This window comes from Littorina saxatilis, unplaced genomic scaffold (assembly GCF_037325665.1).
Source record: "Littorina saxatilis isolate snail1 unplaced genomic scaffold, US_GU_Lsax_2.0 scaffold_899, whole genome shotgun sequence".
Lineage (NCBI taxonomy): Eukaryota > Metazoa > Mollusca > Gastropoda > Littorinimorpha > Littorinidae > Littorina > Littorina saxatilis.
In genome coordinates, this window is record NW_027127667.1 from 1 (window position 1) to 55845 (window position 55845).

At 40.7% G+C, this 55845-nt stretch overlaps 1 protein-coding gene and 1 long non-coding RNA gene across 3 annotated transcripts; one reads left to right on the forward strand and one right to left on the reverse strand.

Moving 5' to 3' along the window:
* The first annotated feature begins 6032 nt into the window (after window positions 1–6032).
* Window positions 6033–13620, forward strand: LOC138956061 (uncharacterized). Of its 2 annotated transcripts, none has more exons than XR_011452480.1 (5): window positions 6033–6791; window positions 7408–7614; window positions 8917–9025; window positions 9962–10073; window positions 12316–13620. It is a non-coding gene; the product is annotated as an uncharacterized lncRNA (long non-coding RNA). The 2 variants fall into 2 exon arrangements; XR_011452479.1 differs by having other exon boundaries at window positions 6044–6791; window positions 7500–7614.
* A 4425-nt stretch (window positions 13621–18045) lies between these two features.
* LOC138956060 (uncharacterized) lies at window positions 18046–52886 on the reverse strand (the record flags this gene model as incomplete). Its single annotated transcript, XM_070327524.1, has 7 exons — window positions 18046–18237; window positions 20609–20613; window positions 23104–23310; window positions 24008–25885; window positions 44908–45082; window positions 51471–51603; window positions 52763–52886. Coding segments are annotated over 7 exons (2714 nt in total), but the record flags the coding sequence as incomplete, so codon positions are not given.
* Between the last annotated feature and the right edge of the window lie 2959 nt (window positions 52887–55845).

Below are 55845 nucleotides of genomic sequence, written 5' to 3' on the forward strand. Positions count from 1 at the left end.
AAAAAACGTTCGGGGATTTCATACCCAGGAACTCTCATGTCAAATTTCATAAAGATCGGTCCAGTAGTTTAGTCTGAATCGCTCTACACACACACACACACACGCACACACGCACATACACCACGACCCTCGTTTCGATTCCCCCTCGATGTTAAAATATTTAGTCAAAACTTGACTAAATATAAAAAGATAAAACAATAATAAAGTTTTTTTATGTATTGCAAATCCTGACATGGTTCTGGGCGTTTCACAAAATTAATGTGTTAACAAAATTACAAAGCAATGTACATAATGAACATTTTAAAACAAAACCATTTTCTCCCTATAAAAATCAACTAGTACTGTGGCATCAGCATTAACAGGGAAAACAAATCTGAAAATTATTAAAAGCACAATCACCTACAAGATGCACATTATAATACATTATTTATCCAGAATCTATCATAATATTGATTGTTTGTTATTATGTGTTTGCGGCTGCCAGTTTCGGTCAAACTAACGTTCACAACCTGTCTTTCACAACCTTTAAACTCATGTTTGTTTTGAATTTTTTTTTAATGACATTGTACTATCTCTACATCACCAATAAATAAAATTCATACACTACCATCTCGTTATACCGACTGCTAAACGTACCAGGCGGGCGGGACGGCTCTGAGTTAGCCGAATGCAATCACGTTGTCTTCTGCGCTTGAGCGCACCCCATACACACCTCTTGACATACTCTTGAAAGCGATAAGACACCACCCGAGTAGCCAACGGCGGCTTTCTTTAATTGCGATAACAACTCGTTTCAAACTGTCGTTAAAGACAGGTCCAACTACACTTACTTGTAAGATGTTACATTATGGAGGTCAAAATGGCCAATTTTCTGTAGTTTTCGGGGGAGAAATCTATCCTGTTACTGTATTAAAAAAGAAGCTTAATTTGTCAGCACATTATTTTATTTTAGTACCAGTTCAGTGCCTCATATGGCTTTTTGACCAATCAGGACGGATTCTAGGTGACCCTCTAAATGTTATAACGTTCAAGCAGGGACCCTTTTTGTTTATCAAGCAAAACATTGACAAGACAAAGTACAAATTTAAATCAACAATACCAACGTGATTTATTCTAAAGAATGACACTTCAAATGCTGCGAGATAATACTCTCTTTATCTAAAAAAAAAGTACAGAAAAGCTAGTTTTGTCGGTGGGTGCTTCACGGAATAGCAAAGCACCGCCCATCCTCTGAGTGTGCAATGCCGACCCGCTCACTTGGAATCTAAATGATCAAAGTTCGAAAAAATCTAGTGAAATTGCGTCACTCGCTTTACGTCAAATGTATCTTTACAGCATTTCCCATCGTCTGGAATCGGTTCTAAATATCTCTCTCTCTCTCTCTCTCTCTCTCTCTCTCTCTCTCTCTCTCTCTCTCTCCTCTCTCTCTCTCTCTCCCCCTCTCTCTCTCTCCCTCTCTCCCTCTCTCTCCCCCTCTCTCTTTTTCTCTCTTTCCCCTCTCTCTCACTATTCTCTTTCTTTTTCTCTTTCTATCATCATCATCATCATCATCATCATCATCATCATCATCATCATCATCATCATCATTTTTCTTTTCTTTTCTTGCTCCTCTTACAGTATCACGGTAAATGTTCCCAAATAGATCCTAGTTACCTCAGAGGACGTTAATCCCCAAAGTCAGCCAGTCAGTCAGTCATTAAAGGCAAAAGCGAGGTAACGCACAACTGGGTCCGACCAGTAAAGCCGTCGCTGCCTGTGTGACAACCACCATAAAAATCTACCACAGCGGGAAACTTTCAAGTTAAGTATTTTCAACCATCATGTGCCCGCATTCAACTTTACAATCAAAGGATGTCTGTTGAGATAATCGAATGGATCAAAACTTTGAAACCTGCGCGCATATTCTAAGCCGACTAACACATAATTGTTAAGGACATCATAAAATGGTTCTCGGTGAAAACTTGACCGAGGGCCATTTTACGACGTCCTTGACTCGAGTGTGTGACGTATACTCTTATGCTCTGCTTCTTGGGCAAGGTAAAGAACACCGAAAATATTTCAATGCCGTTCTCGAGCTACGCTGACTTTTACAAAGGGTACAGCTGACACGGCTTACGTAATCTGGTTTCCTGGTCATTTGTGTGAAAAATCTGTCCGACAAAGAAGAAGAAGAAGAAGTGCGCGCAGAGAGAGAGAGAGAGAGAGAGAGAGAGAGAGAGAGAGAGAGAGAGAGAGAGAGAGAGAGAGAGACAGACAGACAGACAGCGAGACAGACAGACAGACAGACAGACAGACAGACAGACAGACAGACAGACAGACAGACAGACAGACAGACTTTCCGCACTCGTTAAAATGTCAGTCGATACTGGAATGAATGTTGAAACATTGTAAACCTAAAAAATAAAAAAATAATATTAAAATTAAACATTCATACGAGTTACTATCTGTGACAAGAACGCATAAGAAGTATAGCAACTAAATATTAATCCGCTTACCCATTGCTCCTCTTCGCACCTCGGCCTGTGAGTCGTCCTTTTCCTGAGTACTTGCACACAAGTTTTGCGTATGCATACTTCAGTTCGTCTGGAAAGGGCTGTTTTGAATTCTTGTTCGCAAGTTGAACAGCACGACTGTATTTGACCACGTACACCAAATCGTTCTTTCTGGAAAAGTCTGCCAGCCGTTCAGTAAGATCATTCCAACTTCTGAATGTTTTCCCCAACTGTCATTTGTGCCATTTCTCAGCGATTGATCAACGGTGTGGTTATTATGGATGTAGTAAGTGTCGAATTGTGAGAATGCACAGTTCTGTCCGCCAAGTGGTTTTAAACACTGCGCGTATTTGCACCAAGTAATAACGTGTCAGATAGTTTAGCGCCAAAAACATGAACCAATGATAGCCCATGGATTAGTAAGTCATATGATGTTGGGGCGGGGCCAATGAACTAATGTCAACACAGTAAGTATCAACCAATGTTTGGCTCCGCCCCCACATCACGTGGACTGGGTGGCCGAGTGGTAACGCACTTGCGCTCGGAAGCGAGAGGTTGCGAGTTCGACCCTGGGTCAGGGCGTTAGCAATTTTCTCCCCCCTTTCCTAACCTAGGTGGTGGGTTCAAGTGCTAGTCTTTCGGATGAGACGAAAAACCGAGGTCCCTTCGTGTACACTACATTGGGGTGTGCACGTTAAAGATCCCACGATTGACAAAAGGGTCTTTCCTGGCAAAATTGTATAGGCATAGATAAAACAATGTCCACCAAAATACCCGTGTGACTTGGAATAATAGGCCGTGAAAAGTAGGATATGCGCCGAAATGGCTGCGATCTGCTGGTCGATGTGAATGCATGATGTATTGGGTAAAAAATTCCATCTCACACGGCATAAATAGATTCCTGCGCCTTGAGTCAGAGTCTGGAGATACGCGCGCGATAGAAGACTTCATATATATAATCACGTGACCCATAAACCCATCGCCTGTAATTAGATCATACTATTACCGCTTCAGTTCTGAGACATCCTGCTTGCTGGCGCGCGCGCAGAGAAAAAAATGCCCTCTTTATCTTCGCTTCTGATGCTCATCCTATTGTTGTTGGCACTCGGGTTTGTTTGTTTGTTTGCTTAACGCCCAGCCGACCACGAAGGGCCATATCAGGGCGGTGCTGCTTTTGACATATAACGTGCGCCACACACAAGACAGAAGTCGCAGCACAGGCTTCATGTCTCACCCAGTCACATTATTCTGACACCTGACCAACCAGTCCTAGCACTAACCCCATAATGCCAGACGCCAGGCGGAGCAGCCACTAGATTGCCAATTTTAAAGTCTTAGGTATGACCCGGCCGGGGTTCGAACCCACGACCTCCCGATCACGGGGCAGACGCCTTACCACGAGGATTGGAACTCGGGTAACAGGGAGCGAAGGGCAGTGCCCCACCTAGGGATCGAGTGCCACAACCCAGACTTTTCCCTTAATATATACATAGGTTTTAAACTCCTGCTTCCGGATTATACAAAACACATTAAAACATGTATTAAACAATGGCGACTGGACGTGAGAGGGAACAATAAAGAGACCAAAAAGCAATGTACTCACGTTAAAATGACGAACACGGAACGAATAACAGCGACGTTTCGACCTAAGGGTCTTCTTCAGGCACAAAAACACAAAAATACACACACAAAAAAGAAGAAGAAAGACGATAGAACAAATGAAGAGAAGAATAACTGACAAAACAACTGCACTGCACAAACCAACAAATGACAAAGATACAACACTTCGAATTAACCTAAAATAAATCTCATAACAAAATAATTGTAATCATTTTTTTTTTACAGGAATGTATATGTTTCTGTGTTTGTTTTTGTTTTAATACAAAAAAAACCCGTGATCAAATAATCAGAACTCTTTCAAAATATTCTGAATAAAATATATTAAATGCAATAACTTTTGGTTTCTTTTTAATTCAAATAAATGTTTTAGTTTGACTGCATTTGAATAGAAACTGAATTCTGATGAAAGCAGTTACTGTAAAGTCATTTGAAGTCACATGATAAAAATCACATGGTTTAGTTGAGCAGACCACAAAGTGCAGAGCTAAAATATGTGTATGAATCTGTGTGAAAATCCAGTCCGTTTGTCCACAGGGATGCTAGGAAGCAGTCAAATGGGGTCGCTCAATCTGCTCAAATCCAGTCAAATGGGGTCGCACGGGCCGACAAATGGGGACGTCCCCGTTTGTCGGAAGCGTCCCCATTTGACTGCTCTCCAGTGACAATCGTCCCCATTTGTCGGTAAAACCACCTACACACACACACACACACACACACACTCACACACACACACATATATATACCCCCACATCCCCCCACACACACATCCCCCATACACACACATACTGCGTAAACTCACACACCGTCACACACACACACACACACACACACACACACACTTGTGTGCGTTGCTTATCCATGCACATGCTAAAATGAACAGAGCAGTACCTAAAAGGAACTGTAACTCATACAATTGAATAGCTAGTAAAAACATTTAAGTTTTGGTTGAGTATATATATACATAAAATATTGGACTAGCAAAGTCATCAAACACAAGACCAAACAAAAACAAAAACAAACTGAGCCGGCTACTTTCGATACGAAGAAAGGGTTAGCATGCGAGAGTTATGTCCCTTTAAAATCGAAGAGGAGACCACTCCGAAGTAAATCAAGGGACAGCACTAGTAACTGATTTTCAACGAACGAACTTCAACTCACAAGAAAGAGTTTGCACCAGGGAGATTGGAAAAAAGCGGGCTACAACATCACGAAAGGAACCCACCAAGAGAGTGTAACCATAATTCAGAGAGCAGAAGATGGATCTGGACTGAGAAGTAAGCCTTCAAGAGTTTTCCACGTAATCGTATCCAGATTCGCTCAGGAGTTATCGAGTGATTTGCAACTGTAACTGCCAAGTCATCGACTATCGAGTGAGGAGTACGTATAATTATTCTTTACAGCTCCCACAACTCTTTTTCACTATCACTGTCACTACCCGTATCCGACTATTTTTGAGATTTGCAAAGTTTATACCATTGTGAGAATCTGAATCTGATACAATTACAGTGACCATTGGGCCGTCTGGTTGGTTTTTTTCTCTTTGAGTTTGAGTTTGATGTTTTTACTTTGAGTTTTACTTGTTTGTTGATTCTATCTGGATCTGGCTGCCCCACGTATAGCGGTGTTCGTGGGGAGTACGTGACAGAAGCGGACTATTTCGTTAACTGTTTACTTGTAAATTCCCATTTTGAAAACATGTATACATGACTTTTTCAGATTAAAAATCTGTCGGCAATGTGGAAAAGAGGTTGAACTGGTAACAGGAACAGTGAGCTGGTTGATCAACTTGATGGCATGGCTGTACCAAATCATTCAATTGGAACGGAACCGACAAAAACACCAATGTTTCCATTCTTCTTTGTGCTGAAAGTTTACAAGTGACATTTTAAATTCTTTTCTTAAAGTCATATGTACTCAATGACTATACACGCTAATTGCTTTACCAACAGCTGGAGACATGCTAAATTAAGTTCCCTGCAAGATATTGTGGTCTAGGACCCCTTAAATGTTGAGATATTTGAATTTTTATTTTGATCTAGATCGTCCTATTTATAGATTTGCCAACAGAGGGAACGTTGACGCAAGGGAAATAACTCCGTGTCTTTGTTGACATCCTCACTTTTTCAGAGGCTAGAACAATCTGTAATGCATGTATATGGTCCGCGCATGGCGACATATCGTCATTACATGGTCTTATGGTGCGTTTGACATCGATTATGGGCAAACTATAAAAACTATAACACACACACACACACACACACTGACACACACACACACTGACACACACACACATATTTAAACATCAAGTTTTTCTGTTCACTTTCAGTGATGGACGGCCTATCTGGTGGCCTGTAATTATTCCAGTGTCTTGGGGGCACAAGAGGCAAAACTGTTTGATGTTACTTTTTGTGTTTTTATTTCTGCATGCTTTATTTGGATTACTAGAAAACCTCTTTTTATTCCTTTGTGCAAATCTATTTGACCTTTATTCTTTTACTTTTAGTGAAAAACAAAACTGCCTGAGTTGGTGGGGAAGCTTCTGGACTCCAGGTAAAAAAAACCAGTCGGCAGGGTGATGACAGATGGCTGTACCAATGAGTCATTCAGATAGAAAAGGAAGCAGACACCAAGGATTCCATTCTCTGTGCTGAAATTGTGAAAAGTTGTACTCTTTAACCAGTAAGTAAATTATTAACAACAAATTATAAAATTTCATTTCAAATTTAATGTAATTTGCAATACGGTACTAGCATTAGCTGAATTTGGTATTTATGATCCACTTTTGTGTAATGTTTGCAACACACACACATACATTCAAATATAAACTGCGTCTGAATCAGTGATGGACATTTCTTGTTTGATTCACTGTCTTGGAGTTTGATCAAATTTTCAAACAAATTTTGCTTTTCTTGGGTGTGTGTTTGTTTTTGTTTAGCCCTTAATTGTGATGCACAGACAGACACACACACTTAAAGACACACTCACTTTTAGGACCTTGCTTTTTTCATATTTTCTGTGAATAACCTTTGTGAATCATCAATCAACGGCCTTTTTAAGACACCCAGGGGTCCTTTTTAAGGCCTATTTTTCTCAGATATTTTGAGGTCTAACAAGGGGAGTTCCACTGTATGAGCAAGCCTTAGTTCTATGTTTAAGTATAACAATGGGTGAAGTGCATCTGACTTTATATTTGTCATATCATTTTAAAAGCCCCTAAAAAGTTTTGTTGATCATCATTATAAAAATACAGTCATGAAATTTCTGGCTGGATACTCAGTCCTCTCTTGTGTTACAGATGCTGTGAAGCGACAGGAGGTGCTCCTTCAGCAGATAAGGACAACAACAAAGAGTTTTGTATCACTTTATGGAACTTGTTATATCTTTCAGGGTCCTAAATGGAGGGTTTCACTGGAGCAGTGACTGTTGGACAACAAGTGCAGGGTGTGTTTGGACCTCCTGGATCAACATGTGTGCAGAACTGCTTAGGGCTTGAACTTCATGGGTGTGTGTAGGAAATTTCATATTAGATTTTGATATTAACATATTCCTGTGGTGCTATATAATTTAAATTATATGAGTAAATGAATATGTCTGTATGAATGTACGTATTTGCTGTGTCATTGTGGCATAGATATATAGACCTATAGCAATAACAAGACATACATGCTGTGAATATATGCTTTTATGCTCTCCTTGTACAAATCTGAATTAACTGAAATTTTTCTTAATGGCCAAGCACAGCCAGCTCTTTTCGACCTTTACATAGGGCCACAGTCAGAGATTGTAGAGTACACAGAGACCATTCATACTTCTTTGCGCTAAGGTAGGACTGCAGGTTATGTTTTTATCACGGCTTTGTCAACATACTGTCATTTCTGTCCGGCTGACAGTGCTGCAAACATTCATTGGATTGAAAATGTGTTTGTTATTGTTTGTGAACATCCTTTTTTAAAAGACCTGGAAAAAAGCCCCAGAACAGATTATATAATACATAATAATATGTAATTGAATTTAAATTTTCTTTTCAAATCAGTGTCTTTTTACTCCCGCAGTGGGGCACTGCGGTTATGAAATTAAAGGCCCCTCCTGTTTTTGGAACCGCAGGAGCTTTCTAGTTTGCTGTTAGGTAGATTTTTGGTTCCTCTTTCCTGTCATGCTCTCTTTTTCTTCATGAATTCTTTTCCTTTTTCTGCCTTCTTGCTCATTCACCTGTATTTTTTCCAAAAATCTCTTCTCTTGCCGCTTGTCTCGCGATTCATGTATAGTTTAATCTGTTAGTGTTCTGATGTAAGTCCAGCAGTAGATAGGTTAAGCCTATTTTAACATACTGGAAACTGGTAATCTTCCAGTAGGTATTAATTTAGTTTTACTAAAGCCTGCTGGGACACAAGTAATGGGTTAGTGCATTTGTAAACAGGAATCGCTTGACAAGTGGCCCCCTTCATCCCCCCCTTCCTCGTCCTGATATGGCTCTGCGTAGTCGGCTGGACGTTAAGCAACAAATAAACAAACAAACAAGTGTCTTTTTACAAACTAGCCTTTGTTATTTTTGTGAGTTTAAGTCAGATATCAACACATACTGAATGCATAGTTCAGTCTTAGAGTGGGAGAATGTTTGAGGCATAAATTGCTTTTGACAACAACAAAAGTTCCCGGTTGAATCGAGAAGCTCCCCCAAAATAATTTTATTACACATGCCTAAAGCCAGCATAGTGCAAGCAGATTTATTTGTGTATGTGCTTGTATGTACAAAGACAGATAATTTGTACAAGTGTTGGCTCTTCATTTTTAATTATTTTTTCAGGATCCTTGGGGGGTTCCACTATATCTGTGACTTTAGGACAACATATCGAGTTCTGGTGGTTTTTTGACCTAATGGATCAACATATGTGCAGACCTGCTGAGTGCTTGAGGTAAATTGGTGCATTTAGATATATATTGTTTTGCCTACCTGAGAGATACCACCCATGTGTCATGATGTGATAAATGAACCATCTCTTCACAGGCGTGTCTATCATGTAAATGAGGTTGGTTCAAACAACATGTCTGTCAGGGATGTCATTTTCCATTGCTTATGCAAAATCTCCGAGACAAACTTCATTCTCAAAACACTCGCGAGAAAATGGCAAGCCCAAACGTGTTACGAGAATGACTTTGCATCTGTGACTTTGTAATCATGAGCAGTGGAATATATAAGGTCCCTGCCAGACCAGCTTGCCATGACCTCAATGATATGCCCATATGTGCGTGTATGGTTTAGTTACTACATGGGTTATCTCTCCGGTACATAGGAATTGAAAACAGAATACTTCATGGCTTGCTGTGTGGCACCAGATTTACACTTACTGCTTTTCAAATATTGAAATATTCACGACGGGCGCATTGTACACGCAAGCACAAGACCAAGTGCGCACGGAAAAGATCCTGTAAACCATGTGGGAGTTCGGTGGGTTATAGAAACACGAAAGTACCCAGCATGCCTCCCCCGAAATTGGCATATGCTGCCTGAATGGCGGCCATACACGTAAAAATCCACATGAGTGAACGTGGGAGTCTTAAGCCCATGAACGAAGAAACAGAAGAAGAAAAAATATTCACTTTTACTTGTGTAAACCCAGTAACACACAGTAGACTATGTAGTGTTCTCTATTTGTATCATTGAAACGCTTCTGTCCCGTCAATCACACTTTAAATTGCCTTATATTTTGGATGACATATGCCACCCCTTTGGTATTCCACTGATAATAGTTTAATGTTTTAGCTAAATAGTTTCAGCTAATCGCTATGGAGTATGCAAACACTGGAATTATATGCGATGAAACACTCAAGCTGCTTTCTCTTGCTTATAGCTGAGAGCAGCACTGTAGCTCAGTGACTGTCGGGTGGAGGATCCAATTCTGCCTGTTTCCGACATAATGGATCAACATGAGTGCAGACCTGCTGAGCGCCTTATCTTCTTGGGTGTGTATAGATGTATATACATTAAAGGCACAGTAAGCCTCCCGTAAACCATCACAGAGCTCCCCGAGCGTCTACATACAGTACAAGCATACTTCCATTTGAACGCTCACCGAACGGGAACATCCTGGCTGCTTTCTGTCGAGCGTGAAACATTTTCAAAGAATTTATTTTCGTGGACTTGGTCCTCTACAACAATGGCGCCTCGTTTTGGTGCTGGACGGCTGTTATGAATATTCAATACCGGAATTCACGCCCGGACAGTAAGCCTCCCGTAAACCATCACAGATACTGTCAGGCTTTTACACACAGTACAAACACCCTTCCATTTGAACGCTCACCAAACGGGAATATCCTAGGTGCCCTACGTAAAGAGCGAGCAATTTTTAAAGAATTAATTTTGCCGATTGAACTCAGGTCAAAAATGAGTTACTTCCCTTCGGGTCTCATTCTATCGATGTAAACTGGCGATAGCCGTGGATCGATGATTATCAGAATGTTTTTGGACCGTGGTGCAATTTTGCGCTAGACCTAACTTTTAAAATCTAAATAATAAATTGACAGCTTGTCACACAAACATTCTTTAATCATAAAAGAATTATTTTTTTATCAAGACAAGATCAGTACAATTCGAAGTTGTGAAAGTTTGAAAAAAGAAAAGCCCGGAAGCAGGGTCACGCAAGGGTCGTAGCAGACGGCGGTTTATGCATATACATGTATCACCGTTCCTCTCAACAGTCAAAAACCATCGCTAGAGTTTTTGTGAACCACAGCCGTTTGTTTCGTGCATAAAAACGTGCTATTGTAGATAAGCTCACATGGAGTCGCATTCAAATGACTAACTGACGACTACATTGTGAAACAAGAAGGGCAAAGCCCATACGACTCACATGCTTGACCTTGCCCTTTACATGACCTTGACGTCAAATAACTAAACCTAGCAATGACATCATACACTAAGAACTGCTTTACACATTTTTCCTACCAAAATACATGTGACCTTGACCCAAGGTCAAGGTCATCCAAGGTCATGCAACACAAAGCTGTTAATTCAAGACATAGGAAGTACAATGGTGCTTATTGGCTCTTTCTACCATGAGATATGGTCACTTTTAGTGGTTCACTACCTTATTTTGGTCACATTTCATAAGGGTCAAAGTGACCTTGACCTTGATCATATGTGACCAAATGTGTCTCATGATAAAAGCATAACATGTGCCCCAAATAACTTTTAAGTTTGAAACAGTTATCTTCCATAGTTCAGGGTCAAGGTCACTTCAAAATATGTATACAATCCAACTTTGAAGAGCTCCTGTGACCTTGACCTTGAAGCAAGGTAAACCAAACTGGTATCAAAAGATGTGGCTTACTTTGCCCTATATATCATATATAGGTGAGGTATTCAATCTCAAAAACTTCAGAGAAAATGGGAAAAATGAGAAAAATAGCTGTTTTTTAGACAACATTTATGGCCCCTGCGACCTTGACCTTGAAGCAAGGTCAAGATGCTATGTATGTTTTTTGGGGCCTTGTCATCATACACCATCTTGCCAAATTTGGTACTAATAAACTGAATAGTGTCCAAGAAATATCCAACGTTAAAGTTTTCCGGACGTCCGGACGGACGACTCGGGTGAGTACATAGACTCACTTTTGCTTCGCATGTGAGTCAAAAAGGGAAACTGGATCAGACTGGTTCACGATGGCTCAGGGGTAAGATAAACCACGCAAAAATAAATTATTTGAAAATAGTTCGCTCTTTATGGAGGGCACCTAGGATGTTCTCAATCGGTGAGTGTTTAAATGAAAGGGTGTTTGTACTGTAGTCTGTGTGTAAAAGCCTGACCGTATCTGTGATGGTTTACGGGAGGCTTACTGTGCCTTCAATTGTATTCATAAATTCACACACACACACACACACACACACACACACACACACACACACACACACACACACACACACACACACATACTGACAAAGACATTCATGCCTGCACACTCGCAAGCACAATCATACACGCACCAGCACGTTTCAAACCCCCACCACCGTCTCAGTCGGTGCAGCTGTTTCGGAGCCTTTAGTCATCATGATACACACAGAGACGGACACAACTTTTAAAAGTTAGATATATATGCACTAAAAGCCACGGCACTTTAAGTTAGGTTTCATTATCATTCTCTTAAAGTTTGGCCCTCTTTGCTTCAGTCTGCATGCTTTCTCAGTCATACTGCTGTGTCATTGCAGGTTTCATTCCATGCTCTGGTGTGGGTGTCATAAGCAAGAGAGCCTCCTGTTCACTTCCAGCAGATGACTGCATGGTGAAGGACCTTGATACCACATACAGACGTCAAAGCAGCTAGCTAGATGCCATTGGAGAACAACCAAAACTATTCAGCGGGTGCCATCGGCGAACATGAATACAAGTTACAGAACAGGAAAGCAGATATCACTGGCAAAGGGAACCGGACAGCAGCTACAATAAACTTAATCAGATGCCTGTAGCAAATAATCTGGACACCAATCACAAATCAAACAGATGTGGAGGACAGAGAACATTTCATGTGATTATTGCCACATATATAACCCTGTTTTGAAAAAAAGGGACATAACGCCACACTATATACTTTCTGGTTGCATGCTGAAAACTCTCCATTTGACATTTAGTGAGTTTTGACTCACCAGGTCAGGAGAATGTCACTGATGGGGAGCATAATTAGGCTGACTTACAATGGGTAGACAGAATTGAACATTGTTGTTTTCTTGGATGGTTTTCGGGATAGACTTTACAAAGTTAACATACTGCTATGGTTTGATCAATTTCAAACATGACCACATTTGGCATTTTTTCAAAACCACATTTTTGGCAAATATCAAGGATGTGTTGCGAAAGCATGTGTTCTTATTTTTCTGAAATGTTTTGAAAGCTAGATTTTTGATACTTTACAGGCTATTGAAGTTGGATGACCTGTAGATGTGACCCATGTAAAATTGACCCTCATAAACTTTTAAGTTCACAGAAAATAATAATAATAACAGAGAAATGGTATTATTTTGAATGTGTTTGAAGCAAGATCGTTGTAACTCAATAACCCCCCGCGGGTTAGGGGGAAGAATCTACCCGATGCTCCCCAGCATGTCGTAAGAGGCGACTAACGGATTCTGTTTCTCCTTTTACCCTTGTTAAAGGCATATGTACGCGCTCCCGTGTTTACAAAGTGTAGTTTGCCCATAATCGATGTCAAACGCACCATAAGACCATGTAATGACGATATGTCGCCATGCGCGGACCATATACATGCATTACAGCTTGTTCTAGCCTCTGAAAAAGTGAGGATGTCAACAAAGACGCGGAGTTATTTCCGTTGCGTCAACGTTCCCTCTGTTGGCAAATCTATAAATAGGACGATCTAGATCAAAATAAAAATTCAAATATCTCAACATTTAAGGGGTCCTAGACCACAATATCTTGCAGGGAACTTAATTTAGCATGTCTCCAGCTGTTGGTAAAGCAATTAGCGTGTATAGTCATCGAGTACATATGGTTTTAAGTGTTTCTTGTATAGAATATAGTCAATTTTTGTAAAGATTTTAGTCAAGCAGTATGTAAGAAATGTTAAGTCCTTTGTACTGGAAACTTGCATTCTCCATATTGTACTACGTTGCAAGCCCCTAGAGCAAATTTTTGATTAGTGCTTTTGTGAACAAGAAACAATTGACAAGTGGCTCTATCCCATCTCCCCCCTTTCCCCATCGCGATATAACCTTGAATGGTTGAAAACGACGTTAAACACCAAATAAAGAAAGAAAGTAACTCAATAACTTTATCTGTGTAAGGTCACACACATACAGGGTTAGATGACATCAAGTCAGCTTGATAGTTTGCATTATTCAAGTTCAGATTGGGGTAGAGTTCCGGTCAATAATAGGGACAATCATTGTCTCCTTTGATTGTTCACAGAGTTTTCATGTACTGATGTAGGCATGGTCACTTTCAAAGCTAATCATAGAAATTTAACTTGGCTGTAGGGGAGATAATTTTGATAAAATATGTGTTGTGCTAAAGATGAATTCCCACAAAGAAGAGTGCTACTGCTATAATAAATCTGTTTCGTGCATTTTATTGTTACTTGTTCTGGTTAACAGGGTTATAAAAAATTGCATTAAAACTGTTTCTGCATTGGGACATTTACCAAAAATCAACAGCTTGGTTACTCACTGTGCAAGATGGACACCTTTTTTAAAATTATTATTTAATTGTCTTTTACATGTTAGTGGATATTTTAAAATGTTCTTACATAAGTTTGACTATTAATGCTCCGCCGAAAAATAAAAATAAAATTTAAAACATGTGATGAACCTTTACTTTCCTACCAAATGTGACAGATTGACAGGAGCGAGTGGCCTGATCGTGCACACACACATTCAATTCACACAACACAATTGATTCAGCAAAAATTGGGGCCACATTTACATCCAGTGTAATTTTTAAGGCTATGGTACTTTTTCAAGAAAGTACTGCAGTATACTATAGTAAACTACAGTAAAAGTACTATAGTACAAAATATACAGCAACAAAAGTACCACACTGTACTATAGTAAACTATAGTGAAAGTACTATAGTACAAATCTACCATGCCAAAAGTACCACGCTGTACTATAGTAAACTATAGTACAAGTACTATAGTACAAATGTACTATGACCAAAATACCACGCTGTACTACATTTTACTCTAGTAAACTATAGTACATGTACTCTAGTAAACTAGAGTTTACTATAGTAAACTATAGTTTACTAGAGTACATTTTTGCAAAAAAGTGACCAAAATACTATAGTACATTTAACTGTACTATAGTTTACTATAGTACATGTACCACAATGTACTATAGTACACACTAATGTATTGTACTATGGTACTTTTTGTACTATAGTTTACTATAGTACTAGTACTACAGTAAACTATGGTACACCATAGTACAATTCAATGTACCATAGTACTTGTACTATAGTAAACTATAGTATACCATAGTACAATTCAATGTACCATAGTACTTATGTACCATAGTACTTGTACTATAGTAAACTATAGTATACCATAGTACTTTTACTATAGTATACTATAGTACATAGTGTGGTACTTTTTTACTTGGGAAGGTACCTTAAATGGTAGTGAGGTCACGGTCATGTTGGATAGTGGGTGTTCCACGGTTGGGTTCAGGAAGTCCCTAGTGAGAGATGATCAGTTTACTTGGAAGGTACAGGTGTGTAGACAATTCAGTGGGGATTTAGTTCGGTTACCCATTGCGATTGTGAGTCTGGATACACCATACTTTTCTGGAAGTGTTGAGGCATGTGTGATCGACAATCCAGTATGTGGCGTCATTTTGGGTAGAATACAGGGATGTACATTTGGATGTGTCGAGGTTACTAGCGCAGTCCAGACAAGAGGTCAAAAAGCTAGAGAAGAACGTCCTTTTAGACCGCTGTTGACCGCTAAAGTTCCCCAACTTGATATCAATGCTGAGAAACTGTCCAAAATGCAAATGGATGACAAAACGTTGCAGGATCTGTTCGAGAAAGTTGGCCAAGGAAAATCGGAAGAGTCGTCTGGTTGTGTGGTGTCGTTTGTTGGTCAGAACCCAGTTGTTGCCACATTGGGAGTGATCAGTGGGTCCAGTGCAGTAGACGAGGTAGACATTCAGAAAGTGAAACTACAGTCAGTTCCTACAGTTCAAACTGAGAATGTAGATGATGTGGTCTATAGTCCAGACTTGTCTATGCAGGCAAAACAAAAAGTGCAGGCGGTGTTTCAGAAGCATCAGGACAAAATGACGGATTTGCCTGGTACTTGTGACCTAGTGCAGCATACGGTGAGGATTCCTGAAGGTGCTGTGGTCAATGTGAAACAGTATCCGTTACCATTTGAGTCTCAGAAAGTGGTTGAAGAAGAAGTGAAAAAGATGTTAGATCTAGACGTAATAGAGCCGTCTATTTCTCCGTTCTCGTCTCCTATTGTTCTAGTCAAGAAGAAGGACGGAAGTACTCGTTTTTGCATCGATTTCAGACACCTCAATAAGATTACGGAGTTTGACGCTGAGCCAATACCGGATCCGGAAGTTCTGTTTGCTTCATTGCAGGGCAGGCAGCATTTCACGAAGATTGATCTGGCTAAGGGCTATTGGCAAATTCCGATGGCAGAGTCTGATCGAGCAAAAACGGCTTTTCGTACCCCTCAAGGTCTATATCAGTTCAAGAAGATGCCGTTCGGAATGAGTACAGCACCAAGTACTTTCGCGAGGATGATGAAGATGTTGGATCTGGATAGGTTCAAATCTGTTCATTTCTTTGATGACGTACTTGTAGCCACAGAAGACTGGTGTGAGCATCTAGAGGCACTTGACGGACTGTTGACAGAACTGGGAAAACATGGGTTGACTGTGAGACCGTCGAAAGTAGAGGCAGGGTTTGACTCTATTGAGTTTTTGGGTCACATAGTTGGGGAGGGTAGCATGCGTCCAGTTCCCTCCAAAGTGTCCAAAATCTTGAATGTCTCTGTCCCAACCACAAAGAAACAAGTCCGGTCATTGGTAGGGCTCATCAGTTTCTATAGGCGCTATGTCCCAAGCTTCGCGTCTATTGTGTCCCCCCTGGTAGAACTCACAAAGAAGAACCAACCAAACAAAGTTCGTTGGTCAAAAGAGTGTCAGATGGCTTTTGACAGGGTCAAAGAAATTTTGTCGTCTGAACCACTGGTGAGATTGCCAGACTTTTCCAGGCCGTTCACAGTGCGGTCGGATGCATCCTCCACGGGGATTGGAGCAGCCCTGATGCAGCCTGATGATGACGGCGTCCTTCATCCAGTTATATAGCTATTCTGATGGACACGTGGGGGGATTCGGGGGCTGTGATTGGATGGTCTCACACATCCCTTTTCCGATCATCAAAGCATAACGCTACGAAAGTTGGCCATTTTTGCCGATATCCAAACGATATCGGCAATAACAAAGACGCATGGTTCCGGTTTCTTCCACGTGCATGAAGTACACACATACCTCGCCAGGCTTGTGTCTGTGGCTAGTCGACAGACGATGCCATTTGCTTTGTGTGTGTTTTTGTTGTTGCTTACTGTACATGACATACATTACGTGTAAAATCCAGTTCTTTAACTGGCAGTAAACCTTGCAAATTTCCAGAAGCTGCAATCTGAAGCGACCTATCTCTGATTTTTGCAGACGATCTCTCCAATCACTAATGTTTAACACAAAATCAGCAAACTCTCCTGTCACATAGAACGTCCATTGTGTAGTGCAATGTTGAAATGAAGTTACCGGTCTGAAACATTTCGTCGTTTCTTCTGAGACAATGCTTGTTCTCTTATCATCTACAGATTTACCGCAGTCTTCACCACGCGAATTCCCAACAGAAGTCAGACTTTCGAACATACAATCTACGTAGGCAAGCATGATACGTCATAACGTCATATGATTCCTAAGATATTGACGTAATGCTAAGCATCCGGTTATCTTGAGTTTTCTCCGTAATACATGTCCGTGGGTTTTTCAATGTTCGGTTATTTCCGTGGCTTCATGCAGAAAGGGAACCGTCGTCTGCAATCAATGACATGGACCATTCTGGTCCTTGTTGCTGACAAAAACATGATTTTAACACAGAATTTAATGTCAGAATAGCTATATAAACGCTATTGTGTTTTCATCGTAGCAATAGGGTCCGATATTTAGACTCGAACAAGTATAATGCGACTCGTCTTCGACTCGTCGGCATTATACTTGTCTCGTCTAAATATCGGGCCCTATTGCTACGCTGAAAACACAATAGGTGTTACTGTATGCCAGCAGGAAACTGCTGGAAAGAGAAACCAGATACTCTACTGTGGAGAGAGAGTGCCTAGCGTTTGTGTGGGCAGTTGACAAATTCCATCACTACTTGTTTGGCTCACAATTCTTTGTTGAGACTGATCACAGACCGTTGACGTACTTACGACAGTCCAAAACTGCCAACGGTCGACTGTTGCGATGGGCTCTGTCTCTCCAAGAGTATTCATTCACAGTAGTACCAATTCCTGGAGTCAGGAATTTTGAGGCTGATGTGTTGTCACGCTTGACGAAGTGAATGGAACATGATGGTTGAGAGGACAGTGAAAAGACTTTCTGCAATCAACAAGGACAATACTTTTTGTACTGTGAGTGTTGATATGCTGTGTATGTGTTAAGAACTAATTTAATTTTGTTCTTGTTTTTTTTCACATTGTGATTATTTTTTTAATCTGGCTGGAAAAATGTGTTTGGATATTTTGATGCTAGTACCATTTTGTGTTGTAGTCGAGGTTTACTGTGTTGAGTTTAGCGGGGGCTACTCAAACTTTATTGGCGATCTTTGGTACCAAGAATGTCAATGTTATTGCATTCAGTAATAGGCGAAAATTGCTGAATGTCCATGAGTATAACTGTTGTGGATTAACACAGTGGGTGATTATCTACACGGCGGCGTAAATGTGGTTTATTGTGCTTGCCATTGTTGCTCATGTTTAAGGACAGCCTCGTGGCTTTCGTCACTTTTTTGGTGGATGGCACTGTCTTTTGGTTGTAAACTGATTGCACTCTTTGGGAACGGACAGAGTATTTAATAAATGTTTTCCTTATGCTTTGATTATTTATTAATCTATTTTATGTATTTTTTTTCAAATGTATTTAAAAAAATTTTCTTGTTACTGGAATATTTATACTTGTACAGTTTTTGAAGAAAAAAAAATGTTCATTTTGGGTTCACATTTTTTTTTAATCGGGGAAAGGGGTGATGTAATGAATCGCGGTTATGGTGTTTATAGTTGAAGGGATATAACTAGTGCTTTTTGTAATACAAAGAGTTTGTCAGGAGTTGTTTAACTTTGAGTGGAAAGTTTTGACAACTCAGTAAAATTCCATGGTTAGCTACGGGCGGGTCAAACTGGGTTCGCAGCACGTGAGTTTACAACTGTGCGAGTTGTTCACGTTATAATCGCAACCGCCTGATTTTGTGAGTTGTGATTGTAAACTGCCTGACAATTGAAAGTCATTCGACCTGGGCTCTCGGATGAGAAAACCTGCTCTTGCTTTTGATGTCAACTTTGGAAGAAAACATTTGATCTTGATGTCAACCTTGGAACCGGGAAACATTGCCGGGATGACTTGGACTGTTGTATGGGTGCCACCATATTGGAAGATGAGGCCGCCCCAGTCTGACTTGTGCGGGGTGGTGCCAGTGTGGCGAGGGTGCGATGGAGGCCGTAAGGTTGAAGGCTAGCTACATCGTCACCTCTACATAACGTAAAAGTTATGTTTTGTTTATTTGCTTTCTTGTCCTTGTAAATATGTTATGACGTTGACAATGAATGAGTGAGTTTCACAAGGTCGTGGACAATGAATGAATGAGTTTCAAAAGGTCATGAATTGATTATTGTAAGCAAGAAAGTATTTGAGAATTTGAGAATTTGAGAATTTGAGAAATGAGTTGTTAATTGCTATGTCAGAAACAAACCAATTTGTATGTTATAATTAAACCATTGGCTATTGTTTGGAAAGAATGAGTTGGTGAAAGACTACAAATTCTTCTAATCTTCTCTCTGCTTTCCTAAACTTCTGAGCGGGAGTCAGATGATTGACTGTGTGTGTGTGTGTGCACATATAAAGAATCTGGAAGGAGATTAATAAGGATAAATACGGATCTTCTTTATTTCAAATCTCTTACAGTTGCGTTGCGTTGGGTTGCGTTGCGTTCCATTGGATTTGATTTGATTTGATTTTAAAGTGTCCGAAATGTACCACCCATGTGGGGGCACAATCATTCCTTAAGCGTGCAAAGTTTCATGCATGTCACATTTGTCTCTGTGGCGTTACGCACCTTCACAAAATTGTATCGGAAGGCCATTACTGCGTTCAATTTCAGGTTTTAAGTAATGACATGTATACGAGAAAGAAGTAAGTTGGAGATGCTGCTCCGTGTAGTATTTCTTGCCAAAGGTCTTTCACGCTCTATAACAGCCTGACTACGCGGCATATTTAAACGAAATAGGTATGCCCTGTAAAACAAGACTCTAAAACAATCCTCTCTGATGTGAAACATGTAAAATATCGTTCAGTTTCAGTCACCAATACCACTGAAAAATGTCTAACTTTGTGTGATCAGTGTATGTCCAGTATGCATTAAACAAAAGCAAGAAATGCTAAACAACTGAGTAAAAACTTATTTACAAAACGGATACAACAACTCAGAGGTAAGTGTCTCATTCAAACGTTCGTGAGATATTTCCTGAAAGCACAGCTGAATGGTTTATTTACTCCATAACAAACGTTAACAAAATCACCCGGGCTTCCATTTCCAATCAGATTATAAAGAAAAAAAATCTGATTATCTTATAAAGAAGACATTAACAGCAAAACATGTCAATAAACATGTTATAGTAAAGATACTTTCACGATCACAGTTGTAAACGTTGTTCCATACAATTAAAAAAATAAAATATAAATGATAACACCCACTCACTGTGTCTATTAGAATAAGAAAATGTCAAATGATAACACCCAATCTCTTTGTTAATTAGTAAAATAAAATGTCAAATGATAACTCCCACTCTTTTTGTTAATTAATACAATAAAATGTCAAATGATAACTCCCACTCTCTTTGTTAATTAGTACAATAAAATGTCAAATGATAACACCCACTCTCTTATTTAACTAGTACAATAAATTGTGTAATGATAACTCCCACTTTCTTTGTTAATTAGTACAATAAAATGTCAAATGATAACACCCACTCTCTGTGTCTATTAGTACAATACAATATCAAATGATAACACCCACTCTCTGTGTCTATTAGTACAATACAATATCAAATGATAACACCCACTCTCTTTGTTAATTAGTGCAATTAAATGTCAAATGATAACACCCACTCTCTTTGTTCATTGGTACAATAAAATGTCAAATGACAACACCCACTCTCTTTGTTCATTGGTACAATAAAACATATGTCAAATGATAACCCCCACTCTCTTTGTTAATTAGTACAATTAAATGTCAAATGATAACACGCACTCTCTTTGTTCATTAGTAAAATTAAATGTCAAATGATAACACCCACTCTCTGTGTCTATTAGTACAATAAATTATACAATAATAACACCCACTCTCTTTGTTAATTAGTACAATTAAATGTCAAATGATAACACCCACTCTCTTTGTTCAGTAGTACAATTAAATGTCAAATGATAACACCCACTCTCTTTGTTAACTAGTACAATTAAATGTCAAATGATAACACCCACTCTCTTTGTTCATTGGTACAATAAATGTCAAATGATAACACCCACTCTTTGTTCATTAGTACATTAAAAAGTCAAATCATAACACCCACTCTCTGTGTCTATTAGTACAATACAATATCAAATAATAACACCCACTCTCTTTGTTAATTAGTACAATTAAATGTCAAATGATATCACCCACTCTCTTTGTTCATTAGTCCAATAAAATGTCAAATGATAACACCAACTCTCTTTGTTAATTAGTACAATAAATGTCAAATGATAACACCCACTCTCTTTGTTCATTGGTACAATAAAATGTCAAATGATAACACCCAGTCTCTTATTTAATTAGTGCAATTAAATGTTTAATAATAACTCCCACTTTCTTTGTTAATTAGTAAAATAAGATGTTAAATGATAACACCCACTCTCTGTGTCTATTAGTACAATAAAAATGTCAAATGATAACACCCACTCTCTTTGTTAATTGGTACAATAAAATGTCAAATGACAACACCCACTCTCTTTGTTCATTGGTACAATCAAACATATGTCAAATGATAACACCCACTCTCTTTGTTAATTAGTACAATAAAATGTCAAATGATAACACCCACTCGTTTTGTTAATTAGTACAATAAAATGTCAAATGATAACCCACTCTATGTGTCTATTAGTACAATAAAATGTCAAATGATAACACCCACTCTCTGTGTCTATTAGTACAATAAATCATAAAATAATAACACCCACTCTCTTTGTTAATTAGTACAAATAAAATGTCAAATGATAACACCCACTCTCTTTGTTCATTAGTACAATAAAATGTCAAATGATAAGCAGATTGTCAGCAGTTTAAAACAGCGCTTACATATCACTCAACATGCATATTTTTCAGACTACGATCAATTTGACCTCTTCTGATGCCTTTTTTTCAGAATGGGGGTGCTGGTACGTTTTGCAGGTCGATGTAAAAGTTACACAGTCAATTGTTTTAATTTGTTGATATGTGATGCGCGATATTGTGTCATTTTGTTGGTTAAAATCGCTCGGATGCTCCAGGAATTATGTTCATGCGAATCGAGAAACTAATACAATTTTAGCCCTCAAAAACGATATGAAATTACGCTATTTCCAGCCATATCGAAAAGCCACATTACAATAATTCATATAAAAACACATCATTACAACAAATACAAACCAGGGATTAATACCACTTCCAAAATAGGACCTGTGGTTGTAATTGATTACCCAACCCTCGTTTTTATGATTCTTGGCATGTCATGATATTCACAATTGTGTATCATAAAGTCTGTCTGATTTTTAACATTTTTTTAACGTTTGTTTCAAGACACTCTAAAAATATCACAGGCAAAATATTATTGAAATCAGTTCTATTGCTCAATCGCTGACCGATCTCATTAAGTGCAAATAATTGAATATAAGTCTTGTTTGTACAGAAAAAAGTAAGGGAAGTAACCCCTTGTATGAAAGGAAGCAAATACCGTCAAAAAGCAGGGGAAGTAACTTGAATTCACTAGTAAGCCCTTGATTGTCCTTCAATGGACGACTTCCTTCGCGATGCAGGTGATGGTGGTAGTCCTGGTATGCTAGCGTTGGTGGTGGTGATGGTCGTGCTTGTGGTTCATGGCGGTGATGACGTCATCACGAATATACCTCCTCATTCAAATCTCACTACTGCCCGACTCTATTCTAATAGACTCAACAGACCACAGAACAGCTCGTAGACGGCGCGCGCCCCGTCCTCTGACCTTGACCCCTGCTGACCTTGACCCAGCAGCCGAGAGGAGCAGGGAAAGTATTGATGACCTCGAAGAGCATCAGGCAGAGTGGCGGAGTTGAGGGTCAGTGAGAGGAGGTGGGAGGGACGTGGTCCAGAGGCTTGGTCAATCAGTGCTGAAAACTCCGGTGAGATACCTGTAAAGAGCTAGAGAGACTGTTGTATTGTGATGTGGTGGTGGCTTGGTGTTATGGTGGTGTGTGTAGACAGAGGTATGGGGTTGGTGGGGTCGTGGGAGGCGGGGTGGGGAAGGTGGTGGCGGTGGTGCGTGTGCGTTATTGTGTTTGTGTTGGGAGAGAGAGAGACAGAGAGAGAGACAGAGAGAGAGACAGAGAGAGAGAGAGACAGAGAGAGAGACAGACAGAGAGACAGACAGAGAGAGAGAGAGAAAGAGAGAGAGAGAGAGGGGGGAGAGAGAGAGATAAACAGAGAGAGACAGAGAGAGAGAAAGAGAGAGAGATAGAGAGAGAGCACGCGCATATTTGTACACATTGAATACAAACGCGAGCAGAGCAGGGCCGAAACAAAACGAAAGAACACATGGCTAATCAAACGCACAAAAGAGCTGAATGAAAATATATCCATTGGATGATATTTATAGCTAGATTCTTTAGTTGCACAACCAACAAATCTGCAGGTCATACAAGTCGACTCATCAGGAGAATGACAATACTTCTGTTTTCTCCGATTCTAATCCAACAGACCCTTAAGATAAGAAAGCGCTAGTTATAAACGCCCGAAAGTATTTTTCAACTTCACAAATAATTGAAATGTACAGATTTAATCTGTTCTATTGACAGGTAAACGGGAAAATAAGTATGAGCTGAACCTCACCTTTGTTTCCCACAACGACTAGCATCAGCGGCGCTCCCTCTGACGACAGCAGAGCCTTGTCTGTAACAACTGACGTCATCAGGCCGCAGATCTCCTGCAGTATGTCACGGAGCGTTGTGACGTCTTGTTCCGCTTCTTCGTCATGATGATCATGCAGCAACAATATTTTCACCGTCTGGCTAACGTCATCATCCAGATCTGAAGATGAGGGATCGTAGGGAATATTCTCGGACGGGGGAGACAACAGCAGAGGGGACAAGGGAAGATCACCCTCTTGCTCAGCATTGTCGCCAGCCAAATCCACGGCCAGGTCATCGGTGGCCGATGCAACTCTCGGACTGAAGACGTTGTCAAAGGCACGGTCAAACAGCAGTTTTGCCGCAAATATGTTTATTTTCGCTCCCTTAGGGTTCTCTCCGACGCATTTCGTCAGACGGTCTTGAGCCAGCAGCAAGTGCGCTCGAAGGTCAAGGTCGGCCACGACCTGCAGGGGGCTCTGCTGTGTCAGATTCAGCAGGCTCAGAAATATCAGAGCGTCTGCGTAACGTAGGTCTTTCACGTATCTCTTCACCATTTCCTTCAGCTTCCCAACGTTCTTGGCTTGACTCTCGGTGAGGTGCGACAGGTCTCGGAGGACTGGGAGAGAATCCATGTTGTTCTTCATGATCACCAGCAAATCGCCTTCAACCCGGAAAGTCTTCGATTTCAGGCTTTGAACATTGTTGAGTTTTACAGTTGTGCACAGGGAGTGCAGGGAGAACCAGAAATCCGCATTGAGTCTGGTTGTATCTTTCGTTTGCATCAAGAAATAGCAACGGTTGATCAAGGTCAGGCTCAGACAGAAGTCGCTCAGCTCCTGAAGATTTCTGCGTGTACTGCTGTTCTCCTCCGTCTCTGCCATTTTCTTCCAGGCTTGACTGGCGTACTCCGTGGCCTGGCTGATGTTAAGCACGTTGAAAGGAGAAAGGGGTAGGATCTCTATGGATCTTGACAGCGCCTCATCGTATTCACCAAGATCAATGTGAAGCAAGGCAAGTTCTTTAAGAACAGTAAAGTTCTCCCCGTCTGAAAGCTCCAGCGCCTTGTGAAAGTGATGCATGGCTTCCTTGACGTCCCTGTCGTCCATGGAAAGGCTGGGACCGCCTGTTGCTGAGGGTGACACGTTCCTCCGATTCTCGCCTCCGTTTCTCCAGTTGCCTTGGTTACTTCCCCATCCTCCCCCTCTGCCCCCACCTCTGCTGCCACTGCTGGAAGGTTGTCGCCAATTGCCCTGTCTATTCGGGCTAGCTTCACTGGAACGGCTAGACTGCGAACTGCTTTTCTTTGCTTGCAGCGCTAGCTTTTTCAACGTGACTCCCAGCTGGCGGTGTGCCTTGGGCTCTGGACGGATGGACACAGCTTTCTCCAGAAGCTCCTTCGACCTTGGAAGATCTTTCTGGAAGTATTTGCCAGCTTTAACGAGAACCTCTGGGTTGCTGTCAGCCAGACGGAGAGCATCTTCGAAGCACTGTGAGGTCTCCAGTCCCAGGCGACGTCGCTCCTCCTCTACGACAGCCATGAGGACTGTATCACCCTGGCAGCTCAGGATCTCGCCCAGTACTGCAGCCGCCTTGCCTCTAAGGTTCTCGTTGAGGTCTTCCTGGTCCTTGATCTCAACCAACAACTTAATGGCACGGGGGATGGCCGGGATGAAGTCGACCTGAGGGTGTCGGGCCATGTAGAATGGATAAGTATAGCGTTTAAGAGTGAGAGCCAGGTAGTACTTGAAGTGCGCGTTGTCCGGCCGTCGCTGCAACAGCTGCTCCTGACGCTTGCTTATGACAAAGGGTTTGAACAGGTATCTCAGCTGGACGAACAGGTACACCACCTCTACCTCGGCTGCGATGTGAAACATGTATATAATAATACACAAATACACAAAAAGACTCATAGTTTGTTGAGAAACAATGGGGGGTTTTCTTCTTGTTTTTTTTATTTTTGTTTTTGTGTAAATCATCTTGTTTTCACAACTGAAAAAGCGTAAAGACTGATAATGATAGTACAATTTTATTTGCATTTGTTTTCCAAAACATTTTTTATATCAATTATGCCATAACATATATTGGACGTCCAAGGATGATTTGCGAATTTGCACGATAGAAAGATCATAATTATTAATAGTATCAGGGCCGGACCAAATGAGTTGTAAGGGGGGGGGGGGGGTTCCTCCTTTTTTTTAGGGGGGGGGGGGGGGCAAATCAGCGAAGTGGCGAAGCCTCGTTTGTTTTGCGCGCGAACTAGGGGGGTCCGGGGGCATGCTCCCCCGGAAAATTTGTGAAAAACGGTTAAAATCTGTGCAATCTGGTGCATTCTGGGCCTTGTTTTGAGGGTTAAGAGCAGCATTGTTTTGGTGCTAAAACTAGTAAAAAAAACCACACACTCAAAGCAAGGTACATGCTTTTTCCAGGGGTGGGGTTCCGGAACCCCTGGAACCCCCCCTGGGTCCGGCCCTGAGTATCAAGCCCCGAATATGGACAATTTCTCTTCCACTTAGTTGTTTTCTCTTGTTTTAACCGTTAGGCCTAATAAGAGCAAATAAGCTTTGATAGACAATCATCAAAAATAAATACAGAAAAATGCACAACTGTTCCATATCAGGAGTCTCGGCCTGTAATTACTGATCTTTGCTCGCAGCGCCAATTGTGATGGGGTGGAAGGATGTGCATAATATTGATTGTTGCGATTATTTGTCATGATGCTTTGAGTGGAATGTGTTGGCGGATGTTTGCGCTTATTGAAAGATTTTTGGGGGGCACAAGCAGATACTACAAATCTGATGGTAATTGCCACCTAGGGTTGAAAGTAATTTAGTGAATACTTGCTGACCTTCAAATAAGGCCCTGTATCATCACTTTCTTAATTGCTCTCTTAAGCGTAAAGTAAGTTATGATTTACCTTGTTACCTTTAAAGGTCCAGACCATGCTGTTTTAGCGTCAAAAACGCTTCGAATCGTGTTCCTGCGCGACCGAACACTTCCCGATGTTTGCAGTTAGTTAGAAAACCACTTTCTTACCGTCTTCAACAATGTTTGGTTTACTTCGGAATCTTGTAAGGCCGTAATCCGACGAATTTTGTGACCGAAACGACGGATTTCTTCTCCAAAACGACCCGCCATTGTGCCGCGTGATCTTCGCGAGACTGGCTTATGAATAAATTATCCGTGACGTCACACAGTGTGAAGATGCCGTTTACCAACATGGCAACAAGCGTGACTGCAGACGAAATTGAACCGTACATGTTCGAACTACCAGTTTCTCTCCTCGAATCAAGCATGAAAGATGAGGAGCGGAGGCCACTTCCAGCAGTAGTGAAAAGACAGTGACGATGAAAATTGCGACTCTGTTTGTCTCAGCGATCAAAGGTAAACACGCCCGCTCTCTGTGCTGAACTTATCGTCTGCTTTCGAGTCTGTGCTATTTTTTCACTCTCGCCTTGTCAACGCACTCGCGAATAAGTGGGATATTGTTTAAGTGTTCATGCATTGCATTCACGAGTAAAAGAACAACAGCTCATCGCAGTTTTAACTGTTCTTGATTATTTCAGAGTGGCCACTGTACCTGTTGTATTGTGTGGGAGGGGCAGATTTGAGAGAGAGAGGAAGCTAGCCTGAGGTACATTGTAGAATGAAAACTTGCAGGGGAGCAAGAATGCATCACCAGCCACGAAGGTGTACATACAAATTTTTTTGAGGTGCCTGTATTTGTTTGATTTTTAAATGTATATATGTGTTGTTGTTTTTAAAGGCTATCAAGAAAACTGTTGTCATTTAAATGTGACACTCAGTCAAATATAGTTTCACACACACACACAAGATTAACTCACTTGCATGCCCACAGAAGAAGTTTGCTCTTCACATTGTTCTGTTGTTGTTGTTTTTATAATGTAATCATTGTAACATCAACACTCAGTAATAACCAATATTACAACACAATCACTTTTTCATCAGAACTCACTCACATACTACATGTATTAAACCCTGGTTTATGGACACTTGCATTTGTACTTTGCATGGGAAAGCAGCCTGAATTTCAGGTGAACTTTAATAAAAGAAGATTTATATGTATGTTGCTCTAGATGCATGTTTTAATAAATAATAATGACATTCAGGAAAGTAAAAGGACTGTTGAAGTTTGCTGTTGTAAAATGTCTGATGATTAGGGTTTTGTTGCACATTTAGTGAATTGACTGTACCAATTGCTGTTATTATTTACACCCAATCAGTGCATCCACATGATATTATGTAGCTTAAATTAAAGAAAATGTTTTGTAAATTGATGTGTTCAGAACATACTGACAAGTTGCACACTCACTGACTTTCCGAAAGAACAGGAAAGTTCTTCCTGCCTGTCTGGTCGCTGCCATCAGAGACCTCTTTCTGTCACAGAGCTACACAGGCTTCAAATGTATGTAAGATAAATAAAAGGTACATAACAACTCTCAACTGCGGGGTGTGTGTGGGGGGGGGGGGGGGGGGGATGTGCATAACCATTGCATACTTAAGGTCGGCTTAAACTGCAAACAGAAATGTGGAGCTTGCGTAACAATTCTTGCTTTGTCAGATTTGGAGATAGGCAGCCTCAGTCTATATATATAGTTGGTCGCCAGTTGGGGCGTCCTGCTTGGTGACAACTTGAGCTTTGTCAACTGGTCTAGCTGTAGCAGTCAAAGTCTGGGCACTGTTGCATTGTAGTCTTGCTGTGTATGCAGAGCTTTGTTGTAGCTGCCATAGGCCAGTGTTGCCATAGGCCAGTGTTAGGATCACCACCCCCTCAAACAGCTCGTTCAGTTAACCTGATGCCTGTTTTAGACAGAAAAAAAAGTTACCACACACACTATTTCAATGCTGTGGCGATGTTGCTATCTCAGCGGCAGGCAGCTTTGAGCAGCCAGGCCAATAATAGCGCGACCCTGCTGGCGGTGACCTCTTTTCCGTTTCGCGCTGAAATGCTAGCTGCACTGACAAAGGCTTTTATTTCGTACTCTGGAACAGTACAGCTGTGTGGGCCAGTGTGGAAAAATACGTGTTTCTTGGTATGAAATGGACTGGTTTGCGTGACTTGAATGTTGGATTACCGTCATCTTGTGTATATTGTTACTCTGATATTCAGGCTTTGTGTATGTGCAAACTAGAGGTCCGCGGAGAATCGGTTTGTTTGATTTTGAAGTAATTCTTCTGTCGACTGTACCGGCCGGTCGTTCTTTCTTCTACTTCCAATAAGCAGAACGTGAGCATTGTATACCATTTTGTAACCACGCTCAATGTTTATACCACCGACCGACTGTGATTCTGATGTTGCCGTCAGTAAGTACTTAGTCTAAACTGTGTCATAAGAGTGAGAATAAGTGCGCGGATGTTTTTGTGTTTGACTTTTAGAGCAGTTTTATTTCGTTAATTCACGCGCCTCAACAGTGCAGGCACGGTTTGGAATTGGAACAGGCACTCGACTCTAGTGCATTTAATCTATTCTGTTTTTTGTATTGCTTGTTTTGCGTCCCCCCCTTCCCCCTTTTTGTGACGTGTTTATTCCTGACTTAATGTTGTGACTGTAATTGTGCTTATGTTCTTGCCTGTCGACGTCTGTATCAGTGTATATGGTTTTGCTTGTTTATTGTTATCAATTTCTTTCAATTTGTAGTCACTCTATTTATTGATTTAAGGTGTCTCAGTTAAAAATGGCGGCAGTGCAACATACGGAAGATCTCCACATATTTAGGCTAAATGCTATGTGCAGAATTTGTGGCAGAAGATCAAAGGCAGCGAAGGACAAACATCATACCATTAGACATTGCAAAAACTATGCATCAGTGTTGTTTCAGTTTCACGGTATTCAAGTTTCTGAAGAAGCTAATGGCACCACTTTCTCAAGTACATTGTGTGCAACATGCTCTTCTCGTCTCAGCCAACAACAAAAAAACTAACATTCCATCTCAAGGATTGTCAAAAGCAATGCATAGTAACATTGAAAAAACAAAAGTGATGTGGACACAATACAACTCCAAAGTGGAAATAGCTGACTGTAGTGTGTGTAAAACGTTTGCAGAACAAATGGCCGGTTGTCGTAAAAAAACAAAAAAAGCCAGTGAAAAAGCTGCTAGTCCGCAAAGAAAAAGCACATATGTGTTGACAGTACTGATGCCTGTACAAGCAATTCTATTGTTGAAACCTTTCAGCCACAGTGTTCTTCAACACCTGAAACAAAAACCGCAAGCCGTGTGGTCAAAAAACGTCTTTTCGACTTGCTGGTATCTCGCAAGGGTACGACTCAGAGTGATGTAAGTACTAGCAATGACACACTCGTGTCAGCTGCTTCAACATCATTTCAAACCCAAGCCCCAGCAGAAACAAGCGATAAAACACCTGTTGCAAAGTCTGTATCTCAGTCACAGAAAGCAACAGATACTCACACTGTTTCGTCAAAAAACAAACCACAAACCCAACTCCGCCCAATAGAACAGTTGCAAGCACCTTTGACAAAACAAGAGGAAGAGTATTTAACTGGCTTAGTTAGGGTGAAACTGGCACAGTCAGATGACAAGAAGACGTTGATATGTAAGACAAAAGCACACCCACTTGTCCTAAAGAAAATTGTGAGAGCTAAAAAGTCATCAGCGCTAGTTTCTACTCCAATGAGGAAGAGAAGAGCAAAGGAAATTGCCAACTTGAGAAAAGAAATTTCCGGTTCCACGGAAGCTGACATAATAAAACAACAAAGCACTGAACTCAAGCACACTACAAAGCGCAAAAGGGATGACATTCTGAAAACAGCTGGGTTGGGACAGGCACGCGTCTCTTCAAAATCAGCAGCTCAAATTAGAGCAAAACTGTCACTTAGCTGGGCAAAACAAAGGCAGTTGCGAAAATTAAACAAGGCAATGGGAATAAAAATGGAGTGTGAGAAAAAGGAGAGGGAATTTCAGGAGGGAGTGCTTTGTGGGAAAATAGAAGTTTACACATTACGTCTCTCATGCATCAACAAAGCGACAAAGAAAGAGGAAGTTAGGGGCATTCCCGTGTCTTCTATTGTCAGCTGGCCCAATTTTGTAACTGATCTCTTAGACCAGTACGACAAGAAGAACATGCTAACATGGCATAACAACACCTTGCCAGAAAATGAAATTTGGGTTAAAATCGGGGGTGACCATGGAGGGGGGAGTTTTAAAGTTGTTCTTGAAGTAGCAAATCTCCACAATCCAAATGCGAACTCAAAGTTGGTTGTGATGACTGAAGCCAAAGATTCTGCTGAAAACCTTGAAAAGATTTTAGGCAGCACTATTAAAGAGGGAGTTAGTGCTGTCAACGGCATGATGTGGAAAGGAAAAAGGCTGCGAGTGTTTATGTTTGGGGATTATGATTTCCAGTCAAAAATGTATGGACTGTCAGGAGCCCAGAGTAGTTATCCATGTCTTTGGTGCAAGACTTCCAAAACGCAAATGCAATGGAGTCCAAGAGAAAAAGCCCCCAAAAGAACGTTAAGAAACATGAAAGAAGACCTCATAGGGTACCAAGAATCTGGCAGTGACAAAAAACACTACAACGTCATTCGTGCTCCAATATGGGACGTCAAAGTGAGTCATGTAGCGCCGCCTTACCTTCATTTGCTCCTTGGTATTGTGAACAAACACCACGATCTTCTTGCAAATGAGTGTCACCAGCTTGACAAGCAAATAGCAGATGCCCTTTCTAAAATAAAACTGAGTGAAGAGCGTTTTGTGGTGATTGACAACACTACCGAAGCATTCAGAAGGTGTGTCAGAAAAATGTATAATCTCCGAGAAAAAGGGAAACTTAATCTGAAAACGTTTCCAGTCTTCGACAGATCTGAAGGACCAACAGTTGCAGGGGTTACTGAGATTTTGAATAAGCATAGCATAACACCTCAGGCCTTTTTTGGTGGTAGCTTCAATGGGAATCACTGCAACAAATACATTAAAGATGAAGTGATTACTGCCGTAGCAGACAGCGTAGAAAGAAGGGCATTTATCCTGACAGATGATTATGGCGTGCACACCCTTGCAGGTCAAATCAAAGACAAACACACCCGTTTGAACAGTCTTTACTCCAGTGTGCACAGGCTTGTGTCACACACAAAACCAGTTGGGAAAGATGACCTTCCTGGCATCCAAGTAGCTATTTCTGAATACATGGAGTTCTACAGAGGTAACGTGTGCCTTGACAACGTTAATGTCATCCCAAAGCAGCACATACTTGAAGCACATTGTGTAGAGTTTATGGACAGGTGGGGGATGGGGCTTGGTTTGATGGGTGAACAGGGCGGCGAAAAAATACATTCTGACGTCAACAATTTGAAAAGGAGAGTTTGGGGCATGAAAAACAAGGGACAGCAACTTTGCCAGTTAATGAAAGAGCAACAAATTAAGACCTCACCGATGCTGCTTGACACCCCGCCAAAAACAAAATCCTAAACAAGAATGATAAAAAGTCATTGAGGCCTTTAGCATATTGACACAATAACAGCTCTAAAACATTGTTTTTTGTTGTTTGTTTTTCTTCTAAAATTGTACATATTGTTTTTTTTCTTCTTCTAACAATGTACATTGTGTTTTTGTTTTGTTTTTCTTTCTAAAAATGTACATAGTGTGTGTGTGTGTGTGTGTGTGTGTGTGTGTGTGTGTGTGTGTGTGTGTGTGTGTGTGTGTGTGTTCATATGCGTGTGAGGGAATGTGATCCCGCGTAAAGAGTGTGTTTACACTCACATTTGAACCGTTTAGTTTGAAATTACACCCACTCTATTCCATTACAATGCACGTCATCTTTTTTTTCTTCAGCATCTCAGAGAAATAACAACCCCAACTGTTGTGCTGTGTTGTTTTGTTTCGTTTTGTCTGTTCTGTTTTGTTTGCGATAATGAAACAAACGTTAAATTGTCGTCGGATCGACGAGTTTTCTTTCCTGTGGTATATATACAAGTTTGTGAGAACAATACGAGTGAAAAACTGTGTTGAAAAACTTTCAAATCGACTTGTGTGCTGCTATTGGATTACCGTAGGAGTGGACGTCAGGTAGGCTTTTTGTTTTCTTCACATGCAGCTAACAATTTGCATGAACATGTATTGAAAGACCGTTTTTTCTTTCTTTTATATTACAGGCATTAATTGCACTATTTTGAATTATATAAACGCAAAACAAATTTCACATGCGCACCATACGCATGCCTATAATATGTTTTTAAATACGACATTAATTAGTGTTCTTTTTTTGTGGCACATTTAGGATGTTTTGTTTACTGTGTTGTCTTCTGCCGTCTTACATACGGTGCCGTTCCTGTTTCTTTAAATGCAACATGCACATGTTTTTCAGAGTGTAAAGAGTGGCATAATTATATACTTGAGGAGCAAACACTTTTTCTAATTCTCTCATTTACCCTTTCTTCTGTCTTGAAAATTGTGGCATGTTTTGTTTCATACTATTGACATACATGTATTATCCGCCTATGTGTTGTCGGGGTATAATATCATGTGGCACTTCGCGCGGATTTGGGTGAGCGCGCGCGACCTACGTTTTTTTTTCTCCTGTGGTATATTATATATATACATGTACAAGTTTGTGAGACTTGTATAGGAGGGCCGTGAGGTAAGCTTTTTTGTTTTATTCACATGCAGCTAACACTGTAACATGAACAGTTTTCTTTCTTATATGTTACTGACATTATCTACACTATTTTGAATTATATACTTATATAAACGCAAAACAAATTTTACATGCGCACCATCAATGACTTCTACTAGTAGTCCTTGGCATAATATGTATGTAAATATACGACTGTATATACTCTACTGTTTGTATATATTTCGTAAAGTGTTGTATATATGTATTATGTACTTGGGGATTACCTTTGTCTTTATCTTTCATTATTTTGTGTTCTTTTATTGTGGCACATTTAGGATGTTTTGTTTACTGCGTTGTTTCAAGGTGTTTCATTAAATGCAGCATGCACATTTTTTTTTCAGAGTGCAAAGAGTCGCATACTTATATACTTGGGGGGGGGGGGGGGGAACACACTTTTTCTAATTCTCTCATGTATCCTTTCTTCTGTCTTGTGAATTGTGGCATGCATTGCAATAAATACAACTAAACACACTAAAAACATCAGTTCCGAAATAGGCAAGCGCCACCACACACTCAGAACGACTGCTATCTCTCTGCTTGCGGCATCCTTATCAACACAGCATAACAGAGAGCTGGGGCCACGCACGCTAGCGCTGCAGACAAAGAAGAGTGCAGGTCTGGCCCTATATATTTCAGGCGCCACTGTGGGCGGAAGGGGTTGGAGGAAGGAAAGGGTAAATAGGCAGGAGGAGAGTGGTACTGCCGGTTATTTTTAGCTGGTGGCAGCCTGGCAGAGAGTACCTCAAACGGAACACAGTGCACAATCAGCAGAACTTTCACTGGAGAATGGGCACAATTCTTTCATACTTGTCTTTCTCATAGCTTTTTTTGGTTTTTATAATCTCTTCATTACACTAAATAACATCCATCTTAAGACCTATTTTGAGCCTTAATTTAAGTTGACTAGTAATGATATTAATCATAATGTATTTATTTTTATAATGTACAAACTAGAGTATGTATGTGGATATGTGTGTGATGGTGCTGGTATGGATATGTGTGGTTTGGGTTATGTGTGTACTGATGTGTACATTTTATGTGTTTTGTATGTTTTGCGAGTGCGATTTTATGTGATGTTATTCTGTACACCAGCCAAAACAAAATGTCTGGTATATTAGATAATAAACGCACCTTTAAATTTATTAGCGACTACACCCCGTCACCCTCCAGTCCCCCTCCCCCCCATTACACCCTACACTTTTAACATTGTATGAAAAATCATGTTCCAATATAGGTCCCTAGTTACCTGGGAGGACGTTAAGCTCCATAATCAACATGAACAACGTATTGAATTGAATTGAAAAGCTGGGGTTAGGAGGTCTAACTTCTTGAATTAAAGTCTTTTTTTCTCAGGTGCATGTAGTTTTTTATTTGCTTGAAATCATGGTGTATTCTGGTTGTAAGAGAAGAGTCAATTTCCTTGTAAGCCTGCAAAATTAAGATTTGTCATGTTTGAAGTACACAAGTTTTTGTAAGAGTCCAAAATAGTTCAGGATAAGGAGGAAAAACATAGGGTGGGTCAGGAAATCTGAAACATTGCATAGTTTTGTTTTGCCTATGTACACACAAAAAGTACTCAGAGCACTTCCCCCCCCCCCCCCCCCAAGAGAGCATAGCTTAGTTTTAATTATTTTAATGCCACTGTTAGCAAGAGGAGTACTACAGACAGCAATCAAACAGTGGATTTTTTCTGTAGACATTGTTATTTCTGTTTAGGTGTTTCAGTAGTTTTCTATGCGGATAAATCATGCTGCATGATCACTAGAAACAATCCAGCTCTGTAGCATGCAAGTTTTTTAAAGGTTTTTTTTCCCATGTTACTCTGAGAGAAAAAAAAACACCACAGAGATAAAGTTGAACTGGCAGTTTGACTGAAGCAGTGGTAATAACACAGAGTTGTGCTCTTCCTACAATAAATTTTTTGATGTGGATGATGATGTCCGTACATGTACTTGGTTGTATTATTTTGCTAGACTATTTGTTTCTGTTAGATATATCTGCTCACATGATTGTTGTTCATAATTTGACATTACATTTACTGCTGATCAAAATGTATTGTTGGAATAGGTCTGCTTAATATTCTGACTGCAGTTTTGTAATAAAATCAAATAACACAGATGTTTTAAGTATCAAAGTGCTTTTCACACACACACACACACACACACACACACACACACACACACACACACACACACACACACACACACACACACACACACACACACACACACACACACACACACACACACACACACTCACACTCACACACTATGAGTATGACTGCAAACATGAATTTGTACTTGTATTAATTATAATTACTGTATTACAGAACCTGATCTGAAAAAAAGGACAACAGCAAATTATTCATGCAAGCTTGCTGTATTAACGATTTTTTTATCCATTTAATACAACACTGAATTAAAAGATAACAACTTTAACAACGTGTGTGTGTTTGTGTGAATGTCTATGTGTATATATATGGACGGACACTGATTAAACCTGAGACTCATCGATTACCCAGGTGAGTGTAAAAGAGGGAGAGAGAGAGGGAACTTTAAGGTGGGTGCATGGGGACGGACATGTAGTAACAGATATATGTTTTAATCTGTAATCTTAACACATGTGCTTAAAATTAGGAACAGATGCCATTCCACTACAAATACTGTCAGTCTGACAAAAACGCCCAGTGACACTGAACCCCTATCCCTTACAGAACACATTCAGTATACATGTACTCACTTCCTTTCGTCTGCGTTTAGTGAAAGCAGATCGTTCTGATGACATTGGTATCCGGTTTCTGACCTCCTGTGAGTGGTCAACAATTGTCGGAACTGGAACTGCGTCAGGCAACAGCTGTTTTGTGTGTGCCAGGTTTTCTTGCCGGCTTAACTGCGTTCACATTGGAAGAAAGTGTCGCGAAACACAGCACATCGTGTTGGCCGTTTCCAGTTAATCAGTCTTGCTGCAGAAGTTGTAAGCCCATCGGAAAAAGGTGACAACTGATGCCTGAACCTTTTTTTCTATACTTCATAGCTATCAGCAGCCGTGCGCATTCCTTCGGCGTGTTGTTGATGCTCGATGAAGGCAAACGCCCACTTGAGCCTAAGTGGCTGTACACGAAATGACGTCACAGCCGGTTCTCGTCTACTGGCGGCCATTTCGAAGTCTCGTTTAGCAGACGAATTTGGCGGAACGTTTTTAATTAAATCACAATGATAAAGCTACGAATCGGTGAATTTCTTTACATTTTTGGAATCTTTAGGTGCATTTCTCTAACCTTCAGTCATCGGTTAGTGGTTCTAATAACCTTTAAAACAGCGTGGTCTGTTCCTTTAAATAGGCTTGGTACAGATCATTTGTAATGTTGGATGTCATTGCATTGTGTCATTTATCATTTTAACAGTGTCAGGTAACTACGTCATTCATTGGTGAATCTGCCCATTGTGTAACTGTTACGTTTTTCACCTAAAATACGTGTTAAACACAGCCTTTACCTCCCTCTCGTCTTTAACTCAAGTGGTTTTGATTGATCTAAGTTGTCTTGCATAACGCACGTCATAGACTTTCGTTTGTCCCACTTTAACTCAACGTCGACCTTAGGTCTTTCCACTGTAGTGACGTCGACCTTATTTCTTATCCGTTGTTTAATCAGCGCGGACGCTGATTGTTAAAAGCTTGGGGGAGATGTAGCCAAGTGCTAAACTGGCTACTAATTCGTTATAATGTTTTTATGTCATTCCTGTCTTGTGTAAGTTTTGCCCATCGCTTTATGTTTTGTGTAATGTCATTATCTGTTCTAAGTTAAATTTTGATATGCTCAGACACCTGGAGGTCGTAAACTCGCTCAGTCGGCTGTAATATTATAATATGTTTTCCTTTGACGTCAAGCCGCCCTCCCAGAGAAAGACGCCGGGGTACCTTGGGCCCCAGGTGGTTGTTATGCAATGTGCCGCCAGCCTGTCTGGGTATCGTTGGACTCGGCGTTTTGTCAAGTGGGTGTCATTTCTTTTGACAGGGTAGATCATAGAAGATGCCAGGTGGCTTGGAGGTTTTAGTCTCTTACCCCCCCCCCCCCTTTCCTTGTCGTTACTGACCAATGACTGAGAAGTGATGTCAGTTTTGTTAGCTAACTCTTGATTGGTGGCTTTTGACGCCACCCATCCCCATGTACATGATAGCATTTGTACACTCAGAAGGAAAACAGTATAAGATTTTCAACGTGTACTGCCCTCAGGACAAAGAACTTTCCCTGGACACCATGGAAATACCAGAAATCCAATGTATCATCATTGGAGACTTCAATGGGGATACATAGAGGCCGACAGAAGAGGAGAGGAGGTAGAAGACTGGCAAGTGGAACACAATCTCCTGCTTCTGAATGACCCTGATTACCCCCAACGTTTTTCTCCTGACGATGGCTATCAACAACACCTGACTTGGTTTTCGCCACCAACGACATTTCAAGGAAAACCACCAGAGCAATGTTAAGCCAACTGGGTGGGAGCGACCACAAACCAATCGACATTTTGCTTGACATGAAGTTCATGCCTTTAGGAACAAAGACATTTTTAAGACGGAACTTTAAGAAAGCGAAATGGGAACAGTTCTCAACCCTGACAGACTGCTATGCTCTGAAGATAAGGAACACACAGCAAAATCTGAACCTCAGAGTCAAAGCTCTAAACCAAGCCATCCTGAAAGCTGCTTCCCAGTCCATTCCTCGAGGTGCCAGAAAAAAAACTACAAACCATACTGGACACAGGAATATCAACAGCTGGACGACAACGCATCAGAAGCCAGAAAAGCAGGGAAAGAAGATCCAACTGAGGAAAACAACATAGTATTAAAAGCAGCAAAACAGAAAAAACCTACATACAGGAAGCCAGAAGAAGCTGTATTGAGCAAACAGAACAGCTCAACATGGACAAGGAAGGCAACATTTCTTCTGTCTATCCAGGTAGGCAGCATACTCCTGGTCGGGTTTTTTTCAACCTGTTCTTGTATTCCGTGCATCGCTCGGCACCTGACTTTGTTTTCGGGGCGGCCGCGGACTTAACCCTTACACTGGTGCAATTCCGGAACACATGTTACATAGCCACTGGTGAATTAACAGAGAGAAAAATAAAGAAAATCGGTCATATTTTAAAGAATGTGTTATCTTTTTGTGTGTGCATATTTGAAAAATACATGTTGAATAAAAATGGTACAGAAATGAACAAGGAACAACGCAAACACAATTTTGGAAGTTCAGTAGCAAACTGTAATTAACGCACCTGGAGAAAATGAAGGATGACAGGTATTTTTTTTCTTCAGAATAAAGCTGCAGTTGATCATAAATTACTCCACAGTCACCAACAAAAAGATATTCAGTCATCACACACTAGTACAGTATCTCAGACCAAGAGTCACAAGTATCAACATCTTCCTTGGTAGCTGTAGGTATGACTTATCCAGGTAAGAATCCAGGTAAAAATCGCCTTCACATCAGAAACGTTTCAATTGGTTGTCCATGTAACTGCAGGTACACGTACAACAACAAAACAAATAGAAACAACTAAATCTTTGCAATGTCCCAAGAAAGACTGCATAGCACGACAGAATGGCAGAGTACAGGTGATGTCATAATAGCAGTTCAGTTGTCACCAGCACCATCACGCGGACCACCTTCTGTTGCTCCCATCTGCTGCTCCCATCTGCTGCTCCCATCTGCTGCTCCCATCTGCTGCCCGAGGACTCTTTGTTAGTCACTTCTGGTGTGGTACACCTCAAAACAGTGGGGAATACACAGAGTGACTTGGCATTGTTCACACTGATAGGCAGACTGCTTTCTCTTGAAGCCAGCTCGGTTCTGCCTTACTGGGTTGCAAGCCACACATTTCGTCGAGAGTGACAGGTAACCAGCGGTGTGGCCTGAAAAATGGAGATGAAAAAATAAATGTTCTATTTCATATTGTTTTTTAAAAACACACAAACACACTCACTCTCTCTTTCTCATACATGGGCATCATACATACAGTGCACACACTCACCCACATACATATAAACACCAACAACAACCCCCCCCCCCCCCATACACACTCGTACACAACTATCCCACATACAGTGCACACAGTCATCCACATGTATGTCCAAAGACACATATATACAACCCCCTTACCCCTCACACACACACACACACACACACACACACACACACACACACCAACAAACAAACATAACACACTTATAAACACTTCATCCAGTCATAGATCTAACTATAGATCCCTGACCCAGTTGACGACTGCATTCTGCTTGTCAATCTTCTTCTTCTAATAGTAACCAGTAATAGTTCATTCTTCTTCTTCTTCCAATAATAACCACAGTCACAGTCTATTATTCTGTTGCCCCACACAAACAACTCGTCCCCCCCGACCCGAACACAGATCTACACACACACTGACACCCCAACCCAGACACACACTTCTGCTTGAGCACTCACACATGAACATAAACTACTTTCATATCGGGCTCTTCATATCAATAGTCTAATATCGTTTTTCAGTAAAAAACAAACTTTTCACCTGGACAAAAAGGAAGAAGAAAGAAACGGAAGAAAACATGTTTGCAAGAGACAGAGAGAGAGAGAGCAAAAGTCGGTCGAAACTGACGAAAGGCTTACCGTGAGTGTGGCTTTAGATTTCCAGCGTCAATTTTTCGTTGAGCGTAGTCATTCGTTTGTTCGACTAACAGATCGATCATTTCATCGCCAACAAACAGTCGGAAAAAATCCAAGGGCTGTGGGTTTTCTGGAAAATCTTCGCCGACATTCAAAACAGTTTCACGATCAAACGGCATGTTGACAGTAGCCCCTTCCCCCCACTCACTACTCCAACCTTCACGAACTTCTGCTTCGAAGTCTCTGTTGTTTGGGGCCTGATCTAGGTCCATAATGTCCTCAAAGAGCATTACATCTTGTAAATCAATGTAAAAGGCTTCTTCCCCTACTTCGTCAAGATCGGGATCGGCGAAGAAATCATCAAAAAAGTCTTGAAAAACATTGCGATCACGCCGTGGATCTATGGGAGCATGTGCTACAGCTCAGCTGGGTGTCCTGTATTTTTGACACTCGCCTACTCAAATGTGCTTCAGAACTTGGATCTACAAGTTCAGGGCCCAACTGACCTTATTTCTAGTGAATACAGATCTAAGGATAGGTTTTCGCATCCATGGGAGGTAATCGGAACCGACCAAACAGACTGACACAGCCCCACGACATATGTCGCGACAACCAGGTGACGGTATACGTAAAGTAGCGCGAAGTTAAGAAAACGGCCTAGATGATTGGGAATTCTGGTCCATTATTATTTCTTCCTGGTCATCTCAAGAGAGTGGTGAAGAATATCATTTGTCGATAATTAAAGCACGTAATCAATCTTCTAAAACAGTGGGTTTAATGACATAAATTCTGTTTGGATGGACAAATGACGTCGTGTGTCGAGCGTGACATATGACGACAAAATGTTCCGTCACACAATAATGCAAATTCCTTTTTATTTCTTCTTTTCAAAAAGTGTCATTATGAAGCATTCATTGGCTCACGAAGTGTAGCCTATGCGATCGTAACTTTGTCTGTCTGTGCGTATGTGCGTGTGTGCGTGTGTATGTCTGTGGTAGACACTTTAACATTTCGTCATTTGAAGACGTCACAATATGGCGTAAGAGGGTTAGACGTCACGCGTCTCGGTCATTGTTATTTTGAGCGGGCCGAGACTAGTTTGCAGTCGTGTCCCTGTAAGCTACATGCAGACAGACAGATCTAGATCTAGTGTCTCGCTTTCTTGCACAGTTTCACCTATGCTTACTCTGTGTGTGTGTGTGTGTGTGTGTGTCACAGTGTGTGTGTGTGTGTGTGTGTGTGTGTGTGTGTGTGTGTGTGTGTGTGTGTGTGTGTGTGTGTGTGTGTGTGTGTGTATGTGTGACGGAGTGATTGAGTTTGTTTTACTGTTTGTCGGTTTCTTACGTGAGCCTTGAAGGCTTCGCCTCTTGTTTTATTTGCTTTTGACTGCTAGCACACAAAAAAAAAGAAATTCAAAACTTTGTTGAAAAAGAGGAAATTTGATGAAAAAATGTCTAGCGTGACATTGTGACGACAAAGCTTATGGTACCAAACTTCAAAATCTAGTGGTTATTTTCAGATTGTTTCCTTTTTACAGATAGTTTCTGTTCAAAACTGGTTCATTTGTGTTTCTAGTTGAACAACATTTTTTGGAAGCTTTTTTGAAGTTTGTGTTTTTGTGACGACAAGTGTCACGCTAGAGACACTCAATGTTCAAACTTTATTTTTTTTTCTAAAGCGAACAAATGGGAAGAAACATACACAGAACTATGTATTTGGGTTCATGCAATTATTTGGTTTCAGTCCTACTGCCCAGAAAAAAGCTTGAGAGTACTCAAACACCTTGTCAAAATACGTCAGTAAAAAGCACGACTTTGCGTAATAAATGAGGAGCAGAATTTTAACTGTTTATAGTTATAGTCTTTGTTTTTTTCTCTGCGATCATCTTTATTCATAAATCTCTCCGAAAAACCATAAGTTCCATCTGAGTGTACAGTCCCCGGCGAAAGAAACCCAACTCATTCGCGCGCGCTGTTGCGAGTGATTTTTCGTCATTTTCAAATTGTCGTAAAATATGAACCAGATAAGATAAGTCAAAAAGAAAAACAGATTCGTAGAGGATAATTTACTGGCTGTACGACAAGTGCATAGTATTTAATCGTTTTTTATCGTTTACTTGTTCATAAATTGTGTTAAACAGGGTAGGGGTCAAGCGAGTCGTGATTGCAGGCAAACGTGTCCTTTCAACATGTTGAGAAAATCGTAAAAATGCAAACAAAAACAACAACAAAATAACCTTTATGGAGGAAATTCATTTCTCAACAGCACCATGTAATTAGAATTATTCGCCAAAGCGTTTAAGACTAAAATAAATGAGCAAAGATCACTTAAACAGTGTTAAAAAGGGTTGTTTGGCAAAAGCTTATTCGCACGAAATCGACGTGATGATTTCTTTAAAAAAACCAGGTGTTATATGTGGCCAAGTGTCTGATCTACACGATCAAACTATAACTAGAAACATAAAAGTGCGTTTTAAATTTTTTTTACTTTTTATATATTTTTTTTACATCGATCGATTAGCGATAGTGATTCGTATGAAAATACTATGAAGCCAAACGCATACGTCCCCCCTCCCTCAACACATATTTACACACATGCACACAAATACACACACGCATATGCATACACACACACAGACACGCACATCCATGATAAACGAAGAGACAGATAAACGAACAAAGTCGCGATGTGAGGAGTGCTACGCAGTGCTAAAATGGACGCCAACTGTCACTTTGATGATCGCTGTCCCAAACAGTTTGTCTGTCGCTATTTCTCCAAAGTTATATTTCTCACATTTAAAACAACGGACACAGACACAAAGACACACATACACGGACAGACGCACGGACACACATGCACACGCCGGCCCGCCCGCCTGAAGACACAATCACAACTCACACACACGTAGGCACACACATACACATACACACACACACACACACACACACACACACACACACACACACACACGCGCGCGCGCGCGCACACGCACGCGCGAGCGAGCGCAAACGAACACCCGCTTTTGTTGGTATTTCTGTGTGAATCAGTATGTTTGTGTTTACGTTAAAAAAAAAGTCATCGGCGTGTGCGTTCGCGTTTGTGTACGAGCGCGCGCGCACACGTGTATGTGAGTGCGTGTGTGTGTGTGTGTGTGTGTGTGTGTGTGTGTGTGTGTGTTTGTGTGTGTGTGTGCCTACGTGTGTGTGCCTACGTGTGTGTGTGTGTGTTCCTATGTGTGTGTGAGTTGTGGTTGTGCCTTCAGGAGGGCGGGCCGGCCGGCGTTTGCATGTGTGTCCGTGCGTTTGTCCGTGAATGTTTGAGCGTGCGTGTATGAGTGTTTGTGTGTGCGTGTGTCTTTGTGTCTGTGTCCGTTGTTTTAAATGTGAGAAATATAACTTTGGAGAAATAGTGACAGACAAACTGTTTGGGACAGCGATCATCAAAGTGACAGTTGGCGTCCATTTTAGCACTGCGTAGCGCTCCTCCACATCGCGACTTTGTTCGTTTATCTGTCTTTTCGTTTATCTGTATGTATGGATATGTGTGTGTGTGTATTTGTGTGCATGTGTGTGTAAATATGTGTTGAGGGAGGGGGGACGTATGCGTTTGGCTTCATAGTATTTTCATACGAATCACTATCGCTAATCGATAGGTGTAAAAAAATTCTAATTAAATGGTGCTGTTGAGAAATAAATTTCTTCTAAAAAAGTATGTTATTTTTTTGTATTTTATTGTGCATTTTTACGATTTTCTCAGCATGTTGAAGAGACACGTTTGCCTGCAATCACGATTCGCTTGAACCCTACCCTGTTTAACACAATTTATGAACAAGTAAACGATAAAAACAATTAAATAATAAATACTATGCACTTGTCGTACAGCCAGTAAATTATCCTCTACGAATCTGTTTTTCTTTTTGATTTATCTTATCTGGTTCATATTTTACGACAATTTGAAAATGACGAAAAATCACCCGCGACAGCGCGCGCGAATGAGTTGCGTTTCTTTCGCCGGGGACTGTACATTGGGGTCTATGTCGACCAAAAGAATGGGATTCGCTGTAGGTGGAGTTCCTGTTGGTGGATTCCCTGTATACCTAAGACTCTAAAATTGGCAATCTAGTATACAGGGAATCCCACAGGGTGCAGTTTTTCAATAAAACTTGCAAACCATACTCGAATTTCTAAGAAATATCAACAAAAAAAATCGAAAAACATCAAATCATTGATATTAGCGAAACGCTACAGGAACTACCGGATTGCCAATTTTAAAGTCTTAGGTATACAGGGAATCCACCTACAGGAACTCCACCTACAGTGAATCCCATTCTTTTGGTCGACATAGACCCCAACAGCTTTAGTAACTAGTTACAGAACTTATAAAATACCTAGCGTACGCACAGCACCTTTTAACATTGGCTCACTGTACGGGTATAAGTTATCCAGAGAGGGTAAATGCAGCGAATGAAATTGTTTTGAGCGCTCAAACACTATTAGTTTTTCAGAACAAAATGTGATTCATATTAGGAGCCGGTCCATGTTAGGGCCTTCCCCCTGCTACAATACAATAGTTGTTACCTGCTATTTCAAGATCCTCATAGCGATCGCCACCTCTCAGTGTCTCCAGCGTCAGCAGCTGTTGTTTGGCCCGAGTTGTCTCCCCTCTCTGCCACAGTATGAAGGCCCAATTGGACAGTGCCAGAAGGCTGCTGCCTTCATCTTCCACTGCTTTCACCGCACTTGCTTCTGCTTTCTGAGAAGGTGAACAAAACTGACTGGTTTGGATACAAAATTGATTGTTCATTCCAAAGACATGAAAAACTTGTTCCGTTTTAGCTGTTCTGATTTTGTGTCGATTTTAGCGCGGAGCCTTAAGGGGTTACTTGTGTGTTCAAATCGCGTGAAAGAAACATTACAAATTTTGTGCACAGGTTCCTTTAAGCAATATGGACACATCTGTGCAAAGAAAAAAGGGGGTCGACGTATTACGTTTTTTTTTAGAATTTTTTTACTGGGGGTTGTCAAGTACGATTTTGCGAAAAACACTGCAATTTTTAACATGATCCCAACTGACATATTTAGCTCTACAAATAATAAATGAGACATTAGTTTGTGTATATAAATGAATGGAGAGTATAACTTTATCATAAAACGGTACTTATCAACGTGCATTTTCAGAAAATGATCGAGGTTTATCGAGGGCGTACACATAAAATTATCACTCCTTTAGTAGTAAAAACGTATTTAAAAAAAATTCGCGTGAAAGAAACATTACACATTTTGTGCACAGGTTCCTCTAAGCAATATGGACACATCTGTGCAAAGAAAAAAGGTGGTCGACGTATTACTTTTTTTTTTAGAATTTTTTTACCGGGGGTTGTCAAGTACGATTTTGCGAAAAACACTGCGATTCTTAAGGGGTTACTTGTGTGTTCAAATCGCGTGAAAGAAACATTACACATTTTGTGCACAGGTTCCTTTAAGCAATATGGACACATCTGTGCAAAGAAAAAAGGGGGTCGACGTATTAACTTTTTTTTTAGAATTTTTTTACTGGGGGTTGTCAAGTACGATTTTGCGAAAAACACTGCGATTCTTAAGGGGTTACTTGTGTGTTCAAATCGCGTGAAAGAAACATTACACATTTTGTGCACAGGTTCCTTTAAGCAATATGGACACATCTGTGCAAAGAAAAAAGGGGGTCGACGTATTAACTTTTTTTTTAGAATTTTTTTACTGGGGGTTGTCAAGTACGATTTTGCGAAAAACACTGCGATTCTTAACATGATCCCGACTGACATATTTAGCTCTACAAATAATAAATGAAACATTAGTTTGTGTATATAAATGAATGGAGAGTATAACTTTATCATAAAACGGTACTTATCAACGTGCATTTTCAGAAAATGATCGAGGTTTCTCGAGGGCGTACACATAAAATTATCACTCCTTTAGTAGTAAAAACGTATTTAAAAAAAATTCGCTCGACAGAAACATAACTAAACTTGAACACAGCTAAGTTCACTGTATACATATACAATACCTGTAAACAAAATAAGTTGTTGCCTTATTGTCTGCTTCACAATTATTCCCGTACCAACCCCACCCCCATTATCTTGACTGACAAAAATGATAAAAAGAAATAATTTGGGAGCGCTGGACTTGTGATACATGAGTTTGAATCAGGGTGAAGGGTTGGGGGTCGGAACATTTGTGTGCAAATTTCACGAAGATCTGTCCAGTAAATTTCTATGAATCGCACACCACACACACAAACACACACACACACGTATATATAATATATATGGCCTGGGGCGATTGTAGCTTCCCTTCTTCGTGTCCAGCTCTCTCTCTCTCTCTCTCTCTCTCTCTCTCTCTCTCTCTCTCTCTCTCTCTCTCTCTCTCTCTCTCTCTCTCTCTCTCTCTCTCTCTCTCTCTCTTTGCGAATATGATTTTGAAGCGCATTACATAAAGTCGGTATCTGATATCTAAAGTCCTGATATTTTGGATGCGGAGGAATTTTTCCTGGTGATGATCTGAGGTAACGGAATTGTTCATGCATTCTGAGGGAATTTGACAGGTATCGGGGTGTGTGTGTGTGTGTGGGGGGGGGGGGGGGGGTTGGTGGTGTGGGGGGGGGGGGGGGGGGCTTTTGGTGTGGGGTAAATGATTAAAACGCCTGCACCCTAACTATGAAAGCAGCCACACGCATACTCACAGAGACACAGAGGCACGCATGTTTGTGTGACGGTTTGCACGAATGACCATTGAAAATTAGTTTTTGATAAAAACAAGCGACATTTCCTTTGAGCACACAGGTGCTCAGCCAATGTGTATTGAAACTTGTTCAATTATCTCAAAATGTCATAACGTTTGGCAATATAATTATTTAACAACAACAAAAAGACTACCGGATTCCGTACATAAAAAAGTCAGGGGCCGTAACAACAATTCGCGGCATTGGACTGTGGGAGCACGGACCTACATTCTAATGGATGGCTGGCTTTGGATCTAGGTCACTTTAGTGGGAATATCGGTCAACTTTGAAACCTGAGGACCAGCCACTTCCGGTTCCCCTTTCAGAGTAATGAGATTGCTGGGGCCGTAGAATTTTTCATCCAGTTTTGTCCTTTTTTTTCTCCAAAATGGATATTAGTCGGAAGAAACAAGCACACGTGTGACACGTGTGGTGGGGGTATTTGCCCGCAAGTTTTCAGTGTTGTTGTTGTTGCGAAGCGAAGCGGCTTCCCAGTGCGGAAGGCAGGCAGTTTGTGCATCAAACAGTGTTGTTGTGATGGATGGATGAGTGAGTGATGAGGGTGAATGAGTTAGTTAAACTGTGACTGAATATCTATTGATTTATTGATATTAAAGCGAACATTAGGGGGGGGGGGGGGGTCGAAATGCACCATTGTGCACTCGCCTTGATGTAAGGAACACTACTGCAGTCTCTAACAGCTTCAAAGTGGGTTAGACAGGCTCTTGATAAAGACTGAGGCAAAATGTGCCAAATCACACATTGTCTTGAAAGAAGGAAAAATCTTCATTTGTCACCTTTCTGCACTTTTTTGACTTTGAGTGCATAGCCACAATGGTCACAGACAAGATGCAGCAAACAGATTTGAAAAAGACCCCAAACTGAACTTGTTATGACTATTTGTAACCCCTCTCACCTTTTTGACTTGGCCGTACCCAAGCAAAAAGGCTAAAAAAATCATAACTAATTCCATGTTGATTTTTGGTGGGGTGGACCTATAGTTCCAGACTCACCTTGATTAGAGCAACACTAGTGCAGTGTCCAACAGCTTTTAAAATTTGTTTTGACCTCTTGACAATGTACATGTCAACAATCCCTGGCTATCCCTGACTGTTGTGTAGTAAGAAAAAAATCTTCATTTTTCCCCTTTCTCCACCTTTTTGAGTGTCAGTGCATAGCCACAATGGTCACAGAAAAGATGCAGCAAACAGATTTGAAAAAGACCCAAAAGTGAACTTGTTATGACTATTTCTAACCTTTCCTACCTTGTTCACTTGGCCGTACCCAAGCCAAAAAATCATAACTAATTCCATGTTCACTTTTTGGTGGGGTGGACCTATTGTTCCAGACTCGCCTTGATTAGAGCAACACTAGTGCAGTGTTCAACAGCTTTTAACATTTGTTTTGACCTCTTGACAATGTACATGTAAACATGTAACCCTAATCCCTGACGGTTGTGCAGTAAGAAAAAATCTTCATTTCTCCCCTTTCTCCACTTTTTTGTGTGTCAGTGCATAGCCACAATGGTCACAGAAAAGATGCATCAAACAGATTTGAAAAAGACCCAAAACTGAACTTGTTATGAATATTTCTCATCTTTTTTGTCCAAAAAAAACCAACACCCAAAATCTTCATTTTTCCCTTCTTCAAAATTTGTCCAAAAAAAACCAACACCCAAAATCTTCATTTTTCCCTTCTTCACTTTTTTGACTGTCAGTGCATAGCCACAATGGTCACAGACAAGATGCAGCAAACAGATTTGAAAAAGACCCCAAACTGAACTTGTTATGACTATTTGTAACCCCTCTCACCTTTTTGACTTGGCCGTACCCAAGCAAAAAGGCAAAAAAAATCATAACTAATTCCATGTTGACTTTTTGGTGGGGTGGACCTATTGTTCCAGACTCGCCTTGATTAGAGCAACACTAGTGCAGTGTCCAACAGCTTTTAAAATTTGTTTTGACCTCTTGACAATGTACATGTCAACAATCCCTGACTATCCCTGACTGTTGTGTAGTAAGAATAAAATCTTCATTTTTTCCCCTTTCTCCAACTTTTTGAGTGTCAGTGCATAGCCACAATGGTCACAGAAAAGATGCAGCAAACAGATTTGAAAAAGACCCAAAAGTGAACTTGTTATGACTATTTCTAACCTTTCCTACATTGTTCACTTGGCCGTACCCAAGCCAAAAAATCATAACTAATTCCATGTTGACTTTTTGGTGGGGTGGACCTATTGTTCCAGACTCGCCTTGATTAGAGCAACACTAGTGCAGTGTTCAACAGCTTTTAAAATTTATTTTGACCTCTTGACAATGTACATGTAAACATGTAACACTAATCCCTGACTGTTGTGCAGTAAGAACAAATCTTCATTTCTCCCTTTTCTCCACTTATTTGTGTGTCAGTGCATAGCCACAATAGTCACAGAAAAAATGCATCAAACAGATTTGAAAAAGACCCAAAACTGAATTTGTTATGAATATTTCTCATCTTTTTTGGACTTTTCTTCATTTTCCCCCTTTCTCCACTTTCTCTTTCATGAGGAAGGGATAATCACACATTTCTTCATTTTCTTCATTTTCCCCCTTTCTCCCCTTTATCTTTCATGAGGAAGGGATAATCACACATAGTACGCCAGTGAGGTTAGAATGGTGAGGTGGGGTCTGAGGCTGGTAAGGGATTTGGGGGTAGGACCGACGAGAGGGCACGGATTCGGCGGTTCGCCGTGTCGAGTCAACTTCATATAGATCTGTGCAGGCGATCAACAGCCCCAGCCGATCTGGATCTGTTCAAGTCAAAAGTAAATACGAAGAAGTTTACCGAAAAACATCGATCCCAAGGACTCATGTTGTAACTTTTCAAAGCAGTTACATTCAATCAAAGCTCTATCCACATTAAACCGAACGGGAATCGTCGAAGATCCACGCAACTTCACTGCTATGTCGAAAACGAACTCATAATGTCACCGCAGATCTATAGTTGGTTTTTGGTTTTGTGTCGCAGCAAAGAAACGAAGCAAATCTCCGGCTTTTATTTCACACTAAAAAACCGTTCATTTAGCGGGTTATTAAAATATATTTCTTTGAGGTTGCAAGGCAATGGCATCGCTGAGATGTACTCCTTCGAACACACGACACAGGTTAGAAATTGACTTCATTTGGGCGCTTTTTACGGCCAAAACAAAGTGAGCTTTTTGACGGGTTTATGGAAAAATCACTTCGGGGGCAGGTCTAAAATCCTGTGTACAGTGCCAAATCATACATCATTCAAAAGAGCAAAGTATGTTCTTTATTCTAACATAATTATGGGCTAGGGTAAGTCATAGATATAAATAGACAGTGTCTGTCTATTATATCTGTATAGGCAAGTGTATTCCATTCCTTCGATAGTCTCGTCATCTACACTAACACTTGCGTGAACAAAGCAATTTTGAGTCTGTTTTGCATAAAAGACCTGCGAGATTTGTAGAAGTCAAAACAACAACTTACAGTCCAGCCTCTCAACTTTCGTTCCATGCAATTTGTTTGTCTGTACGTATAGACTGAGGGGTGCTCCGAAATGATTTGTAATCACAACATTCACAGACTTCAAATACGCCATTGAAAACTCGTCCACGTGCGTTTTAGATATATACTTGGGTGACTAAAACTGTCGTACCTACCAAAGGCCGCTTCGCGTAAGAAAATGACTACCAGAGTCGCAAGGCTCGGGATTTTTTTTACAAGAAATTTATATTTCGTTGTTCTAGTCCGAATGAATATGAAGATATGGCGAGTTGAAAACGCCGATTCTTTCGCCAGAAACACGTCTGTTTCCACACCGGAAAGCAGGAATGGACTGAGCTACTAGAAGCACGGCGCCGTGCGTACAATCGATCGAATGATGTTATTCACACAATACCATTTGGCGATCTCTAAAAAATCATTTAAAAACGAACTAGTTGACATGTAATGAAACTATTTACTGAAATCAAGAAGTATCTTAGTTCTAGCCGTGCATATGACACACCCTTTCGCGAAAGCACACTGAACCGTGCGTATACGCATTCGCACCCGCAAACCACCAACCCAGGCGGGTTATCCAGATCCAGATCCAGATCCAGATCCAAGGGAAGTAACTCAGTGAGTATAAACATGAGCAAGAACCGCAACCCGAACACACTCGTAACACCTTAATTACTTTTGTGAATTCGATTTTGGGTGGTGTCTTTGTTGTAGGTTCCACTGTAAAACCAAACTATTTTCTGAATATGGTAGAGGAATGAATGGCCTTTTCAGCCATATAACTGGTTTACAATAAACGGCCTCATCACAAAGATCGGCACTTAAACGTATCTGCCCATTTGTTTGTGACGCGTAGTTTATGAAGAGCACAATTATACCTGTGAGTCACCGAGTTTCCAATGCAGCAGGGTGGCAATGTTTTGCGAGTAGCAATCGCCCTGTAGGTCTGCCAGGTCGTCTGCTTCACGCCGACTCTGCTGGTCAGTGATGGCCAGTAGAGTGGCCGTCAGTCTGTGGACCACAAGGCACACCGTTGGTTCATGTCCACTAACCCCCGACCCCCTCCTCTCCAAGGTGCTAGTCGACCTCATGATTGCACACGCGGGTCAAACGTGGCAGCATTGCTTGATTTTCAGACATTTTCTCATTTTTCTCGCTTAGTAATCAAAACTGACCCCTGATTTGCACATGAGCACCAACACCATTGCCTGTTACGATTCTTTTCGTTTTTAAAGTTTTTCCCGCGTAAACACACTTGCAGTATCTTTCCTTTGTTCAGAAAAAGATTAGGAATAGACAAATTTGATTTTTATGTCTTGTTCTACAAATTCAGAAAGTTGCTATATTACGGTCTTCTTTAATTGTAAGCCCATTTTCAATCTATAACAACAAAGTCATATATTTTTGGATACAGGAGAAAATAAGGAATACGACAATAATTATCATTTTTGTGATTTAACTTCTGAAATGTTAAAAAGTGAAAAAAAGGCAAATTTTGAATGAACATTTCATAAACATAAACATAAACATAAATTTGTTAACTGGTGAAAAATGAAGCGGTGACAGTGTAGGCTCAACTTATGCAAACGGGAAAATATGACGCCATCAAATAGCGCTATCAAAATCGGAGAAACACGACACAAGCAAATGCTCTCAAAGATGTGGAAATCAATTTTCATCAAAATCCGTCCGGTAGTTTTTGAGATATGCTCTGCACAGACAAAGAGACACACAGACACACACACACACACACACACACGCACACACACACACACACACACACACACACACACACACACACACACACACACACACACACACACACACACACACACACACACACACACACATATATACATGGACAGACACACCTCGCTCTCCACTCTTGTTAAGACATTCAGTCATTACTTGACTGATTGTTAAAACCAAGACGTCTCTTTTTGACCCTCCTTTTCAAGAGAAATCTCTGACGTCAGAAGCCACACGAAGATCGAAAAACTTCATAATGTAATGATGGCGTCACGTAAACATTCTGCCACTTCTTCTGCATGTCTCCCGAGGAAGTGACAAGGATGTCAAGAACTAACTTTGTAACTATGACTTCAACATATCAGCCGTAGAAAATTGATCGTAAGGTGTGCATGTATCGGTATCATTTATCATTAATCACCTTTTCTGCGACGCTCTCTGGGCGCAGTCCTGGAAGAAGAGGTTGGGGAATGTTTTCAGGCGTTTCATGAACTGCGGCTCTTCGCACCGCCCTTGGTCGGAGGCTGTCCCGCTACTTGCTTGTTCTGTTGGAGAGGTTAAAGATGTTGTGCATAAGATGCCGTTTTGGAGACGATTTCTGGTGATTTTAACCGTATGAAGTCCAAGATTACAATGAAAATGTACTCACGAACAATACACATACGAGCATTCTTATTCGTATTTTTTTTGTTCGTGTTTTTGGACAGTACATTTTCATTGCTATCTTGTTCTTGTTCTTCTCGTCTGCAGTCTCTTGTTCTTGTTCTTATGACGTCCAAAAAACATTTTCTGTCCTGTACTTTAGGCACGCAGTGAAGCAGTGATAAAGTCCGCTAATCAATGAAATAAATAGGGAAGCAAGATTTGTATGCAAGCTCTTCTTCACCAGTGTTCCGCTTATGTTCTTCGACTTACGGTAGTGGTTTTTTTGTTAGTGTTGGCAGCTATATATCCGGCTGACTGAACCCGTGCTAAAGTAGCTGCTTAAAGCTGTCATCTAGCAATGCGTGCAAAGTTCACCGCTGTCAGAGGCGGAAAAGTAGGACCACGGGTAAACTTAGACGTAGAATTTACAGTCTGCAAAAGACTAGCCAAATACAGCGTTTTCCATTTGAATAACCAAATGTTCAAACCAAACACCGGTTTTTGCAAGGTCCTGCATGGTGTGCTGTGACATAATTTCAAACCCGAAATCGAACCTGTGTGGACGGATTTGAGACGGATTTTTTTTCAGAGTATAAATTATATTGCTTTCTGTAATGGAGATTTGTTTCATAATACAATCACACGGTTGTTATGGTAGTATCTGGTAATCAGGTAATGTCTGGACAAATGTGTCGAAAATGTCATTTCTGCGTTGTTGCTTCTTATTGAAGTCACATCAAATAGTCCTATGATACGAATAATACATATGAAGCCAACCGACAAATTAACCGCAACATTTTTGCGTGCAGCATTGCAGGATTTGTCGACATTTTCTTGTTTTTCTCGCTCTGTGCTCAAAGCTGACCCCTGATGTGCACATAGGCACCAACATCATTGCCTGTTACGACATTTCGCTTGAACAGAAGTTTATAGAAATTAATTGCTTTTGTACAATCACATTGAAAATGTGCCGATTCCGTACGTACGCCATGATTCAGTTCGTACAAAATCACATGTTTCCGTTCGTACGAAAAGTGTTTCCGTTCGTACACATTCGTTTGATCACGGAGAAACAGGACCCCACTACAAGTTATATGTTACAATGGTCGTCATGTAGCAAAGAGTACGCCTATGAGTGATATTGGACCTCTGTAAGCCATGTAATGCATTGAATTTCAGGCCGCCTTTTGGTGGGGAAAAACCCCACGAAATCAAAAACAATGTTAGAAGCACACACCTTCATTTCCATTTACCTGGTTTGTTTGTATTAGGGGTATTAAAATGCTAATTTCTCAAGCTTTCAGCTAAAATCACGAACGTCATAAAACGCGTCCGAACGGAAACAATTTGATGAAAGTGGTACGAACGGACACCTGTTCTGCCGTGTGCTGACAAAACCGAGTAAGTCCACTGAAGCTAGTTCTGAGATAAACGACTTTTTCTGTTTTATTACATTTCTCAAAAGTGACGATTAGCTTGATCAACCTACAGAGATAATAAGATAAATAGCATTAATGTACGTTTACAACCCGAATTTGATAATGATCTGATGGATGGTTTTTGTTTTGTTGGGCATTTTTTAAGCTACACAGCATGTTTTTTTGTTCCGGTAATGTTTTGTTGTTGTAAGTTTGGGTGGTTCGGTTACTACTATAGTTACAGCCTTAAATCACATTATTTGAAATTCAAATCAAACACTATTTACCCAGGTTTGATGTCTTAAAAATTGTTTCTTGAAATTGTTATTAAGAAATATTTCTGGACATTAAAATGCTAGCACAGGCACGAAAGTGATTTTATTGCAGGTGTCAATGTTTCCTGAATCTATTTATAGATGTGTTACGTTTGAATTGATATTAAGCAATTAGAGGTGCTGTGTGGATACGGAAACATTCACTGTCTCGATTGACGGGTTTTAACAGCGAGGACGCAATTTTTGTGAAGGCGTTCTTCTTCTTCTTCTTCTTTTGCGTTCGTGGGCTGAAGCTCCCACGTACACGTGTGCTTTTGCACGAGTGGATTTGTACGTGGATGACCGTTTTTACAAAACCATTTAGGCAGCCATACGCCGTTTTCGGTGAAAGCATGCTGGGTATGTTTGTGTTTCTATAACCCACCGAACTCTGCTTTGGACTGCACGATCTTTTCCGTGCGCATTTGGTCTTGTGCTTGCGTGTACACACGAAGGGTGATAAGGCACCAGCAGGCCTGCACGTAAGTTGACCTGGGATATCGGAAAAATCTTCACCTTAATTACTCGTCAGGTGCGGCCGGGATTCGAACCCACGACCTTCCGCTTTGGTAAGTCATTTTTTTTTCAAAATGATATTTTTTGTTCATCAAAAAGAAGAAATCAATGCGCATCTTGTGTGCTAATTTCTACTTTTTAGAGTGCTTAGATAAGCAGATATGAACAAGTAAGTCCACAACCAAACACAACTTTTTAAGTGTGCATGAATGTTTTGACAAAACCAAGTAAGTCCAAGGGGTTCCCAATTTTCCTATAATGATAAAATTCTTGTCAGACGACCCACACAGAAAATACGTCATTTTAAGTTTAGAACTCACAAATGACGTCATTTAAAGTTTAGAACACACAAATGACCTCTTTCGATAAGGCGAGACATAATGACGTCACCTTATGACGTTTTATTTTAAACATTTTTCTTTTCTATCTATATAATTCACATGACGATCATTGTCTCTCTCTCTCTCTCTCTCTCTCTCTCTCTCCCTCTATCCCTCCCTATCTCTCTCTTTTCCTCCCTCCATCTCTCTTTATATCCCTCCCTACCTCTCTCGCTATCTCTCTCCCTCTTACTCTCTTCCTCCCTCCCTAATTCCTCTTTCCCTTTATTT